This window comes from Nicotiana tabacum, chromosome 15, assembly GCF_000715075.1.
Source record: "Nicotiana tabacum cultivar K326 chromosome 15, ASM71507v2, whole genome shotgun sequence".
In the NCBI taxonomy this organism is placed as follows: domain Eukaryota; kingdom Viridiplantae; phylum Streptophyta; class Magnoliopsida; order Solanales; family Solanaceae; genus Nicotiana; species Nicotiana tabacum.
Genome location: NC_134094.1, coordinates 123,468,159 through 123,540,247, shown reverse-complemented (window position 1 = coordinate 123,540,247; position 72,089 = coordinate 123,468,159). Strand labels below are relative to the sequence as shown.

The window sequence follows — 72,089 nt, the reverse complement described above, 5'->3', positions numbered from 1 at the left end:
CTTTCAGTGGCACAGCTTCAGAGGATGCCCAAGGATTTCTAGAAAAGTGTCACCATATTCTCCGCACCATGGGTATTGTGAAAGTGAGCGGAGTTGCCTTTACTACATTTTAACTGTCAGGCGCAGCGTATCGGAGGTGGCAAATCTATGAAGAAGGTAGATCAGCCAATGCAACACCACCAACTTGGCTCAATTTTTGGAAATGTTCTTGAACGAGTTTGTTCCCTAGACTCTCCGAGATGCGTGACGCACAGAGTTTGAACGGTTGCGTCAGGGCACTATGGCAGTGTCAGAATATGCTATCAAGTTCAGTGAGTTAGCCCATCATGCACCTATCTTAGTTCCTACAATCAGAGAATAGGTCCGCAAATTCATTAAGGGGCCCGATTATGATATTAAAATATGCATGGCTCGAGAGTTGCAAACTGATACTCCATTTCAACAAGTAGTGGAGATTGTAAGGAAGATTGAGGGTGTTTTAGAGGAGGAAAGGGAGTCTAAGGAAGCCAAAAGGTCTCGAAGATCTGGAGGGTTCAGTGGATTTTATTCTTCAGCTAGCACCCATTATAGTGAAGGCTAGAGCAGTCGGCCAGCTCAGTCTGCACATCAAACTACTCGGAGTGCTCCAGTAAGTTCTTGCGATGCACCAGCGGCACGAGATTCCTATAATAGTTATTCCAGTTATCCGGCACAGACTCAGTACCAGCAACCGCGACCTCAGAGGGGTTGTTATGAATGTGGTGATACTAGGCACATCATGAGAGATTGTCCTAGACTTGGGAGGGGTGGATTTCATCAGAGCACTCAAGCTACGAGCTTTATTACAGTTAATACTCCAGGTGCACTGTCGGTTAGAGGTGGAGGACAGGCGGGTTGTGGACGCCTAAGAGGTGGAGGCCCGACCCGTTGATTTAATCACTATAATTTGGCAGAGGCCAATACACCAGATGGTGTCGACACAGGTACGATCTTGATTTTTATTATAAATGGATATTTTCCTTAATTTGATTCGGTTCTGAATATTGAGGTGAGTCCTCCTATTATGCTCCACTTATGGTTGAGCTTCGTAAATTTGTGACACACTTACATGTTTATCCCTATTGGGAGATTTAAAGATGTGAACCCGTGTCTGTCATTATATTTTTGGTACACAATTGAGGGCTATAAGCCCAAAAGTAATTCTTGTTATTCATTACAGTGGGTTCAATGTGTTTCGGAATAATTGATTCCAATTTTTATGAATTATATGCCCTACCGGTAGGAGGGTTCATTATGTGTTGTGAAAACTATTTATGAAATATATATTGAAAAGAAGAAAAAGGAAAATTTTAAATTTCAGTTGGCACAATGTGCAAAATACTTGTGATTCGGAGTGGAGGACGAGATCCTCGCATTTTTACATGATGTGAATTATTTAAACCGGGCTTCAAGCTGCGGTGGAAGTTATATAAGGACGAGGTCCTTGTGGTGAAATATTTATGAGTTTAAAATTCTCCCTTTGTGAAAAATTAATTTGTACAATAATATTAATAGGGAGTCATGCCTGTTAGGTTTTTCTGATAATTCTTGTATATTTTTGGTGCATATTCAGCAATTTTCGTGCTTTAAATATTGAGTTTTAGCCTATGAGATGAGTGCCCAGGTGACGTTAAATGTGACTCAGTAATCCGAGTAAGTAATCATGAGGTCTTCATGCCTCACATTCTGTTGTCAGTATTGTGAAAATTCGAAATGAGGTGGATGATGCTGAAATTTATTTATGAACAGCTTTTAAGACCAGAGATGTGGTGATGAGTGTACATATGAGGTGCATCATGCCCGGATATCATTATGATAATGCAGTGCTTGTAATGCGGAGATTTATTGATATATACATTGTGGTACTTTGTTGGATTGTGGATGTGTTGTTAGGAGTTATTTGGTATTACTCTGGCAGGTGGATAGGCCCAATTACAGGGGAGACTCTGCCGAAATTTCTGAAAAATTTGGGAGTTATTAAAATTTGAAGGATTGAGAATTGCAAAAGAAAAGATAAATATGTTATGTGTTTGAGGGCGAATGATCCTAAGCGGGGAATAATGCAGCACCCCAAAGAAAGTTTTGAATTGCTTCAATACTATCGAGAAATTGATGTGTGCATATGCACGAGTTGCTATAGCCAGTTGAGACTAATACTGTGCGTTGTTGTGAGAAAGCAGGCCTTTTGAAAATATTGGAGCGTAAGAAAATGGCCTTAAAGTTTTCAAGTATGGATAAAAGAAATAATCTCAAATGAGATGATGTTGTCACGCTTATCTCAAATGCGATAGCATGGAATCAACCGTGAGTATATGTGTAAAACTAAAAATCATCAGTTTGGTAATCTCAGAATAATTCTTAGAACGTTCGAGGACGAACGTTTGTTTAAGAGGTGGAGAATGTAACGACCCAACTTGTCATTTTAAGAATTTACGCCCCGTTTAGTGACTTAAGGTCTCGAGCAGCTTCGCAATATGTATTATGACCAGCAGGTGTGGTCGAGTTTGATTTACTAAAGATTCGGAATTAAAAAAAAAAAAGAACAATCCTTAATTTGAAGCTTAAATGGAAAGAGTTGACCGGAGAGTTTGACTTCTGAGCAAACAACTCTGGAATGAAATTTTGATAATGTCAATAGCTCCGTATGGTGATTTTGGACTTATGAGCATGTCCGGAAAATTATTTGGAGGTCCGTAGTGGAATTAAGCTTGAAATGCCGAAAATTGAATTTTTGGAAAGTTTGACCGGGGGGTTGACTTTTTGATATCGAGGTCGGAATCTGATTCTGGAAATTTGAATAGGTCTGTTATGTCATTTATGACTTGTGTGCAAAATTTAAAGTCATTCCGGATTGGTTTGATGTGTTTTGGCACAAGTTATAGAATTTCAAAGTTCAAAGTTCATGGATTTTTTTATTTTGAAGTGCGATTCGTCGTTTTTGATGTTGTTTGATGCGATTTGAGACCTCGAGCAAGTTCGTAATGTATTATGGGACTGGTTGGTATGATTGGTTGAGGTCCCGGGGGCCTCGGGTATGTTTCGGGGTGGTTTCGGATCATTTGGAGCTGTTTTGGAACTGCTGATTCTGGTGTCTGGTTTCCTCCTTCGCGAACGCGAAGAAAGTCCCGCGTTCGCGAAGAAGAAATTTAGGGGGTGCTGGATTTGACCTTCGCGAATGCGAAGGAGTGGACATGAATGCGAGGCAAGGTCTGGTTAAGCTTACGCGAACGCGACGCAGTCGTCGCGAATGCGAAGAAGGAAGGGGAGCCGGGACCTTGAGCCATTAACCCTTCGCGAATGCGAAGCATGGACTGCGAACGCGAAGAAGGAGAGCAGTTGGCTACCGTGAATGCGAGAGCTCGAACGCGAACGCGATGCTGTGCATGGTCAGGCCTTCGCGAACGCAACACTAGTCACGCAAACGCGAAGAAGAAAAGCCTGGGCACTGAGTTTAAGTTCAGAAAATGGGACTTCATCCCATTTTCCATTTTTGACGGATTGGAGCTCGGGATGAGGCGATTTTTGGGAGAGTTTTAGAAAAAATAATGGGGTAAGTGTTCTTGACTCAATATTGGTTAAATTACCCGAATCCATGGTTATTTTTAACATTTAATCGGTGAATTTAGTTGGGAAAATTTGTGAAAACCCTCTTGATTCAATTTAAGATTTGGAGGTTGAGTTGTTATCGGAATTGAATAAAATTGGTATGGTTGAACTCGTATCGGAATGGGAGTTCATATTTTATAACTTTTGTCGGGTTCCGAGACGCGGGCCCCATGGGCGATTTTTGGGTTAAATTTTGGATTTTTGTAAAAAAATTTGTATTTTCATATGGAATTTATTCCTAGAATTTGTATTGATTGAATCTAATTAATTATGACTAGATTCGAGCCGAACGGAGTCAGAAAATCGAGGAAAGGGCATACTACTCGACTGATTGAGCGCAGTTTGAAGTAAGTATCTTGCCTAACCTTGTGTGGGGGAATTTTCCCTTAGGATTTGAGTCATCTATGCTGATTGTAGTCTGTGTACGTGAGGTGGCGAGTGCGTGCTCAGACTTATTTGTGAAAAGTTATCCTTTTAGGGTTCTTATGTTCTTATATTCACCGTGTATGATGTTGTTCTTGATACGCTTAAATTCCTATTTGCTAGTTTCACCTTTACATGCTTTGATTAGAGATAATTGCTTTAGGATTCACTCTTACTGCCTATTTGACCCTTATTCAATGTAACCAAAGATTTTACCTCTTCTATCGTCATGCTATATTTTTTTATAACTGCTTATCTTTAATTAAAATTATTATTTTCTCATCCTATAATTGTTTAGTCTTAATTGGAGTTATGATTATCTTCCGTTGCTTATCCTTACTTGAATTGTTGAATATTCCTCGTAATTTCTCAACCTCAAAAGGAGTTTAGATAACCTATATCTTAGTTGACTTGCCATTATTTGGAACTATTTGACTCGTGTTGGCTTCTTATCGTTGACTTGAATATTGTGGAATCGTTTTTATATTTAGTTTTTTTTCCCTTGTTAAGTTGTTCTCCTTATGCCTAGCATTCTTCACTGTGGTTATTCCTTGTGAATAAGTTCTACCGTTCTTGTGATTTAAGTTCTTGAGTTGATTTGCTAGTCGTACCTTGCATCTTTGTCATTGTTGCTTTTGCATTTGTTGTGGTGATGTACGAGGTTTCTGTCGTGTTATAGTTGTTATATCTGTTGTTTGCACTGCATATTTAAATTGGGACTACGGACGTATTCCGGAAGATCCCCCTGTCTTGCATATTTACTTTGGGACTACGGACGTATTTCGGGAGATCCCCCAACACTGCATATTTATATTGGGACTACGGACGTATTTCAGGAGATCCCCCTGTCTTGCATATTTACTTCGGGACTACGGGGCGGTATCTCGGTAGATTCCCCTGTGGTTATATCTGTGTTCGGAGCTACTAATCTTCCATGCTTAAGTGTCACAGGGTGACTTATACTCGAAAGATATTACTAGAAAAGTTTATATTTGAAAGGTTTTTATCTTGAAAGAACTATATTTGAAAGATATTTATTTGAAGGAAGAATATTTCAAAAATAATAATAAAATAAATTTCTTATTCGAAAGGATTATATTCTAAATACCTCAATTTAAAAACTTACGGGTGAAAGTTTACACTTGAAGGATTTGACTAATTTATTAGGGTTTGTTGGCTGAGTCCTGATGTGAAAACTATTGCAGTTGCTGAGTTACTTCTTGCCTTTACTATATTGTAATTTTCGGATTTGGGTTGTGCTTTCTTCATTCTTATGTGTCTTATTCTGGTGTTCCGCTGTTACTTATTATCTTTCCTTCCTTATTGCAGTTGTTATGTCGTTAGCCATATCGTGGGGTCCTCAGATAGATGTCATGTTCTGTCATCCGTATACTTATACTTGTTCAGTTTATTAGATCAGTGGGTGTCTTGACTAGTCCTCGTCACTACTTCACCGAGGTTAGTCTTGATACTTACTGGGCACCGCTGTGGTGTGCTTATGCTACTCTTTTGCATATTTTTGTGCAGATCCAGGTATCGATCATTAGTAGCTGTGCGGATCCTTGCTGAGGAGACTCAAGGTAAACCTGCCGCTGTGTTCGCAGGCTTCGGAGTCACCTTCCTATTTTGTATTTACACTGTTTTTACTTACTTCCGAACAGTTGTATTTAGAAGTGATAGTAAACTCTGTAGAGTTTATGACTTGTACTACCAGTTTTGGAAAATTATAAATTTTGTAAAGATTTCTATATCGAGACTGTTAGATTTCCTTTGTTATTTTTATTACTCAGTAAATGTTAGGCTTACCTTGTCCCTAATACTAGGTGCCATCACGATACCCAACGGAGGGGGAAATTGGGTCGTGACATGTGCAGTTTGTCTTGTTGTTGGTAAATTGATAACAATCTGATTTATGTTGAAATTGAGAGCATGTGGCCATTGCCAGGCGGATTATAAAATGAAATGTAAGCACGAGGTGCCGTGAGTAAATAATGAGGATATTTGGCACGTGAATTGTCCGTGCAGTTGTGATATAAAATGAGGGCACGAGGTACCGGGAAAATATGATAATTTAATTATAGGCACGAGGTGCCGTGGAAATATGAAAGTGGGCTAAGACCCGTGTTTACGAAAAATATGAAAATGGGTTAAGACCCGTATTTTTATGATTATGAAATGAGGTGTCACATGGTGACATTTTAATTGGAAGAATTATATTCAAAATATTTATTTGGGAAGATTTTTATTCAAAAAGAATTATATGAAAGAATTATATTTGAAAAATAATTATTTGAGAAAACTACATTTGAAAGAGAGTTATTTGGAAGAATTATATGTGAAGGATATTTATTTGAAAAACTTGAATTAATTGGGCGTAAATGTATTTATTAATTGTTGAGTGATATTTATGGTATTCTTGTTGTCTTGCTGCGCATATCACTAGTTGTTTTATCCTACCTTTATTGCTATCTGTTTCCTAGTATTTTCTATATTAGATTGCACAGGTTATTAGACTAGTGAGTGTCTTGACTGTACCTCGTTTGTACTCCATTGAGGTTAGTCTTGATACTTACTGGGTACCGACCGTGGTGTACTCATACTACACTTCTGCACATTTTTTTGCAGAGCCAGGTATTGGAGATATCGGTTTTGAGCATAGTTAAAGCGGGATCGTAAGGATTCAAGGTAGAGTTGCTTGGCCGTCGCAGTCCCTTGGAGTCTTTTCATTTCATTGTACTGTTAATTTGTAATCAAACAGTATTGTATATTCGGTCCTCCTGATCATCCCATGCATTCAGTTAGATTTCGTGACTCAGTACTACTAGTCTTGGGAAGTTGCATATTCATATTTGTTCCGCTGTCAGTTTTGATTATTTATTTAATTAAAAAAAAGGCTTCAAAATGTAATTGAAATCGGCTTACCTAGTCTTAGAGACTAGGTACCATCACGACGCTTGTGGTGAGATTTTGAGTCGTGACACGAGGTTAGGCTTGGCACTTACTGGGTAACGTTGCGGTGTACTCATACTACGCTTCTGCACATCTTTTTGTGCAGATCCAGATACTTCCTATCAAACTAGGTATCAGTGAGCTAGCCGTACGCGGAGACTTCAAGGTATATCTGCCAGCGTCCGCAGACCTCGGAGTCCCCCTCTATCCCTATTATGTTATTTTCCCTTATTCTCTTTAGATTCTAATGCACAGAGACACCTAGAATAAATTCTTAAAAGTTTGTGACTTATTTCTACCGGATTTTGGGAGTTGTAATTTGTTTAATTTGCAGTACTTATTTATTTTAGTTGTTAAAGATTTAATTTTAGATTTATATTCAGTTATTTCGCAAATTATTAGGCTTATGTGATAACCCAAAATGTCATCTTTAAATTAAATAATTAATTCTGTGTTCTAAGATCTCGAAAGCACTATTTATCATTCATTGACTTGCGTGCGCAGTCCGTAAAATTTTTTCGAAAAGTTTTCAGGTGAAAAAAATGGATTAAAATGTGAATTAGATGTTTAAAACACAACTGAGTTGACTTTGGTCAACATTTTGAGCAAACGGACTCGGATCAGTATTTTGACAGTTCCGGTAGGTCCGTATCGTGAATTGGGACTTGGACGTATGCCCGGAATCAAATTACGAGGTCCCTAGCACGAGATATGAAATTTAAAAAAAAATTAAAAGTTTAAGTTCAAATAGTGACCGGATGTCAAATTATGTGAAAACGACTCCGGAATAGAATTTTGATGATTCCAACAGCTCTGTTTGGTGATTTTGGACTTAGGAGTGTGATCAAAATTTTATTTGGAAGTTCGTAGTAAAATTAGGCTTGAAATGCCAAAAGTTAAATTTTTGAAAAGTTTGACCGGGGGGTTGACTTTTTGATATCGGGGTCGGAATCCAGATTTAAAAATTTTTACAGCTCTGTTATGTCATTTATGACTTGGGTGCAAAATTTGAGGTTAATCGGACTTGATTTGATAGGTTCTGGTGTTGTTTGTAGAAATTAGAAATTTCAAAGTTCATTAGGCTTGAATTGGGGTGTAATTCATGGTTTTAGCATTGTTTGAGGTGATTTGAGGATTCGACTAAGTTCGTATGATGTTTTAGGACTTGTTGGTATATTTAGTTGAGGTCCCGAGGGCCTCGGGTGAGTTTCGGATGGTTAACAGATCAAGAATTGAACTAGAACAGCTGCTGCAATTTCCTTATGTTGGAAATTTTGCTTCTGCCTAGAAATCAAGCCCAGATCGAGCTCAGGATCGAGGGCCACGATCGAAGCCATGATCGAGCCCAGAGTCCAATGCCACGATCGAAGCCATGATCGAGCCCAGAGTCCAGGGCCATGATCGAGCCCAGGATCGAGGGCCACGATCGAAGCCCGGGTCGAAGTCATAATCGAGGGCCATGATCGAGAACCAGGATCGAAGTCCATGACCGAGGCCCATGATCGGACCCCATGATCGGACTCCCATGATCGAGGTCCAGGATCGGACTCCCATGATCGAGGTCCAGGATCGAACTCTCATGATCGAGGTCCAGGATCGGACTCTCATGATCGAGGTCCAGGATCGAACTCCACAATCGAGGTCAGCCTGGGCAGATCCGTAAGTTATAAAAATTGGGGAGCTCCGTCCCATTCACCATTTTTAACAACTTGGAGCTTGAGCAGAGGCGATTTTTAATATATCTTCAAGAAAAAATATTGGGGTAAGTGTTCTTAACTCAATCTTGGTTAGATTACCCGAATCCATCACTATTTTTAACATTTAATTGGTGATTTAAGTTGGAAAAATTTGAAAACCCTCTTGGATAGATTTGTGGATTTGAGGGTCGAATCGTTATTAGAATTTAGTCATTTTGGTATGGTTAGACTCGTGGTTGAATGGGCGTTCATATTTCATAACTTTCGCCGGATTCTGAGATGTGGGCCCCACGGGCAAATTTTGAGTTAATTTCGGATTTTATTGAAAAAAGATGTAATATTTTCTTATGAAATTAATTTTTATAATTTTTGTTGACTGTATTGAATTAATTATGACTAGATACGAGTCGATCAGAGTCGAAAAATTGAGGAAAAAGCATAATACTTGATTAAATTGGAGCAAGTCGAGGTAAGTGACTTGTCTAACCTTGTGTGGGAAAAATTTTCCCTAGGATTGATATTAATATAATTTTTGAATTGTATTGAAAGTCATGTACACGAGGTGACGAGTGTGTACACGGGCTAAATTTGAAGAATTATATTTTTAAATTGTGTAGATCATTGTTGTGCATTTATTAAAATATTCTATCTTGTTATATTCTTCATCATTGATTAAATATTTATATTTTAAATTTGTTTGATCTTCTCCTGCTAATTGTTTTATCTGTTTAGTTGGAACTTGGTTTCTTTTATTCTGTGCATTATTTGAAGGTTAATTTTCTTTAAATTAAACATTATTAATTTGAAGTATTCGACATTTTTAAACTTGATATTGAAGCAACGTGTTAAAGATTTTGAAATATTATTTTCCTGAATTATTTACTCTAGAATATTTTTGTAAGATTTCCGTATTGATTGTGATGGAGCAGTGAGCTCTTTATTGTGAAAAAATATTGTTGTTGAATTATTTTGGCAAGCTATATTATTTGAGCACTTGAGGTGCAAATTGAGATATTGATACGCATGCGGTGGTATAAGGTCTGGGTGTTAAAACGCATGCGGTGAGATAAGGGTGGCTTGATACGCGTGGCTAGTAGAGGTAACTACTAGAAGTCATGCAGTGTGATAAGGGTGGCTAAAACGCGGGATGCTATTTCGGGAAAAAATATTTTCTTTAAATAAATTGTGAAGGCTCCCGCGGTGATATAAGGAAATGAGATATTGTGAAATTATTTATAACTTGGGACTACGAGGCGGTACCTCGGTAGTGCCCTTGTTGATATTGATTTATGGCCATAGTTGCTTTCGATTAATTGTTGTGATTTTCATAAAGTTGAAGGAAATTCTGTTTTGATTCCACGAGATATTATTTGCAATTATTTGGTGTCATTAAATGTGACATACTATTTGATTCATTTCCAATGTCATTTTATTTTACTACATTGATAAACATTTTACCATGCCATTATTATATTCCAGTAGGGCCTTACCTGACCTCGTCACTACTCTACCGAGGTTAGGCTTGGCACTTACTGGGTACCGCTGTGGTGTACTCATACTACGCTTCTGCATATCTTTTTATGCAGATCCAGGTACATTTTACCAGCCTAGACGTCAGTGAGTTACCTGCGCACGGAGACTTCGAGGTATATCTGCCAGCGTCCGCAGACTCCGGAGTCCCCTTCTATCATTTTATGTTGCTTCCTTATATTTTATTTAGACCTTGACTTATAGAGACGTTGAAAATAAATTCTTTAGAAGCTTGTGACTTATTTCTACCGGGTTTTGGGAGTTGAAATTGTTTGAATTGTAGTTTATTTATTTCTGATATTTATTATTATTCCGCATTGATAGGCTTACCTAGTCTTAGATACTAGGTGTCATCACGACATCCTACGGAGGGAGTTTGGGGTCGTGACAGTTTACCTAGTCTTAGAGATTAGGTGCCATCACGACATCCTTTAGAGGGAATTTGGGGTTGTGACAATCAAATGCCACAATTCTCTGCAAACTGCAAGTGTTCAAGCATTCAAGCACTTCAACACAAATTTCAAGTATTCAAGATCAAGAACGAAGTCAAATCAAATACAAGGCGTTCAAAATCAAAGCTACTTGTTTGTGATAAAATTCGTGGCAACAATCAAAGTGTTCGCGACGGATAAATTAAATTCAAATTCAAGACCAAGCTCAAAGGCCCTTGAATTATATTGGAAAGGTAGAATCAGAGGAATCATAGAGATTGTAACACTCAAATATTTGAAATAAAATACTACGATTGTTGCAATAGTTTTCGGTCTTGATTTTATTTTTACACAAATTTATTGTTAACAAATTCTCTTTCACTTTTATATTTTGATGTAATTTGCCTTCTAAATTTATGAACTTTCTTTAAATGTATCTTCGTCTATATTTACCTTTTAAATTTCGTAAAAAACTTCATTTAAGATACAGGCAAGTTCCGTTCCAACAAAGTGCTTTGATAAATTGAATACTATAAAACTGCTCAAGACAAATACATAGGGTATCTAAGTGTTACAACGATATAAAAGTTAAAGTGAAATTTCAACGATATAAAACGTAAAGTGAAATTTCAACGATATAAAAGCCATAAATCTGCATCTAAGAAAGAGAAATTTCAGCATTCCAAAGGTATAATCTCTTAATTAAAATTATTTTATTTCTTTAGATATTCCTCTACAGCTTAAACCCCTCTGGGCTCTGGGTATTTTGTTGCTGTGTCGTTGTCGCTTGGACTGGACTTCAAGTCTACGCCTAATTAAGACAAAACTGGAATCGAAACGCGAAGGAAAAATACTGATTTGATTAGTTTCTATTGAAAGTTAAATAGAGTTATTGATACTCCAACAAAACTGCCAAAACAAGGAAACCATACTATTTGTTTGTTGGAATTGTTTGCTGATATTAGCCTTCGATTTGCTTGCCAAAATTCCTCTTCATTAGGCTTTGTGGCTTCGATTGTTCTTTGTATTAGGGTTTTCAAGTGTTAAATCAACTGATTATTTCATGGGTTTTCTTTTTAATTCACATCAATGGCATCATAGGATGGGGAACATCGTGTGTATATTAATTTTGTTTTTCCTTTGCTTCCATATTCAAAAATAAGCAAGCTTTTGTACTGAAAAAATAAGCCTATCCTTAGTGTCATCCAACTCTTATCTCTTAAAGTTGCAAATATTGCATAATATTCGAGTATTGATTTTATGCCATTATTCAACCTCATCTCATTTAAGATTATATACTATTTATTTTCTTGGTACAAGATTATATAAATATATATGCTTTGGCGTATATTGCTCGTAATCACATCATATAGAAAGGGGGATTGAGAGTGGTAACCTTCAATTATTGTTTCTTCCTTTTCGAAGATCGATCTTTGAACTTCATGAAAATATGGCCAAATTGGTTAAAATCTTGGATGATTTGTTGATAGTGGCCTTTGATGTCGTGGCTGGGATTCTTGAAACGGGGATAGAGAGTGTGTATACAGGAAAAGAAAGGGGGATAGAGAGTGTGTATATACAAGAATTAATATACACATGATTAGTGCAGAAGGTTTTTGAAGATTAATTTGATGACAACCTTAACTGTTATAACTTAGTACTACAACTGTGTTTGTTTCATCAAATTTCTTCCCCGTAGAAGCACAAGAAGGAGGCTTGGTAGTGGGCTAACTAACATCTGGTTCATTATTTTCCTTTTTGAACATTTTGTCATGGCCTATTTTTTTTAATCTAATTTGGCTGATATTTTCATCACCTTCTTGCATGGCTTCTTCATTGTTCAGATTTGTTAGTCGGATGAGTGTGTTCATATAATTTTAATATGGAAAAGAATTAAGAAGTCGACATTTGGACAGTGTTTTTGTGCTTTTGCAATTTCTGCATTTCTGCACAGGGTTTCAGAAATTTCTGCATTTGTGGAGTGTTTTTTGCGTTTCTGCACAGTTTTTCTGCCTTTTCTGCATTTCTGCACAACGTTTCTGACAATTTTTGCATTTCTGCACAGCATTTTTGCGTTTCTGCACAGTTTTTCTGCATTTCTGCAGTGTTTCGGCAATTTCTACGATTCTTCACAGTGTCTCTACATTTTATGCACAGCGTTTCGGCATTTCTGCACAGTATTTCTGCATTTTCTGAACAGTGTATTTTCTGAACAGTATTTCTGGGTTTCTGCACTGCGTTTCAGAAATTTCTGCATTTCTGGACAGTTTTTTTTATCGTTTCTGCATAGTTTTTCTGCATTTCTGCACAGCGTTTCGGCAATTTTGGCATTTCTGGACAGTATGTTTTGCGTCTCTGCACAGTTTTTCTGCATTTCTGCGGCAATTTTTGCATTTCTGCACAGTGTTTTTGCGTTTTTGCACAGTTTTCTGCATTTCTGCAGTGTTTCGGCAATTTCTGCGATTTTGCACAGTTTTTCTACATTTCGCACAGTGTTCCGGTAATTTCTGCACATCGTTTCAGCATTTTCTGCTTTTTGTACAGTATTTCTGCATTTCTGCACTACAGTTTTGCACAGCGTTTCTGCATTTCTGCAGAACGTTTCTGCATTTTCTGCACATTGTTTCGGCATTTCTTGCTTTCTGCATTTTGCATTTCGGTATTTTCTAATTAATGTTTTTTCTCTTTATAAAGAATGTATACATAAGCAAAGAAAAAGGGTTTGAATCCAAGCAAAGCTCAAAGTTCTATGAAGAAGATATGTTTTGATTTTCAGTTTCGATCAAGTACTAAATTGGCCAAGCAATTTCAGATTAAGAAAGAAAAAACTAGCTCATGATAAGGAGTATAGAGTTGTGAAAGAACAAGCACCAGTAACTCATAAACGGAAGCATCCTATGAAGCATTTAGGGCAGTGTTTCTAGTCGAATACAATGCTATGATAGATTAGTGATAACAAGTTATCTGAAAAAAGATGAGAAAATCAGCAAGCTCCAACAAAAGCATAACAATGAAGTCTCTACTTTAAAAGAAGAAATGCAAGAAATGAGTGAAGAAATGCAAGAATTGAGGCACGCTTTGTAAGTGTTCCTTTAGAAGCCACGCTTAGCAAATGTTATTAAGCGTGGCCTGTAAGGTAACAAAGGCTACGTTTTCAACAGGGTAGTTGTAAGGTATAAAAGCATTCCCATATGGAGTGTAATAAGCGTTGTCTTTATTATGTAATAGGCCACGCTTTTATGTGTGGCTGGTAAGGCAACTATTGAAAAGCGTGCCCTTAAGTCAAAGGTTACGACTTGTTTTGACCAACCCCAATAAAACATTGCCTAAAATCGATAAGTGTGACCTTTGATAAAAGGCAACACTTTTTGCTAGCTTAGGCCACATTTTTCCGGGATGGTCATAGGCCTAAATGTTGTAGTAGGGGTTAGTTTAAGCTTTATTATTTGTCCACATTGAACTTGGTTACTTTTTAAATGGAATAGTAGTTTTGTAGTTGCGAGTTAATTTTGTTTGCATTATCATTTTCTTTCTTGTTTTTTCTAAAATAAATCGCCTTATGGAATTAAAGAACAATGAAGGATGATGGTCCAAAATAAGAGATACATAAACCTAAATTTTTTCTCTCGGAAGTCGGAATTTTGGCTTATCTTCTTTCACTTTTGAAGTCATGTGCCTGGACTAAAATATGCTACTCCTTTTATGCAAAAGTAGTATCAGCTCAATCAGGGGCGTATAGACGTTGTCTTATCCGGTGTTACGGAAAAACAAAAATAAAAATATTGGGAATAAATATAAAAATTGACATTGCTTAAAATTATAATAATTTATTTATTTCTTCAAATTGAGATATTACGTGCTTGTGAAAAATTCTGCGTGATACTCAATTACTTTTACCTTGAATATATATTGTTTGGAGAATTAGCTTTACTGTTATATATGTCAAAACTTTATCAATAGTCCCGGGAAACTTTTTCTTGCATTTCAAACTGAAGCTTATTTTTCCTAGGGAATATTTGTATGAAGCAGATGTCTTAACCGATTTTGTTGAAAGATAATATGGGTATTGTCTAAGTAGCAATAAATAGTGGCAATATGGTTATATTCAATGATTCAAGAATAAAGGAGATAACATTACAATAATAATAGCAAACCCAGTAGTTTCTCACAAGTGGGGTCTGGGGAAGGTAAGATGTACGCAGCCTTACCCTTACCCCTGGAAGGGCAGAGAGGCTGTTTCGATAGATCCCCGGCTAGATAACGGCTGAAAAAGAACAAGTAATTGCAACAAGTAGGAATAACAGCAAGATGAAATAAGATCGAATCCAAGAATGCAGTCAAACTCTAGGTAGTAATAGCCATTTATGAATAAAAGATATCATACTAACACTAATGATAGCGAACCGAGTAAGACAAAGAGAAACACTCGACTATCTACGAACCTTCTACCCTAATTTCTGACCTCAACACTCTCCTGTTTAGGCCCATGTTCTCAGTCAGCTCCAGTTGCGCCATGTCCCATCTAATAACCTCTCCCCAAGACTTCTTAGGCCTACCTCTACCCCTCATGCTGCCCACCGAGGCTAACCGCTCGCACCTTCTAACTGGGGCTTCTATACTTGTCCTCTTAACATGTCCGAACCATCTCAACCTCGCCTCCCACATCTTATCCTCCATGGGGGTCACTCCCACCTTTTCCCGAATAACTTCATTCCCAATCTTATCCAACCAGGCATGCCCACATATCCACCTCAATATCCTCATCTCATCTACTTTTAGCTTATGGGTATGAGAGTTCTTGACCGGCCAATACTCTGTTCCATACAACAACGTCGGTTTAACTACAACCTTGTAGAACTTACCTTTAAGTCTCACCGGCACATTCTTATTCCATAAGACATCGGAAGCGAGCCTCCACTTCATCCATCCTGCTCCGATATGATGCGTGACATCTTCATCAATCTCCCCGTTACCTTGTATTATAGATCCAAGATACTTGAAACTAGCTCTCTTAGGGACGACTTGCATATTAAGCCTCATCTCCATATCTCCTTTCTGGGTACCGTTGCTGAATTTGCACTCCATGTATTCCATCTTGGTTCTGCTCAACTTAAAACCCTTAGACTCTAGGGTCTGCCTCCAAACCTCCAACTTCTCGTTAACACCACTCCACGTTTCGTCAATTAAAACTATATCTGTGTGTGTGTGTGTGTGTATATATATATATATATATATATATATATATATATATATATATATATATATATATATATATATATATATATTGTATACGGTCGAAACCTATTAGTCAGTTGTATTGACTGGTTAAGATGATAATGCTTCATTCAAAGGGTATCTGCATAATGTCAGGTCGATGTTTGAAGTATGGACGTCATGCTTTGAGCTCTAAGGCCGATCAATGATCAACTCGGTATCATTATCGAGCCCATAACCAAATCAAACTACGAGGCGACACGAAAGTTGTCAAAGATACATAGACCGACCAACGCCCACCCCGAATATCAAGACTCTGAATCAGGATCAAGCTCGAGTCAAGGCCGATAGCTCGATCCAATATCGAGTTCGAGTCAGTATCGAGCTCACCGATAAGGGCCGTTGCAACCGCACTAAAGGAGAGAATCCTGGCAGGAATTAGAAAAAAGACAATTCATCATGGTTTCTCTACTATATATTTTTTATTGTATATAAAGTAGGACCCATCTACTATAAAAGGGGGGATTGTTGTAAGCATGGGGACATTCACACATTGTAACAAGAGTCTACTCTTATATTGAAAGATCAACCTTTTGAGCCTGTTTTACTTTATCTCATTCATTCTTCTCGCTCATTATTTTATCTCTCATTCCCATAGTCTAGAATATACGCATTTCTGTTTCTCTGTACGATTTATGTCAAATTATATCACATATCCTTAGAATTACATATAAATTTAACTCTATCCGATTTTTCGGGTAAACAGTTTGGCGCCCACCGTGGAGCTAGCGATAACAGTGTTTGTTTGATACAAATCTGCAACACACACCAGTTTACGCTCGTGTTTTGAGGGTGTCTCTTGTGTTTTACTACTTCGCTTTTCAGTGCATGTCCTATTTACTAGCTATCGCTTTTGCTTTGTATCTTTCTTCTGCATTTCATGGTGTTCCTATTTTTTCTATGATTGTTATGGTGATACTAATATTGTCTCCTTTTGTCCTTTTGTCCTTTTGTTTTCTTGAGTCGAGGGTCTTTCAGAAACAGCCTTTCTACTCCTTTGGGGTAGGGGTAAGGTCTGCGTACACACTACCCTCCCTAGACCCCATTAGTGAGATTTAACTGGGTTGTTGTTGTTGTTGTTTTGAGGGTGTCTCTGACTTCGAATTAGCAATGGCAAACCCTCGATTAATGGGGTTACCTACCGACAACGAAGCTAACCTTCAAGACGAAACCAATAGCTTGATGCCCAGGGCCGGAAGGCCGCTTATCGATGTCATTGAAGCTCGAGTCGAAGTACCTGAAGCTCGAGCCGAAGTACCGCTAGATGTCAACTCGCATGTGGCCTTTGGGGCAAACCAACGTTCCTAACCTAAAAATAACATTCATGGCGGTACTCGATCTGCAGCTCGAGACTCCCATAACGTGGAGGAGAATAGAGTCAGCTTGCATATGATCTTTTAAATGTTACAAGCCCAGCAGGTAGCGATAGTTCAGTTGCATAGCCAAACCCAGCTACCAAGCAGACTGGAGCCCAGTCCACCTCGAGAAATTGCCCACCAAACGGAGCCAGCCATAGTAAGGTCAAACGAGCAAGAATCGGGGACTACTCCCGAAATTGCTAAAATACTTGAGGAGCTCACAAAGCGAATCGAAGCTAACGATAAGAAAGTAGAAACATATAATTCTAGGGTCGATCAAATCCCAGGGGCTCCGCCCATGATAAAAGGGTTGGATTTCAAGAAATTCGTGCAAAAGCCTTTTCCCTCGAGCGCAGTCCCAAAACCAATCCCAAAAAATTTTCGTATGCCCGAAATCCCCAAATATAATGGTACGACCGATCCCAACGAACACGTCACCTCTTACATGTGTTCCATCAAGGGTAACGATTTGGAAGACAATGAAATCGAATCTGTGTTGTTGAAAATATTTAGAGAGACCCTCTCGAAGGGGGCAATGATTTGGTATCATAACCTGCCACCAAATTCCATCGATTCATTTGTCATCTTAGCTGACTCATTTATAAAGGCACAAGCCGGCGCCATAAAGGTTGCAACAAGGAAATCACACCTTTTCAAAGTGAAACAAAGGGATAATGAAATGCTGAGGGAGTTCGTTTCCCGATTTCAAATGGAACGCATGGAATTGCCACCGGTCACAGACGATTGGGCCGTCCAAGCTTTTACTCAAGGGTTGAACGAGCGAAGTTCGATGGCATCATGTCGGTTGAAACAAAATTTGATCGAGTACCCGACAACAACTTGGGCAGATACGCACAATCGATATCAATCAAAGATCAGGGGCAAAGACGACCAATTAGGAACTCCTTCCGAATTTGCACATCCAAACAAATCGGCTATTAAAAACCAGATGGACATCGATAGAGAACCGAGGTCAAACAGAGAGCGATATCAACCATACGTCACATATCGAATGAATAACGATTCGACACACAATGCCGCCCGGAACAATCGAAAGAGTGATTGAAGACAGAATTCTCGGGGACTGATGAGCAAGAATGGCTTTGACAAACATGCCGATCCTAGAGAGGCACCTCGGTTATCGGAGTATAACTTCAGCGTCGATGCATCGATTATTGTATCGGCAATCAGAAGAATCAAAGATACTAGGTGGCCCACACCCATGCAAACTGATCCTTCCCAAAGAAACCCAAATTCTATGTGCAAATATCGTGATTCGCATGGCCACAAGACCGAGGACTGCAGACAGTTAAGGGATGAGGTAGCACATCTATTCAATGAGGGCCACCTTCGAGAATTCATCAGTGATCGAGCCAAGAATCACTTTAGAGAAAGGGACTCCAACAGAAAAAACAAACAAGAGGAACCTCAACATATCATTCACATGATCATCGGCAGGGTTGACACTCCGCAGAGACCCGCACTCAAACGCATTAAGGTATCGGCCACAGGGGAAAAATGAACCCGAGGTTATATGCCCGAAATCCCTTTATCGTTCGAAAACGAAGAAGCAGAAGGCATCTCTCAGCCCCACAACGATGCTCTGGTAATTTCTATCCTATTAAATAAAGTTTAGGTTAAGCGTGTTTTAGTGGATCCAGGTAGCTCTGCAAATATCATCCGATCAAGGGTCGTGGAGCAGCTCGAGTCTTAAACGTCTTCAATATGGCCAGCGAAACGACTAAAGGGGAAATTATTCTACCAGTGAACGTGGCTAGAACCATCCAAAACACAAAGTTTCACATAATCGAAGGCGACATGAGATATAATGCCGTACTCGGAAGGCCTTGGATCCACAACATGAGGGCGGTACCTTCGACTCTCCACCAAGTAATGAAATTCCCAACGTCGGATGGCGTGAAAACAGTATACGGGGAGCAGCATGCGGCGAAGGAAATGTTTGTAGTCGATGAGGTAACACCGATATCAACATTATCAGCCTCAGAAAGATCGAGCATTAAAATTATACAAGAGGCCAAATAGCAATCACAGCCGCCAGTCTCGACCAAATCAGTGAAGCGGGAAACAGAAGATGACGAGGAAGATTTCCTGACCCCCCGAACTTTTATCATCCCTGAGGATACTGACGACACCAAATCAGCGGTCGAAGAGCTGGAACAAGTTATATTGATCAAACATCTGCCAGAAAGAAAGGTATACCTGGGAACAGGATTGAGCCCCGAACTCAAGAAAAAACTTATTCAATTTCTTATTAATAACATATATTGCTTTGCTTGGTCCCATGTAGACATGACAGGAATCCCACCGTCGATAACAACGCATCAGCTGAGCCTGGACCCTAGGTTCAGACCGGTGAAGCAAAAAAGAAGAACTCAGTCCGAGTTAAAGCACACGTTCTAAAGGACGGGGTAAGCAAACTTCTCAAAATATGGTCGATTCTGGAAGTAAAATAACCTGAATAGTTAGCTAACGTAGTTGTAATCCCTAAAAAAGGAAACAAACTCATAATGTGTGTAGACTATAAAGATCTAAACAAAGCATGCCCCAAAGATTCTTTTCCACTGCCTAATATCGATCGGATGATCGATGCCACAGCCGGCCACGAGGTCCTTACTTTTCTCGATTCCTATTCCGGGCCACGAGGTCGTTTATCACCAAGTATGGAACATATTGTTATAATGTAATGCCCTTCGGGCTAAAAAACGTAGGAGCTACTTATCAACGCCTAGTGAATAAAATTTTTGAAAAATTAATAGGTAAGTCGATGGAAGTTTATATTGATGACATGCTAGTCAAGTCCCTGTGCGCAGAGGAACATTTAACTCATTTGCAGGAGACATTCGAGATTTTAAGGAAATACAACATGAAGCTCAACCCCGAGAAATGTGCTTTCGGGGTTGGCTCGGGCAAATTCCTTGGCTTCATAGTATCAAATCGGGGAATCGATAAAATCAAGGCCATCGAAGACATCACCATCGTGGATAGTGTGAAAGCCGTGCAGAAGCTAACCGGACGGATAGCTACCCTAGGCCGATTCATTTCGAGGTCATCGGATCGAAGCCACATATTCTTCTCTCTACTCAAAAAGAAGAACGACTTCGCTTGGACCCTGGAATGCCAACGAGCTTTAGAACAATTGAAGCAATACCTGTCGAGCCCGCCACTGCTTCACACCCCGAAGACAAATGAAAGACTTTACTTATACTTGGCCGTATCGGAAATCGCGGTAAGTGGCATCCTAGTTCGAGAAGAGAAAGGTACACAATTTCCTGTTTATTACGTAAGTCGGACCTTAGGAGAAGCAGAGACTAGATATCCCCAATTAGAGAAATTAGCACTCGCGCTGATAAGCGCTTCTAGGAAATTAAGACTATACTTTCAATGTCACCCCATATGCGTGTTGACAACTTACCCACTTTGTAATATTTTACACAAGCCCAAACTATCGGGCCGATTGGCTAAATGGTCTGTCGAGATCAGTGGGTACGATATCAAATATCAACTCCATACGACCATCAAGTCTCAAATCTTAGCAGACTTCGTGGACAATTTCACGCCAACCCTCGTACTCGAAGTTGAAAAAGAACTCTTGTTAAAATCAGGTACATCATTGGGGGTTTGGACCCTCTTCACAGACGGTGCTTCAAATGTGAAAGGGTACGGGCTTGGCATCGTGTTGAAACCCCCCACGGGTGGTATCATTAGGCAATCTATCAAAACTTCTGGGTTAACTAACAATGAGGCCGAGTACGAGGCCATGATTGCAGGTCTCGAGCTGGCAAAAAGCCTGGGAGCAGAAATGATTGAAGCTAAATGTGACTCTTTACTGGTAGTAAACCAAGTAAACAAAACCGTCGAGGTTCGAGAAGGCAGAATGCAGAGGTATTTGGACAAATTATAGGTAACTTTGCACCGTTTCAAGGAATGGACTTTGCATCATGTGCCTCGAGAACAAAACGGTAAGGCAGATGCACTCGCAAATTTGGAGTCATCGGTCGAGGAAGATGAGATCGATTCGGGGACTGTCGTTCAACTCTCGAGGTCCATAATCGAGGAGGGGCACACTGAGATAAACTCCACAAGCTTAACCTGGGATTGGAGAAATAAGTATATTGAATATTTGGGAAATGGAAAACTCTCGTCAAACCCTAAAGAGTCAAGGGCCCTACGAACCAAAGTTGCTCGATTCACGTTGGCTGAAGATGGAACATTGTACAGAAGGACGTTCGATGGACCATTGGCAATATGCTTGGGACCAGGAGACACCGATTATGTTTTACGAGAGGTCCATGAAGGCACTTGTGGGAACCTCTCCGGCGCTGAATCACTGATTCACAAAATCATCAGAGCAGGATATTACTGGGATAGCATGGAAAGGGACACTAAGGAATTTGTTCGAAGATGTGATAAATGTCAAAGATTTGCACCGATGATCCATCAACCCGGGGAACAACTTCATTCAGTCCTATCCCCATGACCATTCATGAAATGGGGGATGGATATCGTCGGTCCCCAACCATCGGCCCCAGGTAAAGCTAAATTTATTTTATTTATGACTAACTATTTCTCTAAATGGGTTGAAGCATAGGTGTTTGAGAAAGTAAGAGAAAAAGAGGTTATAGATTTCATCTGGGATCACATCGTGTGTCGATTCGGGATACCCGCGGAAATAACATGCGATAATGGTAAGAAATTTATCGGCAGTAAAGTAATAAAATTTCTCGAAGATCATAAGATAAAAAGGATATTATCGACACCGTATCACCCCAGTGGGAACGGACAAGACGAATGAACAAACAAGACTATCATCCAAAACTTGAAGAAAAGGTTGAACGAAGCCAAAGGGAAATGGAGAGAAATTCAGCCCGAAATCCTATGGGCATACAGAACAACATCGAAGTCCAGTACAGGAGCAACTCCGTTTTCCTTAGTGTATGGCTCTGAAGCCTTAATTCCAGTCGAAGTAGGAGAACCCAACACAAGGTTTCGACATACATCGGTGGAATCAAACCATGAGGCAATGAACACTAGCCTCGAATTATTAGATAAAAAATGAGAAGCAGCACTTGTTCAAATGGCTACACAAAAACAACGAATCGAAAGGTACTACAATAGAAGAACCAACCTCCGCCACTCCAGGGTCGGGAACTTAGTCCTAAGGAAGGTCATCATCAGTACTCGAGATCCTAATGAAGGGAAGCTCGGCCCAAATTGGGAAGTACCCTATCAGGTCCTCGATATAGTCGGAAAGGGATCTTATAAACTAGGAACGATGAATGGAAAACCATTATCGAACAACTGGAACATATCACTCCTCAAACGATATTATTTTTAAGGTATGATTCTCTCTTTCCTTTCACCCATATATACATATTCGAAGCTAACCCACTGCAGGAGTTCAGTCAAAGACGCCGAGACCTCAGGTTTTAAAGTACGTGTTGCACTTTTTTTCCCCTTAGATCGGCTTTTATCCCAAATGGGTTTTTTCCGGCGAGGTTTTTAACGAGGCAACAACCATGTGCTACCTGAGAGCAATTCAACAGTATCCAAGGCTTCTCCATAATCAATCTCAAATACTGGGAGGCCCTACCACTAAGAATAAACCAAGCTTGGTACAATAAAGTTTATGCATATCAAATTCATGTCAGACAGGGTCTCGATACAGAAAAGTGTAAGGGCCAAATGGTCAAAACGAACCATGCCCGCGTAGTTTTTCTCGAGCCCTGTCGCAAGATACAAACGCATGTATAATGACTTATAAAGGAAAACTTCTTCTTTTCAGATGTCTCATACTTTGAAAAGATCTTTCTACTTCATGATTCAAATAGGCTCAAGGGCCGACCACTATCGAAAGAATTTCAGGTAATGGACGATCATAAAGCCTACGGGCTACAATACTTCGAGTTCGAGTTCGAACAATGACTTACTCAGCTATCAAGCCCAAGGGCTATCCTACATCGAGTTCGAGCAAACCGCTCACTCGATCATAAAGCCTACAGGCTACAAATACTTCGAGTTCAAGTTCGAATAATCACTCACTCGGCTATCAAGCCTAAGGGCTATCCTACATCGAGTTCGAGCAAACCGCTCACTCGACCATAAAGCCTACGGGCTACAATACTTCGAGTTTGAACAATCACTCACCCGACTATCAAGCCTAAGGGCTATTCTACATCGAGTTCGAGCAAACCGCTCACTCGACCATAAATCCTACGGGCTACAACTATTTTGAGTTCGAGTTCGAATAACCACTCACTCGACTATCAAGCCTAAGGACTATCCTATATCGAGTTTGAGCAAACCTCTCACTCGGCCATAAAGTCTACGAGCTACAAATATTTCAAGTTTGAGTTCGAGTTCGAATAATCACTCACTCAACTATCAAGCCTAAGGGCCATCTTACTTCAAGCTCAAATAATAACCCGCTCAATTATTAAGCTTAAGGACCAATACAACGAGAGTTTGAGGCTTTGTTCTCACTTAAATCGGACTGAAAGGGTTCCATTACTCCAAAGTTCAAGATAACTCAGCTCAAAGAACTGCCGTAAAACTAGGTTGCAATAACAAAATCTTCACAAAAGCAAAAGCACGTTCGAACATAAAACTGAAAAGGCATTCAAAAGAAGCTCTATTATTAATACAAAAGGGTTATGTACAAGAGACCGGTCAAAAATTCGCAAAAGGGAAACTAAGTCCTAACTACGGACGATGTCAATATCTCCTTCGGGAGCTGCTTCCCCTTCAGGCTCCTCATCGGACCCACCCCATCTGCCTTGTTCATCATCATCTTCGTCATTGAATGAGACAAGCTGCTTGGCTTCATCTTCGAGCGCCTTAGCTAGGGCAATCTCCTCGGAAAGTTCAAAACCTCGAGTGTGCACTTCCTCGAGGGTTTCCATACGGTATTGGCACTTTGCTAAGTCAGTAACCCATTGCTCTCGATCAGAAGCCTCCCTTAGCTGCATTTGAGCAGCCTCAGTATCGGCCCGATACATAGCAATAGACTTGTCCGCCATGACTTTTGATGACTCGGTCTCCGCCTTGGCCTTAGCAAGCCAGTTTTCAAGCTCCTCGATCCTCCTGCCTGGGCCAAACTATTTTGCTTGACGCCTCAAAGTTGAACATCGTCCGATAATAGTTTGGACAAGATAGTGTCTTTTTCTGCAGCCAGGCGGTCCATGGTATCCTTCCACCGATCACACTCGGCCTTGATCTGATCAACTTCTCTCCGAAGCAAACCAATCTTTTCAACCTTTTGTTACAGCTGAGATAACGAAGTGTTAACTTTCACAGTAGGGTAGAATCCATACTCTAATAGAACGATGCTCACCTGTTTATCTAGCTTGGCCTCTTCTTACTGAGCCTTGGCCAAATCTGCTTGGAGGTCCTTTATAATCTCATCCTTTTGGCCGCAAAGAAGCTTCAGAGCATCTCTCTCCTCCAAGACCTTTTGAAGCTCGGCCTCACACTGGCTGATATCGGATCGAAACTTGCCAAGAGCCTACACAAAGGGGAAAAAATGCAAGTTAGGTTTAGAAAAGAACAAAGGAACCAAGCACAGTAAAATCATTACCCGAGATATGAAACGTTGGGCCTCTTCTAGAAGAATAGAAGCGTCACTAATATTGGAGGCATCATCGACTCTAGTAAATCAATCTCGAAAAGGATCCCCTACACTGGAGCCCCCGCCCATATCAGGGGTCTTCAATTCTCGAGCTTCCCTTAACGCCTCCTCAGAAAAGGTCAGAAGAGAAGGCAAATAACCCACTGTCATAGTCCCGAGCGAATCGCTCAGGACGCTCTGATCGATCCTCGGGGTATCAGAATCGGCCTCGTCCGGTGTAGCCGTCATCGGCTCAGAAGGCCTGGCGACCTCGATGGCTTTCACAAATCGGACCACCAGTGCCAAAGCACCTTATTCTTCTTCTTCTTCTTCCTCTTCTTCTCCTCCTCCTCCTCCTCCTCCTTCTGATTCTTCTTCTTCTTCTCCCCTCATTCTCCTTCTTCTTCTCCTTCTCCTTGTTCTCCTCCTTCTTCTCCTTCTTCTCCTCTTTCTTCTCCTCCTTCTTCTCCTTCTTCTCCTCTTTCTTCTCCTCCTTCTTCTCCTTCTTCTTCCCCTCTTTCTCCTCCTCCTCCGCCTCCTCCTCCTTCTCCTTCTCCTTCTCCTCCTCCTCCTCCTCCTCCTCCTCCTCCTCCTCCTCCTCCTTCTGCTTCTTCTGCTTCTTCTCCTCCCCCTTCTCCTTCTTCTCCTCTTCCTCCTCCTCCACCTCCTCCTCATCCTCCTTCTTCTTCCTATTCTTCTTCTTCTCTTTCTTCTCCTTCTTCTTCTCCTCCTCCTTCTACTCCTCCTCCTCCTTCTTCTCCTCCTTTTCCTCATCCTTCTCCGTCTCCTTTTTCTTCTCCTTCTTCTTCTCCTTCTTCTCCTCCTCCTCCTCCTTCTCCTTCTCATTATTCTTCTTCTTCTCCTTCTCATTCTTCTTCTCTCAGTCATTGGACCGAGTCCATTGAAAGAGCGATTACCTTTTTCCTCACCCTCCAAGTTTTCGGCTTAGGGTTCTCAGACTGAGAAGCAGCTTTCCATTTTTTCTCTTTCCTCGGTTTCGGAACCGGGGACTTGGTTCTTTCCTCACCACTCGAAGGCCTCAAAACGGCATCCTTGGCCACGCCTGCATGAAAGGAAGTCAGTAACGAATGAAACATAAAAATGTTTCAAAAAACATGAAAGGGGACCCTTACTGTGATTCTTGGCCTCCCATCTACCTTTTGCTAAGTCACGCCAGGCGCGTTTGGCATAAAAGGAAGTTAAGGCTAACTTCCGAACCCAATCCTCAAGGTCAGGTATCGCTTGAGGCATCCAAGGGACGACTGCACATCGGAGGGGGATATCAGACGGAATCGGAGAAAGATACGAAAAAAAAAATCACTTACGGTTGATATTCCACTCCTCGGAGAACGACATCTTCTCTTCCGGAATAAGGTCATAGGTCCTCACCTGAATAAAGTAGCCCATCCAACTCCGATCCTTGTCTTCATCGATGCTCGACATTAAAGCTTTCGTTGACCGGCGGTGGAGCCTGATTATTCCTCGAAAGATTTGAGGCCGATACAATCGCATGAGGTGATTTAGAGTAAAATCCAGTCCCCCAGCCTTGTTGGAGAAGAAGCGCAGTATGATTACTATGTGCCATAGAGATGGGTGAATTTGGCCGAGAGTGACCTGATATCTTTTGTAAAAATTAATAATCACTGGGTCGACGGGACCCAACGTGAAGGGGTAAGTATAAACCCTTAAAAACCCCTCCATGCGAGTGACGATGCTCTCTTCGGGAGAAGGAATTTGCAGCACAACCTCGGGACCCCAGTTGCAGTCCTTCCTCACGACCTCAAGATGGCTCTCTGTTATCGAGCACATGTACATCGACACATGCTCACATTGGCCCGAAACCGATAAAGGGTTTTCAACCTTAAAATCGGCCTTTAGAATACACGGGCCAGGAATGTACTCGTGGGGAAGCGGCTCCGCCGGCGCCTTGTCGCCGGCCGGCCGGGAAGAGAAAGCTTTCTCCTTCGACGGTACTATTTTTGAAGTTTTTGCCATTGGTATAAGTAAAAGGCGGGCGAAGGAAGATAAAAGGAAGATGGTTTCAAACTCTGATGAAGATGGCTCTACAGGCGGCGAAATAGAGACAAGAAGAGTAAAAAACTTTAGGGGTTTGATTAGAGTAATAGAATTTGATTTAGAAACGGGCTATTTATGGGCTGAACAGAGGCGGTTCAATCTCAGGTAATGACAGACATCGCCTGACATACATTAAATGCCTCGGTAAGCTGAATCGACGGGACAGCTACCACGTGCGTCATGGTCGGACTCAGTACAGACGTCAATATACATCTAATCATACCGTTGGAAAATCATATCGTTTCTCATCATATCCTTCCCGAGAAATGAGGGGACTATCTGTATACGGCCGAAACCTAATAATCAGTCGTACGGTCTGGTCGAGATGATAATGCTTCGATCAAAGGGTACCTGCGTAATGTCAGGTCGAGGTCTGAAGTAAGGACGTTATGCTTCAAGCTCTAAGGCCGATCAATGATCAGCTCGGTATCATTATCGAGCCCATAACCAAATCAAACTACGAGGCGACGAGAAAGTTGTTAAAGATGTATAGACCGACCAATGCCCACCTCGAATATCAAGACTCCGAATCAGGATCAAGCTCAAATCAAGGCCGATAGCTCGATCCAATATCGAGTTCGAGTCAGTATCGAGCTCACCAACAAGGGTCGTTGCAACCGCACTAAGGGAGAGAATCCTGAAAGGAATTAGGAAAAAGACAATTCATCATGGGTTCTTCACTATATATTTTTTATTGTATATAAAGTAGGATCTCTCTACTATAAAGAGGGGGGATTGTTGTAAGCATGGGGACATTCACACATTGTAACAAGAGTCTACTTCTAATATTAAAAGATCAACCTCTTGAGCCAGTTTTACTTTATCTCATTCATTCTTCTCGCTCACTATTTTATCTCTCATTCTCATAGTCTAGAATATACGCATTTCTGTTTCTCTATACGATTTGTGTCAAATTATATCACACATCCTTAGAACTACTTATAAATGTAACTCTATCCGATTTTTCGGGTATATATATATATATATATATATGAAAGCAAAGCTTAATAGCCATATATAGTTGTTAATAAATGGCTTTTGACAGGTGAAAGGATCTTTCGAAGGTACCAACATATTTGACAAAAGTTGCAACCAAGGAGCAGACCCAGGGGCGGCCCAACATCATCCGAGGCCTAAAGCAAAGCCTTAATAAGATGCCTTAATATATATATATTATTTAATGAACATCTGAAATGGGAGAACGCAGAAAACATACTTCCTCCGTCCCAACTTAAGTGACTCCTTTTTTTAGTAAGTCTCTTTCTATATTTGGTAACAATTCAACTTTAGATTTTTCTTTTTACCATTAATGAGATGATTTTTAGCCCACAAATTTCTACGATTTATTTAAGATTACAAGTTTCAAAAACCTTCCTTTATTTCATAAACTCCATATTCAGTCAAACACTTTCATATAAATTGGGACGGAGAGAGTATAATTTATGTAAGAAAAATAAATAATAAGTTAGATTATTAGATATAGTTACGTGACCAACTAATGAATAGAGAAATATAATTAAGTAAAAAAGTAAAATAAGATTGACAGAAAACTATTTTAGTTATATTAATTAGAGGAAGAAATCGAGTTATTAAAAATTAATATGACAATAAAGAAATAAATTTATCAATAATAAAAGATAATTATATAAATAATATACTACTATATATAGAGAATACTAGTAATTTTGGGGCCCTTAAATTTTTGGGGCCTAAAGCAAGTGTTTCACTTGCTTTAAGATTGGGCCGCCCCTGCGTAAGAATTGCAGAGAAGCAACTCTCACTTTTCATATGCATTAATATTCGTGCTTTCTAAATTAAATTTCGGTTTTGTTTAAGTGCATTATATTCTTTGATTGAGTGAAATAAGCAATTAGAATAATTCAACTGGTATTACACAGCAATGTGGCCTTATGCACTATTAAACACAAAACATTGTGAAAGTACAGATCTAGAGACTGCGCACTAGGGGTGTTCAAAATCAAATCGAAACCGAAAATCGAATCGAAATCAAAGCTTAATGCTTATTGGTATCGGTTTAATGGTTTAACGGACGGGGAACGGATTGAAATTTTTTTATTAACGGCTTATCGGTTTGGGGGCGGATTATTCAATTTTCTTAACGGATAATCCGTTAACCCGTTAAGAATATATATATATATATATAATTTGTTTTTATCCATATACCCGTTAAGAATATATATATATATATATATTAAAGATCAAAAACCCTTCCACTTCTTCCAGTACTCTATCTCTAAGTTCTAACGCCTAATTCCTAAATAATCAGAATCCTTACGTACTATGCATCAGAAGATCCCAGGCTTGGCTTAGCTTAGCTTATTCTCCCACCCTACAACAAGATTGTTTAAGTTGATGTCTATGGTTCACCTCTGCTTTTGTTTTTTAAAACTAATGCATGTTGTCTATGTTTAATAGAATAACAACAGTGTTGTGCCACATCTTTTTTCACTCTACAATACATGACACTACATCATTCTTATGTAGGCGTTAAAAGACATGTATGTCTAGACTCAATGTATAATTTCCTATTCTGAATTTGTATGTTAGGCGGTCAGCAAATAATTAATACACGCAATATAGATTGAATTAGGCTGATAAATCGCCCAATAACCGTCCGATAAGAGCTAAACCGATACCAATCCGCCCGATATCTTATCGGGTGGCTAGCGGATTAATACATTTAAAAATCGATAACCGTTGAGCCAAACCGTTAAGAGTAATTAACTACCCAATCCGCCCGATAAGCAGCCCTACTGCGCACCGCTCTCCGAAAACCTCTGAAGCTCTATTTTCCTCGTAGTTTGTCCCTTCCCCCCTTTAGTATTTGCCTTTTCTTTCATGACCATCCCCGATTTTTTTGTTCTTTTCGACAAAAGATTCATCTTTTAATATTAATTAATTAATAATAAAATTAATCATATTAATCTTAATTTACTCATTAAAAATATAACAAATTACTTCTAAGCTCTTTGAAAAGAAGAAATTAATTCTTTCTTGATATATAAAAAAATTAAATATTATGGACCACAAAATAAAGTCAAAAAATCACTTAAAGTGAACTCGGGGAGTAACAAATGAAAATTCATTTACCTCTGGTAAGATTTCATTGAAAAGATGAGTGTTAAATGCGAAACAGTTAAATATTATTACACTCAAACCTCTCCGTAACAGTTTTATTTGTTCCGAATTTTTTGATTGTTATAACGAAATTCTTTTATAGAGAACATATATTATAACAAAGATAAAAATTGGTTCCATAAAAATACTTGACTTTTATATTGAATGACGGTTATATATCGATGTTATTATCAATGATGGAGGTAGGAATTCGGTTAATTGGGTTAAAAAAGAAAAAAGTTAAAACATTAAAAGAGATTATAGCTAGTAGGAATTGAACCAATGATCTCAGAAAGATTTTGAACCTCCTTAACAACTAAGCTATACTTTTAAACTATGTCACAGAAATTTAAAATATAATATATAAAAATAAAAAATAGATTTTATTTATATTCAATGTAATTTTTCGACAAAGGGGTTCGGATGAACCCTTCCACCCCTAAATCTGCCCTTGATTGTTATAGAGAACTCTCGCTGAATCACTCTTTTCGAAATATAACTTGAAACCAAGATCATTAATTAGACTAGCTATATCTTACTCGATTAGTAAAGGGACACATGCAAAATAGAAAAATGCACACAAGAGCAAGTTGCTAGTATAAAAGGGTCAAGATTCTACAATATTTGTCCTTTTTAAAAAAGAAAAAAAAAGTAAAGAACGCCCAACCTTCACTGCACGAAAGAATGCAAAAAAATTACTATTATTATTATAAATGGTCGTTAGCCGAGATCTATGCTAAATATTGTAGTTAACAAATTATGATAATTGAGTGATATTTTTGTTAAAAATAGTTTATTGACCTTTGTAATACTTAGATAAAATTAATTGACTTTTACCTATGCTACAAAACATAATTTATTTATTTTAGTGTAATAAGGTGAAAGTGTTGAGTGGCCATTTATGAAATTAATCCTCAAATGAACATTCAAAGACTCAACAAACTAGAGGATAGTAAAACTATAAATCGCAACCACATAACGACAGTGAGTGGGTAGTTGCCGTAGTTAATTCATCCGAAATATACTTAATACAGTAATTAAATAAGTTGTATCACTCAGAGTTTTTGACCAATATTGTCCCTTATCTTTGAGGGTGGGTTTATTTTGGTCCTTCAAATATAACCCTGAGCATATTTAGTCCCTTAAGTATGTTAAAGTGGAGCACAGTTAGTCTCACTGACACAATATGTTCAAAAACTAACGGTGTTACCCAGCTTTGATTCACGAAGTAAATATTTTGCTGTGAGGCAAAATGTTTCCTCTCCTTTTACTCGATAACGCAAATTATCACTTTAATTCCTCATTTTTAGATAATCTCTTCTAAAATTTTGACCTTGAAAATATCCCCTTATGTGCCAGTTTTCAATGAGAAAATGACATTGTATAGCCACTGTAAAAATAATAGGCGAATATATATATATATATATATATATATATATATATATATATATATATATATATATATATATATATATATATATATATATGTGTGTGTGTGTGTGTGTGTGTGTGTGTGTGTGTGTGTGTGTGTGTGTGTGTGTGTGTGTGTGTATACAAAAAATATATAAATTTTCCATCTCAAAAAATAAATATACAAATTTTATATATTTTTTCGGCTATTATTTTTACAGCGTCTATACAGTGTCATTTTCTCATTGAAAACTGACACAAAAAGGGATATTTTCAAGGTCAAAATTTTAAAAGACATTATCTAAAAATGAGAAATTAAAGTGATAATTTGCGCTATCCAATAAAAAGAAAGTAAACGTTTTGCTTCAGAGTAGAAGATTTGCTTGATGAATCAGAGTTGGGTAACACTGTTAGTTTTTGAACACATTGTGTGAGTGAGACTAAAGGTGCTCCACTTTAGCATACTTAAGGAACTAAATATGCTCAGGACTATATTTAAGGGACCAAAATAGACCTACCCTCAAAGATAAGGGACAATATTGGCCAAAAACTCTCTCCTTTTTATAATGAGAAAATTACGCGATACATCAAATATTTACACTGTATTTACTATTCATAGCTATACTTTCAGCAAATTTACCATTCGTTACTATATTTGAATTTTATAGAAAATCCATAAAATAAGAGATATTGTTTTGAACTGAAACAACAAAGCAACAAGCTCTCGCAACTTAGTTGGTTAGAGTGCCCACTTATTTAGCAAAGGTATTGAGTTTGGTTCTCAACAAAAGCATTTTTTTTTTTTACTGTATTTATGTATTTTGCCTTAGTTGTATTCGTTGCGCGAACAAATACAGTCGATACATGTTGTATCATTTGTATATACCCCATGTATAAAGTCGATACAAATTGTATCATTTGTATATACTTGTATTTCGCTTTGGTTACAGTTGATACATGTTGTATTCGTTGTACGAATGAATACAAGCCCGAACGAATACAATTGAAGTTGACACATGTTGTATTCGTTGTGTGTTTGAATAGAAGTGATATTAAGGCTTTGGGCAGTGAGGCCATTGCCTTAGGCCCCCAAATTTTGAAGGCCCCCAAATTTATTTTAAATTCTTATTATTATTGTTACTATTATATATTATATAATTTATATAAATAATTAGAATAAAAAAAGTATTACAGTATATTTTTTGTTACTTGATTGAGGTTATTTTATACAATAAATTTATAAATTATGATAATTTTCTTCCCTCATTAATTAGTATAATTGACATGAGTAGGTTGCTCTAGTGGTGAGCACCCTCCACTTCCAACCAAGAGGTTGTGAGTTCGAGTTACCCTAAGAGCAAGGTGAGGAGTTCTTGAAGGGAGAGAGTCGAGAGTCTATCGGAAACAGCCTCTCTACTCCAAGGTAGGGGTAAGGTCTGCGTACAAACTACCCTCACAAGATCCCACTAGTGGGATTATACTGAGATTATGGACCTCCGAATATGACTTCGCCTTAGGCCCCGAGATCTGTTAAGCCGCCCGTGAATATAAGTTAGTAACAACTCAACCGTCACTATGAATGATAATTAAGCAAACTATAGTTACATATTACTAAACAATAGTGCTTTATGAAAATTCCATTTTTATAATTAGTCCACCATGTAACAATTTTTTTTAAAAAAAAGATAGAAAAACTAGGTGTCTATGGGCTATAAATAGTGGCCATCACGAAGCTACTCATCACACAGAAATACACATAACATTGATTTATAAGTATTTTATACTATCACATATTCAGATTCATAGGTTTAGGAAATGGCTGTCGAAAGGAATAACAACAGTTCTCACGAATTTCCTATGGCTAGTGGAGCAAGCCCTTTCAGCTACAAGAAAAATTCTGTCTATCAGGTTTAATTTTCTTTCTTCCTGCCCTTTAGGAATAAAAGCATGCAAAAATCAAGAATACATGCAAATGAAGAATATTCAAACAAGTTAAATTTTAGTTCATCCGTTCCAATTTCTGTGGAACCGTTCGACTTAGACACCAGGTTTAAGATAAAAATAAAAACTTTTAAATTTGTGATGTAAAACTAAGTCTTAGATATTTTTGTGGTTATAAATCATCTCATTAAGGGTAAAAGAAGAATGTTAAAGCTAAATTACTTCTAAATATATAATGAGGGTATTCTTTTTAGGACGGATTAAAAAAAAAGTGCTATATAAATTAAGACAGCGGATCACTTGATACTGTATAAAAATAATTTTATATTACCAATGTACAAAAAAAGACAGTTTGGTACACTAAACTCCCGCTATGCGCGGGATCCGAGAAAAAACTGTACCACAATGGTCTATTGTACGTATCCTTACCCTACATTTCTGCGAGAGGCTAGGGTGTTATCAATGTCTCAATGTACGTAAGTTAAACTTTGATATTAACAATTGTTTTGATGTTTCTGCAGAAACGAGTTGTTCGTGCTACCAAGCAGCTAATGAATGCAGTTGTAATGGAGAAACTCCAAGTTGAAAGCCTTAATATACAACGGGAAATCTTTCAGATCACTGATATGGGTTGTTCAACCGGACCTAATACATTTATTTCAGTACAAAACATCGTCGAATCTGTGGAACTGAAGTTCCAAAACACCACAAAAACAAATGACACTAAAATACCTAAAATTCAAGTTTTCTTTAGTGATCATTCCTTCAATGATTTCAATACCCTTTTCGCATCTCTCCCTATGAATAAATCATATTATGCTGCTGCTGCTGTGGGTTCTTTCTACGATCGTGTTTTTCCCGATGAATCTCTTCATATTGTTAACTGCTCTTATGGTCTTCATTTTCTTTCTAAAGTTCCGAGTGAGGTTGAAGACAAAACTTCACCTGCTTGGAACAAAGGAATGGTTTACTATTCCCATGCTAAGGAAGAGGTGATTAGGGAATATGAAACACAACATGAGAAAGATATATATGGACTCGTTTTTGAACGCTAGGGTACAAGAGGTAGTCCCTGGAGGGTTAGTGTTTATCACTGTTCCAGCCCGGCCCAATGGAACCCCTCATTCTAAGGTGATCTACAATATGTTAGCTGACACTTTGGGTTCATGCTTTGTGGATTTGGCCAAGCAGGTACATCCATAGTCTCGTACTTGAACTGCATAGCTTTATATATAGTATAGTAATGTTTAAAGAAAGAAAAGTCTTAAGATTGTGTATGGACTATTTACAATCTTTACAACAACATTAACAAACCCCAGCGTAATCCCACAAGTAGGGTTTGTGGATGGGAGTGTACATGCAGACTTTACCCCTACCTTAAGAAGGTAGAGAGACTATTTTCGATAGACCCTCGGATCAAGGGGACTATTTAAGGTCTACAAATCCTATATTAGCCTCTGATTTGATGATCATTTAGCAAACCTAATTGACATGTTATAGACATGTTAAAGGTCTAACCATATGTGACACGACGCACAACAAACTTAATTAAGAAATCATTAATTTTTTAGGTTATTAGTTTCACTTAGGAAATTTTAATTTGCAGGGTGAGTTTGAGGAAGACGAGGTGGATGCATTCAATATACCAGTGTACATCACGTCTCCCTCTGAAATAGAAGAAGCAATTAGAAGAAATGGATGTTTTGACATAGAAATACTGGAGATTCTGCCAAAGGAAACATCACCAATCAATGGTCTGACTGCTAAAGATGCGTCCGTGCATATAAGGGCTATAACTGAGGGACTGATTGAAGAAAAGTTTGGTCCAAAACTTTTGGACAAACTCTTTCATCTCTACACACAAAAACTTGAGGATACATATCTTGACTTGCTTTCTGGTGAAGCAATAAGTTTATTCGTAGCTCTTAAACGCAAAACGAACCTCTAATCGGTTCTACAGAATAATGGTACAATTTGAAGCTCGATGGTGGAGATAAAGCTATGGTTTGCGAAATAAGCAATGTGTGCAACATGTTTGTTTGTTCTAAAACTATGTCGTTTTCTCGTCTTCTACTTTTGTGTATTGTTGTCTTTAATTATGGTATGTGACGTATCCTTTGGGTTGTGAAATTGTTATTTGAATTCTAAATACGGTGTGTGAGATGTTACCTTTAAATGTTGTCTACATACACGTAGATAAACTATATTTTTCAAATCCAAACATATATTGTAGTTGAATAGTCAAATTTACATGTTCCGATTCAACCATCTCTAGAATACGAAGTCTGCCATAAATAACTGAACACCCCACATTAACCGAAAAAAATTACTATTCGTAGTAGCAAACAAAATTAAACACAAAACAAAGTGAAGTACACGGACCGAGCGCCGCCCTCCTGCGCACACTAAGGGAAACTCCTGAAGCTCTATTTTCCTCGCATTTTCTTTATTTTCCTTTTCTTTTGTCATAGCAAGCTAATAGTATGTTTGGTCAAATTTGTTTTTGGTCAAAAATATATTTTTTTCCAAAAGTATTAAAGTTACTAAGTTTTTAGAAGAAAAAAAAAAATACTTCTAAGTAGAAGCAGCAATTTTTGAGAAGCAAACACTTTTGAGAAAAATTCACTTAGAAATGTTTTTTTAAAAGTTTGGGCAAACAGTAATTGCTTCTCAAAAGTGTTTTTCAAATTAATTAGTCAAACATAGACGGATTCTCACTAAAAGTACTTTTTAAAAAAGCACATTTCAAAATAAGCTGGTTTTAGAGCCTATTTGGCCAAGTTTGTCGGAGGCCACTTTTGAAAATTTTAAGAGGTTTGGCCAAAAGTACTTTTTCTACTTCTGGAGAGAAGCAAAAAATTCTATCTTCAAGAAGCAGAAGCAGAAGCATAAAATTAATTTATTCAAGATAAAACTATCCTCACCATAAATATATATTTTTCAAATTATCCTTTACATTTTCTTTACTTATATATATATATATATATATATATATATATATATATATATATATATATATATATATATATATATATATATATATATATATATATATATTACTTTTCTACCATCAGATACATGAATCATGTAAACTTTTCAAATTCGTTTTTTGTCTTTTCATTTGTTTTTGCTTCTTTCGCTTGGATAGTTCTTTTTTTCTTTTTTTTTTTTTTTCTAATTTCTACCATTACTTTAAAAATTAAAGATATTAAATACGTGAATCATTTTGTAACTTTTTAAATTCTTTTTTGACTTTTCTTGTTTTTGATGTTTTCTTTGACTAATATTGTTTTTTTATTTCTCTAAACTAATAGATCTCCTACAATTCTCCCAGTCTTCGATGTACAATTGAAAGAACATTTGGAGTCCGGAAAAATAGGTTTTCTATTTTACACTCAATGCCATCTTTCAAGTTTGACACTCAGATTCATCTTGTTACAATATGGCTATACACAATTTCATCCGACGACATTCTTCTACTGATAAGGAATTCAACTATTATGCTAACGAAGACATTACTGTAGAGATTGAGGAAGGAGATGGGCCTTCTGGTATTCCTTTAGAAATGCAACTATTATGGAGGCGTTTCGTGATTGAATTAGAGATGAAATTGTTGAGAAATATTATCATGTGTGAGTGACTTTGTTTATTATTTCATGGTTGATTATCAATATAGAGTAATTTATGGAATAAACTTTAAGTCACACTGAATGACGTATTTTGATTATTCAAATCATCGTGTAAATAACAAGTAATTATACTAGATAATATTATTGCTTTGGTATAACTATATATGTTACAACGATTTAAATATTTAGTATGTATGTTTACTTTATGTTTATATTTTAATTAAATTAAATAAAAAAATAATAACAGTCTCTTATAATAAATATTTAAATTTATTTATTTTTAAATAATTATAAAACTTTGGTACTATCCTTTTTGGTAATTTGACACTCAAAGGCACTTTTTATAAAGATTAGCCAAACACAATTTGTTTATCAAATATTACAAAAAGTACTTAAATGAATTGTCCAAACACAAATTATTTTTTTCAAAAAAAGTAGTTTTAGAAAAAAGTACTTTTTAAAATACGTAATTTTTGACAGCTTGGCCAAACGGACTTTTAGAAGCTTGGCTAAACAAACTATAAAATTCTTATGGAAAGTCTTTCCATTATAAACTTTTTGTTATGGAAAAATGGTTTGTTGCGGAGATTTATGCTAAACAAAAATTATGTTACAAACGCAACAGATCAGAAGCTTGCAATCATAGAAAATGTGTCATTTGTCTGCTCCTAGTAAATCTTCTATGATATTTAGGTAAAATTGAGTAATTATTTAAAAAATAATAATTTATTAACTTTCGTGATACTTAAAGTTGGCTGACTTTTACAACAAACACAACAACTATTGCACCTCATTCCCTGAAAAGTTGGGCCGGTTATATAAATCCGCAGTTCTCTATTTGAGCAAACTTGTCATGGTCATATCAAATAAAATAAGATTAAAAATAAGTTAAATATATACACTAATAATAATAATAATACAAATAAATAATAATAATAATAATAACAATAATAATAATAATAATAATAATAATAATAACAACAACAACAACAACAACAACAACAATAATAATAAAAGTTAAACTTAACTATATTTTCGGATATCACGTATATAGATCTTTTACTTTAATTGTGTCCTATCTTTAGCTAAGTCTGCATTGATTCAAGAATGTATAGTTCTTTCTCGGCACAACTTCCTTTGATGTGATTTAAGGTCAATTTGGTCCCCTTTTAACACCTTCACTCGATGTAGTTTCGCATTGTTAGGAATTTATCCCGATTTTCTTACTTTATTTAGATTAATTCTTTTACTTGAAGGAAGGGTAAAATATTAACCATAATGTTTTTACTTTTCCTATACGAAAAATATAGATCTCTTCCATATTTAACATATTCCTTTCTTGGAGGAAAAGGTTGTGACCTCTATAAATTGAGGATCTCTCCTTCGTACAAGAATACAATATCATCTCCAATGTAGTCATTAAGAGAGTTTTGGTTAGGGGAGAAGTGTTTTTCTTTATAAGTTTTTTCTCTTTTATATTAGTAGATTGATGTAGGTCACTTGACCAAACTATATTAATTCAAAATTGTCTTTTTGATATATATTTTTGTCATCTGATTTATCGTCACCGTGATTTGCTTTGTTAGCTTCTGTATGACGCCTTGTTATTTTCGATCCCAACACACATCTACATATATATTTGTAGGCCGACGAAGAACATGACCACACTACTTTAAGCTACTTCTCTCGTTTTATCCTCAATGCGTGCTACTTGCACCTTCTGAAAAATGTGATCATTTTTAATCAGAGGCGGATCCAGACTTTGAAGTTTATGGGTTCCTATAACGATCTCAAGTTAGCAACTAGGTAATCATGTTACACCGTTAGCTTCTGGCATTTCTTTAGCCCTCTTAACCGATGATGCTCATTTCATCCTTACATATGAAGCCTCTCAATCAACTTGAATTTATCGACTCCTTTTTTGTGCTAGTTTCAGCATGACATATTTTACTAATCTTCATGGCATAAAGGAAATGTATGAAACAGAAATTGCTTCTACAACTAATAAATTAAGATGATTCTAATTATGGCGTAAATGACTACAGATATCTGGAAAAAGGAATATATAGAGGAGAAAAAAAATCAAGAAATTTAAAAAGTAGCGTTAGGGTGAAGCTCTCAAGCTTTGAGTTGGATCTCTCTCTTAATTACTCGACAAGTTGTGCATTAATGGCACACTGGTTTTCTTCTTTCTTCCATAGCTTTGCTTAGTTGGCTATATATGATGAACTTATCGTCGAGTTCATTATTTCCATCTTATATTGAACTGCTCTTGATTAGAAATTTGCGATAATGCATGTGGAAAAGTTTTTCAACAAAGTATACAAATTGATGTAGTTCGGCGGGAAAATTAAGCCCAACTGTTATGATTATAAATTGAATATTGATGGGTATGCAGCAAAAGGAAACCCAAGCAGCGCTCGTGGAAGTATTCTTAATTAAATACTATATCATAATATGGACAAATGATCCCGGCATTTGCTTCCTTCTTTCATCTGTGTTGTAATGAAGCTGAAGCTAGTTACAGATTCAAAATTTAAAAGTGGGTTTCAAGCAATATATATTTAAAGGGGCGAATTTACCATTACACGAAACGGTATCACGAGACATCCCTTTGTCGACTAGTTTTACAAGATATGTATATATAGATAATAAGCAAAACAAAAGTATTGTGCAGCAACAAAAAAATTTACACTACTTGTAACTAGTGGAAAGTGTATACGAGGAGGAGAATAGGGCGAATAGGGAGCATTATAAGTTGGCTAAAAAAGAGGCAAAGCTTGCAGTTACGGCAACCAAGACTGCAGCTTTTAGTCGTTTGTATGAGAAACTCGAGGGCCGGAGTGGGGATAAGAGGTTGTTCAGGTTAGCCAAGGCGCTAGAAATAAAGGCGTGTGACTTGGACCAAGTGAAGTGCATCAAGGACGAATAAGGTAGAGTTTTGTTAGATGAGGGGCTTATCCGTTGGAGATGGCAGACCTATTTTCATAGTCTCTTGAACGAGGAGGGGACCAGAAGCATTGTTCTGGGTGATTTGAAACTCTCCGGGAGTCGTTGTGACTTTCGGTATTATAGGCAGATTAGAGTTGATGAAGTTAAGGGGACTATGTGTAAGATGAGTAGGGGCAAAGCGACTGGGCCGGATGAGTGCGGGCAAGGCAGGCTTGGAGTGGCTCACTAGGTTATTTAATGTCATTTTTAGAACGAAAAAGATGCCCGAAGAGTGGGGGTGGAGCAAAGGGTGATACCCAAAATTGCAATAACTATCGGGGTATCAAGCTGCTTAGCCATACTATGAAAGTCTAGGAGAGAGTGGTAGAGCTAAGGGTGAGGAAGAGGGTGTCTATTTTCTAGAACCAGTTTGGGTTTATGCCGTGGCGTTCGACTACAGAAGCCATCCACCATGTTAGGAGATTGATGGAGTAGTTTAGGGAGAGAAAGAAGGACTTGCATATGATGTTCATCGACTTAGAAAAGGCGTACGATAAAGTTCCAAGAGAGGTTTTGTAAAGATGTTTGGAGGCTAGAGATGTACTTGTTGCCTATGTTAGGTTGATTAAGGACATGTATGATGGAGTAAAGACCCAAATGAGGAAGGTGGGTGAGGACTCGGACCATTTTCCGGTTATATTGGGATTGCATCAGGGGTCAGCACTCAGCCCTTTTTTGTTTGCTCTAGTGATGGTTGTACTCACACGCCACATCCAATGGGAGGTGTCGTGATGCATGCTATTTGCAGAAGATATTGTATTAATTGACGAGATGCGAGACGGTGTGAACACGCAATTAGAGGTATGGAGGCAGACTTTGGAATCTAAAGGTTTTAAGTTGAGAAGGACCAAGACAGAATATTTGGAGTGTAAGTTCAGTGGCGAGACTCAAGGGGGGGAAGGGGAGGTGAGGGTGGACTCGCAGGTCATCCCTGTAAGTATTCAGGGGGATGAAAAAATTGATAAAAATATCACACATCGTATTAGGGTGGGATGAATGAAATGGAGACTCGCTTTCGGTATTTTGTGTGCCAAGAAGATGCCACCAAAACTTAAGGGTAAGTTCTACAGAGTGGTGGTCAGACCAACGATATTGTATGGGGCTGAGTGTTGGCCAGTCAAGATCGCTCATGTCCAGAATATGAAGGTAGCAGAGATGAGGATGTTGAGATGGATGTGCGGGCACACCAGGTTAGATAGGATCAGAAATGAGGTTATTCGTGACAAGGTGGGTGTGGCCCCTATTGAGGACAAGATGCGGGAAGTGCGGCTTAGGTGGTTTGGTCATGTGAGAAGGAGTAGCACAAAAGCCCCGGTGAGGAGGTGTGAGAGATTGACATTTGAGGGCCTACGGAGAGGTAGATGTAGGACAAAGAAGAGGTAGGGAGAGGTGATTAGGCAAGACATGGCGCAGTTTCAGCTGACCGAGGACATGACCTTTGATAGGAAAGTATGAAGGTCAAGGATTAGGGTAGTAGAGTAGGTAGTCTAGAGTGTTAATAACAGTAGTATTGACACGCAGTCTTGCTTTCTGTGGGCAGTAGATTTTTATGACTAACCGTTATTTTCTTTCATTGTTGATTACCTTAATATTTTATTTTTTTAATTCTGCTTTTATATGGCTTTTTGGTACTATCCCTTCTTGTCTATATTTTTATTAATGTGGTGCTTATGCTTTCCTGAGTCGAGGGTCTATTGGAAAAAGCCTCTCTATCCTCACAATGTAGGAGTCTGCGTATACACTACCCTCCCCAGATCCAACGGTGTGGAATAAGACCGAGTATATTATTGTTGTTGTTGTAACAAAGGGGTTCATTGGCTTGAACCGCCGAACTCCTACCAAATAAGGAGTAACAAGACCAATTGAATTAAAAACTCACCAAGGGAAGTTGTAATAATATACTACTTGAATTGAGTTCTTTTCATATAATGTCAATATAGTGATTTACTTGTTTATTCACTTTTTAAAATGTTAAACCGCTTGTAAAAAAAATTATATACACTTATTTTTTAAAGTTTGAGCCAAAAGTCTAATCTCGGAAAAAGGAGACATCAAGGAACTCAAAAATTAGGGGAGTAATTACAAGGGAGTGAGTTAGGGCACTGTTGCCCCTACTGTTCCGGTTTTTTTTTTTTTGGGGGGGGGGTTTTCCAACCGGTGTTCGATATTCATATTAGGATCCGACTAAATCCGGATTCGCGATAGAAAGTCTCACATTGGGGATAAAGCGCTCCCTAACAAAGACGACTCTACACCCAGGAAGTCCCACATTGGTCTCAATATGGTCATTGAACTATCTCTCAATTTCACTAAAGTCATTTAACTATTTTTTGTCACTTAAAAGTAACTAAACTTTATCATTGTCACTTAAAAGTTATTTTGCCTCAAACCTCTATCATAAATATGATATGGCATTAAATTTTATGATAAAAATTCAAAAATAAATGCCAAATAAGCTAATATGAGTCATATTCATTTTAGATCCATTTATCCTTTAATGTGATTTGACCCATAATCCAAAATGGTTTCGATAAAAAAAAATATATTAAGTTTCATATTAGTTTAAAATGATTATCCTATACTACAAAGTTTTGCCTTTTCTGTTATATAATGCACATTCATAATTATTTATACTAAAATAATCTATGCTAAAAAATTCTTATTTTGTTTGTATGCCTCATCTGAGTCATTTTATAACTCTATTAAAGCTATTTTAAAATAACTCGGATGTGGCATACAAATAAGATAAGAATTTTCTAGCATAGATTATTTTAGTATAGAATAATTATGAATGTGTTGTGACAGGAAAGGCAAAATTTTGTAGTATAAGATAATCATTTTAAACTAATGTGGAATTAATATTCTTTTTTATCGAAACTCATTTGGAGTATGGATCAAATCACATTAAATGATACATAGATCTAGAATGGGTATGACCCATATTAGCTTATGTGGCATTTATTTTTGAATTTTTATCATAAAATTTAATGCCATATCATATTTATGGTAGAGATTTGAGGCAAAATGACTTTTAAGTGACAATGATAAAGTTTAGTTAATTTTAAGTGACAAAAAATAGTAGAATGACTTTAGTGAAATTGAAAGATAGTTCAATGACCATCAGTGAAATTAACCCAGTAATTACAAGGGAGTGAGTTAGGGCACTGTTGCCCCTACTATTCCGGTTTTTTTTTTTGGGTTTTCCAACCGGTGTTCGATACCCATATTAGGACCTGACTAAATTCGGATTCGCGACAGGAAGTCCCACATTGGGGGTAAAGCGCTCCCTAACAAAGGTGACTCTACACCCAGAAAGTCCCACATTTGTCCAAATATGGATATCGAACACCCGGATTCGCGCCAGGAAGTCCCACATTGGGGGGTAAAGCGCTCCCTAACAAAGGCGACTCCATACCCAGGGACTCGAACCTAAAACCTTTGGTTAAGGATGATGGAGTAATTACCACTCCACCACAACACTTGTCGGTACTGTTTCGACTTTTGTCAGTTGAACAAATATGCTCAGGTTTAGCAAATTGATCACACGTGCTCAAATTACTAATTATAATAAGGACCGAACTAAGATTATCCCCAAATTTAAGAGGCTATTTTGGTTAAGCACTCGTACTTAAGCTGCCTCATTTTCAAACACAGTTAGCATGCTTATCTAATTTAAATTGTTTTCATATATTTGCTCTAATGAATCGATTTTAAGTTCGGGCAACCAGAATATATATATTTAATAGTAAAAAACGAAACTAATCACCTATGCGTGGTATGAATAGTCAAGGCTCGACTTATAATAAAGCTAGCCACCGAAACAGAAAGAAAATGCAAGTCATTTTTTCTTTATCCTCTTAAAACATGTTATTGTTATACTCGAGAAGAACTGCAGAATTTCTTTTTTTTTTTTGAAGGATAGATACTTTGTATCACGATCCAAATTTTCCATCCGTGTGACGTCGTGACATTACCTAGTTTTTACGACTAGGTAAGCCTAACATTTTGCGAAATAATGAAATAAAAACATAAATTTAACAACTAACTGTAGCAGTAACAACATAATTGGGTACCATGCCGCCTGGCATGTGCAATAACCAACTATTCAAAAATACAAAGAAATTCCAAAACCCGGAACATCATAAGTCACAAGCTACAGAAGGAAATTAGTATCTCTATACACCAGAGTCTAATAACATAAGTAAGGAAGGTAAATGACATAGGAGGGAATAGAGGGGGACTCCGAGGTCTGCGCACGCGACAGATATACCTTGAAATCTCCGTACAGCAACAAGCACTCTCAGCTAGTAGCGGAGCTGATAAGAAGTACCTGGATCTGCACACAAAATATGTGCAGAAGAGTAGCATGAGTACACCACAACGGTACCCAGTAAGTGCCTAGCCTAACCTCGGTCGAGTAGTGACGAGATCAGGTCAGGGCCCTACTGGTATATATAAAGTAAACTAAGACAGAATGAAATATTGCAGTAAAATAAGTACTGAAATTTAACAAAGAATGAAATCATAGCAAGTCAACAGCTCAGTACACTGAAACAACAACAGGGGATCTCCCGAGATACCGTCTCGTAGTCTCAAACGTAAATTTGCAGAGGGATCTCCTAGAATACCGTTCCGTAGTCCCAAAATAAATATGCAAGACAGGGAGATCTCCCGGAATACCGTTCCGTAGTCCTAAAGTAAATATGCAGTACAAGGGGATCTTCCGGAATACGGATCTCCCGGAATACGGTTCCGTAGTCCCAAAGTAAATATGCAGTACAGGGGGATCTCCCGGAATACCGTTCCGTAGTCCCAAAGTAAATATGCAGCTAAACAATAGAATTCAATAGTTACGGCACGAAATTTTACAGTTCAGCCTAAGTACCAGTTAAGGAAAGTCAAGTAAATTCACTAAGCATGCTGCACAGAGTTCACATAAGCAATTAAGACACGTAGACATGTTGTATTAGACTAAACAGGATAGCTACACATATTGGAATAACTCAATTAAGAATGAAAATAGATTAATACTCATTAAAATGGTATAACTCAAAATAAAAGGAAAACAGGTTGCTGCTCAGTAAGAAAATCGGATTTTTCCACAACTAGCCCGTGTACGTACTCGTCACCTCACGTACACGGCACTCACATATCAAAATAGTTCTAAATCTTAAGGGAATTTCCCCCACACAAAGTTAGGCAAGCAACTTATCTCGAACCAAGCTCAATCAATCGGTAACAGTGCCTTTTCCACGAATATCCGACTCTGAATGGCCCAAATCTAGCCAAAAGCAATTACATATTATAAATACAACCATAATAGACTCATCTAATTAATGAAATCAACATTTTAACAAATATTCCGAAATTAACTCAAAAATCGTCTGTGGGGCCCACGTCTCAGAATCAGGTAAAAGTCACAAAATACGAACACTCATTCACTCACGAGTTTAACCATATAAAAATTACTCAAATCCGACCACAAATCCCCTTTTAAAACTCAAAATCTTTGTTGAACAAGTTCTTCCAAATTTTCCCAATTTCAACCTCAAAATCCGAAATTAAATGATGAAACCAACAATAGATTAGTGGAATATAACCATAAAGGAGTTAGGAATCATTACCCAAAAACTTCCTCCGAACATCTCTCTAAATTTCGCCTTCTACCGAGCTCTCAATCAAATTTTGAGTTATGAACCAAAAACCCTCGATTTTGAACTTTAATTCTGCCTAGATATTTTTCCTTAATCGCGATCGCGGAAACACCCTCGCGATCGCGAAGAACAACTTCGTTGGCCCATTATTTTACTCTACGCGAACGTGTAACTCTCCACGCAAACGCGATGAAATAGCTCCTCAGACTTACGCGATCGCGACTAACCTCACGCGATCGCGAAGAACAACACCCAATTCCACTACTGCCTTATTTCTTCTTTGCGAATGCGGCCTATCCCATGCGTACGCGATGCATAAACTGACGAACCTACACGATCGCGTCCCATTCTTGGAGAATGCGAAGAGATAACCCATCTGGTCTCCCAATTACTCTAGAAGGAAACCAGCTGCAGAACACCAGCAAAAACTGCCAACTCCTTAAATCCAAAAATGACCCATTGAGCATCCGAAACACGCCTGAGGCCCACGGGACCCCAACCAAATATACCAACCAATCCTAAAATACCATACGAACTTAGTCGAGCCCTCAAATCACATCAAACAACTCTAAAAATCGCGAATCACCCTCCAATTCAAATCTTAAGAACTTGAAACTTTAACATTCTACAACCGATGCCGAAACCGACCAAACCACGCCCGATTGACCCCAAATTTTACACACAAGTCATATTCAACATTACGGACCTACTCCAACTTCCGAAATCGAAATCCGACTCCGATATTAAAAAGTCTAATACCGGTTAAAATCTTCAAAAAATTGACGTTCGCCATTTCAAGCCTAAATAAGCTATGGACCTCCAAACACAATCTGGACACGCCCCTAAGTCCAAAATCACCTAACGGAGTTAACGGAACTGACAGAATTCCATTCTGGAGTCGTCTTCACACATTTTCGACTACGGTCCAAATCCTAAGGCTTAAACCTCCATTTAGGGACTATGTGTCCCAAAACACTCCAAAACCCAAAACGAAACCTCCCGACAAGTCATAATAGCAGAAATAGATATGGGAGAAGCAGTAAATAGGGGATCAGGGCTTTTACTCTCAAAACGACCGGCCGGGTCGTTACATATTCCCTCTCTTAAAAAAATCGTGCGTCCTCGAACGAGCATAGAGACATACCTGAAGTGGTGAAAAGATGTGGATAACGGCTGCGCATATCCTGCTCGGTCTCCCAAGTCGCCTCCTCGACCGGCTGTCCCCTCCATTGAACCTTCACAGAAGCAATGTTCTTTGACCTTAGCTTTCCGACCTGCCTGTCTAAAATAGCCACTGGCTCCTCAACATAAGATAGATCCTTGTCCAATTGGACTGAGCTGAAATCCAATACATGAGCCGGATAACCATGATACTGTCGAAGCATAGAAACGTGAAATACCGGATGAACTCCTGCTAGGCTGGGAGGTAAGGCAAGCTCGTAAGCAACTTCCTCTACTCACCGCAACACCTCAAAGGGACCAATAAACCTTGGGCTCAGCTTGCCCCTCCTTTTGAACCTCATAACGCCCTTCATAGGCGAAACCCGGAGCAAGACCCGCTCTCCAATCATGAATGCAACATCGCGGACTTTCCGATGCGCATAACTCTTCTGTCTGGACTGGGCTATGCGAAGTCTATCCTGAATCACCTTACCCTTCTCCAAGGCATCCTGAACCAAGTCTGTACAATAATCTAGCCTCGCCCGGCTCAAACCATCCCACTGGGGACCGACACCGCCTACCATACAGAGCCTCATTCGGTTCCATCTGAATGCTGGATTGATAACTGTTGTTGTAGGCAAACTCTGCAAGTGGCAAAAACTGGTCCCAAGCACCCCCAAAATCTACCACACAAGCGCGGAGCATATCCTTCAATATCTGAATAGTGCGCTCGGACTGTCCGTCCGTCTGAGAGTGGAATGTTGTGCTCAACTCAACCCGAGTACCCAACTCTTGCTGTACAGCCCTCCAGAACTGTGATGTAAGCTACGTACCTCGGTCAGAGATGATAGATACCGGTACGCCATGAAGCTTGACAATCTCGCGAATATAAATTCGAGCTAGCTGCTCGGAAGAATAGGTAGTCATCATAGGAATGAAATGAGCTGACTTGGTCAGCCTGTCCACAATCACCCAAACTGCATCAAACTTCCGCTGAGTCTGTGGGAGACCAACAACAAAGTCCATAGTGATCTTCTCCCATTTTCACTCCGGAATCTCTATCTTCTGAAGCAACCCACTCGGTCGTCGATGCTCATAGTTCACATGTTGGCAATTTAGACATCTAGCCACATACTCTACTATGTCTTTCTTCATCCTCCTCCACTAATAATGTTGCCTCAAGTCCTGATACATCTTTGCGGCACCCGGATGAATGGAGTATCGCGAGCTGTGAGCCTCCTGAAGAATCAACTCACGCAAACCATCTACATTGGGCACACATAGCCTGCCCTGCATTCTCAATGCACCATCATCTCTAATAGTGACCTCCTTAACATCACCGTGCTGGACCGTGTCCTTAAGGACAAGCAGATGGGGGTCATCATACTAATGCTCCCTGATACGATCATAAAGGGAAGACCGAGAGACCACACAAGCCAATACTCAACTCGGCTCAGAAATATCCAATCTCACAAACTGGCTGGCTAAGGCATGAACATCCAATGCACGGGCCTCTCTGCTGCTGGTAGATATGCTAAACTCCCCAAACTCTCTGCCTGGCGACTCAAAGCATCGGCCACCACATTGGCCTTCCTAGGGTGGTACAAAATGGTGATATCATAATCCTTAAGTAGCTCCAACCACCTCCGCTGAAGCAAGTTAAGATCTTTTTGCTTAAACAGATGCTGCAAACTCCGATGATCGGTGTAAATCTCACAAGGAACACTGTACAAATAATGCCGCCAAATCTTCAAGGCATGAACAATAGTTGCTAACTCAAGGTCATGGACCGGATAGTTCTTTTCATGCACCTTCAGCTATCTGGACGAGTAGGCAATCACCCTATCGTCCTGCATCAACACCGCGCTAAGACCAATCCGCGATGCATCATAATATATAGTATAAGACCCCGAACCTGTAGGCAATACCAATACTAGGGATGTAGTCAAAGCTGTCTTGAACTTCTGAAATCTCTCCTCACATTCCTCTATCCACCTGAACGGAGCACCCTTCTGGATCAGCCTGGTCATAGGTGTTGTAGAAGATGAGAATCCCTCAACGAACCGACGGTAATATCCCGCCAAACCAAGAAAACTCCGAATCTCCGTAGCTGAGGACGGTCTGGGCCAACTCTGCACTGCTTCAATCTTCTTCGGATCCACCTGGATCCCATCACTCGATACTATATGACCCAAGAATGCCACTAAGTCTAGCCAAAACTCACACTTTAAATTTTTTGCATATAACTTCTTTTCTCTCAAGGTCTAAAGCGTAGTCCTCAGGTGTTGCTCATGATCTTCCCAAGTCCGGGAGTACACCAGAATGTCGTCAATAAACACAATGATGAATGAGTCAAGATAAGGTCGGAACACACTGTGCATCAAGTGCATAAAAGTTGTTGGGGCATTGGTCAGCCCAAAAGACATAACAAGAAACTCATAGTGACCATATCTGGTCCTGAAAGCAGTCTTCAGGATATTTGGCTCCCGAATCTTCAACTGATGATATCCTGAACGTAAGTCAATCTTGGAAAACACTCTGCCACACTGTAACTGATCAAATAAGTCATCAATACGAGGCAATGGATACATGTTCTTCACTGTGACTTTGTTCAACTGGCGGTAATCAATACACATCCGCATAGAACTATCCTTCTTCTTCACAAATAAGACAGGAACACCCCAAGATGACACACTGGGCCGAATGAAGCCCTTATCAAGCAACTCCTGTAACTGCTCCTTCAGCTCCTTTAATTCAGGAGGAGCCATATGATATGGAGGAATAGAGATGGGCTGAGTGCCTGGCAACAAATCAATGACAAAATCAATATCTCTGTCGGGCGGCATGCCCAGAAGATCAGCTGGAAATACATCTGGAAAGTCCCTCACTGTTGGGACTGACTCAACTGTAGGGGTATCAATACTGACATCTCTCACATAAGCTAGATACGCGTCACACCCCTTCTCAACCATTCGTTGAGCTTTAAGAAATGAAATAACTATGTTGGGAGTATACTCTAAGGTACCTCTCCACTCTAATCGCGGTAAACCTAGCATAGCCAGCGTCACAGTTTTAGCATGAAAATCAAGAATAGCATAATGGGGCGACAACTAGTCCATGCCCAAAATAATATCAAAGTCCACCATGCTGAGCAATAATAAATCGGCTCTGGTCTCAAAACTACTAAGAGCAATCAAAGACGACCGATACACGCGGTCCACAACAAGAGAATCTCCCACATGAGTAGACACATAAACATGGGAACTCAAAGAATCCCGTGATACGCCCAAATATGGGGCAAAATTAGAGGACACATAAGAAAATGTAGAGCCTGGGTCAAATAATACCGACGCATCTCTATGACAGACTGGAACAATACATGTAATGATAGAATCAAAAGCAACTGCCTCTGTACAAGCAGGAAGGGCATAATATCTAGCCTGCCTCCCTCTCTAGGGCGACCTCTACCTCCCCGACCTCCACATCGGGCTGGCTGAGCAGGTGAGGTGGCAGCTGGTGCTGTAATCATATCCTGAGGACCCGGTGGAGCATGCTGTGGCTGAAAGGTCTGTGGAGGTGCACCCTTCCTCAAAACAAGCTCTGGGAGGGCATGGCTGCTTTGGTTGGCTCGGGCCAGGTCTGCTGGACTGGCCGCTAGGAACACCCCGTGCATGAGGCACACTAGATACTAGCGATGCATAATAAGGCTCTTGGGGCCTAGAAGGAGATGGAACACCGTTGGCGGCTGGAAGAGCTGAATGAACGGGGCGGCTCATATGACCCCTACCGTGGCGAGCTGCTGGGGCACGAGCTCCAGAATAATAACCAGTCTCTCGAGACCTCTTGGTATCTCTCTCCTTTCTATCCCGGGCAAGCATGCCCTCCAATCTCCTAACAATACTCACAACCTGCTGATAAGAAATATCCATCTCCAACTCCCTGGCCATACTAATCCAGATGCTAGGGTGGAGTCCCTCAATAAACCGCTGAACCCTCTCTCAAACTATGGCAACCAAGGCCGGTGCATGTTGGGTCAAATAACTGAAACGGACTGCATACTCTGACACCGTCATAGCACTCTGGCGCAGCTTCTCAAACTCCGCGCGCCATAAGTCTCTGAGGCTCTAAGGGACATACTCTCTCAAAAACATGTCCGAGAACTGAGTCCATGTAAGTGAAGCTGCCTCAGCCGGACTACTCAACTCATAAGCATGCCACCACTGATAGGCTACTCCTCTAAGCTGGAATGTAGTAAAAGAAACCCCGCTTGTCTCCGCTATGCCCATAGTACGGAGAATACGATGATATTCCTCCAGAAAACCCTGAGCATCATCTGTAGCCAATCCGCTGAAGGTAGGTGGGTGGCACTTCTTGTACCTCTCAAGTCTGAGCTGCTCCACCTCAGAAGTTGTTGCCCTAGCCTCGGGCTGAGTTAGAGCTACCGGCTGCATTGGTATAATCTCTGGAACCTGGTCGACCTGAACCCGCTGCTCTGGAGTACCAGCGACGGGAGTCTGTGCTCCTCCCCAGGCCTGAGATGTGGCAGGACCAAGTGGAATCAAACCAGCCTGAGCTAAAGTGCTGAACATGCTTAGAAACTGGGCTAGAGTCTCCTAGAGAGCTGGTGCAGAAACACGTACCTCAGGTGTCTGCCCTCCAGTTGGAGCTACTAGGGGCTCCTCTGTAGCAGCTCGTGCGGGTGCCCTGGCTGCACCACGTGGACGTCCTCGGCCTCTACCCCGGTCTCGGTCCCGGTCCCGGCCTCTACCGGCTCTAGCAGGGGGAGCGGGTTCCTGGTCATCAGATCCGCATGTACGTGTCCTCACCATCTGTGAGAGGATAGAATACAGAAGTTTAGAATTTCGAAGTCAACAATTTCGCACGACAAGGAATCAAAGAAGTGATATTTTTCCTAACAGTTCCATAGCCTCCCGAAGATAAATACAGACGTCTCTGTACCGATCCGCGAGACTCTACTAAACTTGCTTGTGACTCATGACACCAATGAACCTAGGGCTCTGATACCAACTGTCACGACCCAATTTTCCCTCCGTATGACGTCGTGACGGCACCTAGTCTCTACGACTAGGTAAGCCTAATATTTTGCGGAATAATAAAATAAAAACATAAATTTAACAACTAACTGAAGCAGTAACAACATAACTGGGTACCATGTCTCCTAACATGTGCAATAACCAACTATTCAAATATACACAGAAATCCCAAAACCCGAAATATCATAAGTCACAGGCTACAGAAGGAAACTAGTATCTCTATACACCAGAGTCTAATAACAGAAGTAAGGAAGGTAAATGACATAGGAGGGAATAGAGGGGGACTCCGAGGTCTGCGGACGAGACAGATATACCTTGAAGTGTCCGTATAGCAACAAGCGCTCTCAGCTAGTAGCGGGGCTGATAAGAATTACCTGGATCTGCACACAAAATATGTGCATAAGAGTAGCATGAGTACACCACAACGGTACCCAGTAAGTGCCTAGCCTAACCTCGGTCGAGTAGTGACGAGATCAGCTCAGGGCCCTACTGGTATATATAAAGTAAACTAAGACAGAATGAAATATTGCAGTAAAATAAGTACTGAAATTTAACAAAGAATGAAATCAGAGCAAGTCAACAGCTCAGTACACTAAAACAACAACAACAGGGGATCTCCCGAGATACCGTCTCGTAGTCCCAAACATAAATGTGCAGGGGGATCTCCCAGAATACCGTTCTGTAATCCCAAAGTAAATATGCAAGACAGGGGGGATCTCCCGGAATATCGTTCCGTAGTCCCAAAGTAAATATGCAGTACCGGGGGATCTCCCGGAATACCGTTCCGTAGTCCTAAAGTAAATATGAAGTACAGGGGGATCTCCTGGAATACCATTCCGTAGTCCCAAAGTAAATATGCAACTAAACAATAGAATTTAATAGTTACGGCACGAAATTCTACATTTCAACCTAAGTACATGTTAAGGAAGCAGGAAATTCACTAAGCATGCTGCATAGAGTTCACATAAGCAGTTAAGACACGTAGACATGCTGTATTAGACTAAACAGGATAGCTACACATATTGGAATAACTCAATTAAGAATGAAAATAGATTAATACTCATTAAAATGGTATACCTCAAAATAAAAGGAAAACAGATTGCTGCTCAGTAAGAAAATTGGGATTTTCCACAACTAGCTAGTGTACGTACTCGTCACCTCACGTACACGGCGCTCACATATCACAATAGTTCCAAATCTTAAGGGAATTTCCCCCACACAAAATTAGGCAAGCCACTTACCTCGAACCAAGCTCAATCAATCGGTAACAATGCCTTTTCAACGAATATCCGACACCGAATGGCCCAAATCTAGCCAAAAGTAATTACATATCATAAATACAACCGCAATAGACTCATCTAATTAATGAAATCAACACTTTAACAAAAATTCCGATATTAACTCAAAAATCGCCGTGGGCCCACATCTCGGAATCGTTCTAAAAGTTACAAAATACGAACAACCATTCACTCACGAGTCTAACCATATAAAAATTACTCAAATCCGATCACAAATCCCCTTTTAAAACTCGAAATCTTTGTTGAAGAAGTTCTTCTAAATTTTCCCAATTTCAACCCCAAAATCCGAAATTAAATGATGAAATCAACCATAGATTAGTAAAGGAGTTAGGAATCATTACCCAAAAACTTCCTCCGAAAATCTCTCCAAATTTCGCCTTCTATCGAGCTCTCAATCAAATTTTGAGTTATGAACCAAACACCCTCGATTTTGAACTTAATTCTGCCCAGATATTTACCTTAATCGCGATCGCGGAAACACCCCCGCGATCGCGAAGAACAACTTCGCTGCCCCATTATTTTACTCTACGCGAACACGTAACTCTCCACGCGAACGCGATAAAATAGCTCCTCAGACTTACCTCACGCGATCGCGAAGAACAACACCCAATTCTACTGTTGCCTTATTTCTTTTTCACGAACGCGGCCTAGCCCACGCGTTCGCGATGCATAACCTGACGAACCTACGCGATCGCATACCGTTCTTGGCGAATGCGAAGAGATAACCCAGCTGGTCTCCCAATTACTCTAGGCGATCGCGAGCCTTCTCACGCGATCGCGATGAAGGAAATCAGCTGTAGAACACCAGCAAAACCTGCCAATTCCTTAAGTCCAAAAATGACCCGTTGAGCATCTGAAATACGCCCGAGGCCCCCGGGACCCCAACTAAACATACCGACCAATCCTAAAAAACCATACGAACTTAGTAGAGCCCTCAAATCACATCAAACAACGCTAAAAATCGTGAATCACCCTCCAATTCAAATCATAAGAACTTGAAACTTTAACATTCTACAACCGATGCCGAAATCGACCAAACCACGCCCGATTGACCCCAAATTTTGCACACAAGTCATATTCAACATTATGGACCTACTCCAACTTCCGAAATCGGAATCCGACCCCGATATCAAAAAGTCCACTACCGGTCAAAATCTTCAAAAAAATCGACTTTCGCCATTGCAAGCCTAAATAAGCTATGGACCTCCAAAACATAATCCGGACACGCCCTTAAGTTCAAAATCACCTAACGGAGCTAACGGAACCAACGGAATTTCATTCCGGAGTCGTCTTCATACAGTTCCGACTACTGTCCAAATCCTAAGGCTTAAACCTCCATTTAGGGACTATGTGTCCCAAAACACTCCAAAACCCAAACGAAACCTTCCAGCAAGTCACAATAGCAGAAATAGATATGGGAGAAGCAGTAAATAGGGGATCGTGACTATTACTCTCAAAACGACCGACTGGGTCGTTACACTTTAACCTCCGCAAATGCTCAAAATTATACTCTCCTTGCAAAAGCATAATTTCTGACTTCATCGTGTCCTAGAGACATATTTGCATAACTTTTTGTCGCACGACATCCATTTACAAAAGAGATACTATAACATGCCATGAAACGTAGATTTACTAATTTCCTGCAACTTACACGATGATCTTTTGGTTCCACATAGTACAGTATGTTATACTAGCCCACGCTATCGCGTATCGTTCTTGGCGAATGCGAAAAGATAAACCAGTTGGTCTCCCAATTACTCTACGCGATCACGAGCCTTCTCACGCGATCGCGATGAAGGAAACCAGCTGCAGAACACCAGCAAAACCTGCCAACTCCTTAAGTCCAAAAATGACCCGTTGAGCATCTGAAACACGCCCGAGGCCCCGGGACCCTAACCAAACATACTGACCAATCCTAAAACACCATACGAACTTAGTCGAGCCCTCAAATCACATCAAACAACGCTAAAAATTGTGAATAGCCCTTTAATTCAAATCTTAAGAACTTGAAACTTCAACATTCTACAACTGATGCCGAAACCGACCAAATCACGCCCGATTGAACCCAAATTTTGCACACAAGTCATATTCAACATTATGGACCTACTCCAACTTCCGAAATCGGAATCCGACCCCGATATCAAAAAGTCCACTACCGGTCAAAATCTTCAAAAAAATCGGCTTTCGCCATTGCAAGCCTAAATAAGCTACGGGCCTCCAAAGCATAATCCGGACACGCCCCTAAGTCCAAAATTACCTAACGGGGCTAACGAAACCAAAGGAATTTTATTCCGAAGTCGTCTTCATACAGTTCCGACTACGGTCCAAATCCTAAGGCTTAAACCTCCATTTAGGGATTATGTGTCCCAAAACACTCCAAAACCCAAACGAAACCTCCCAACAAGTCACAATAGCAGAAATAGATATGGGAGAAGCAGTAAATAGGGGATCGTGACTATTACTCTCAAAATGACCAACCGGGTCGTTACACTTTGACCTCCGCAAATGCTCAAAATTATACTCTCCTTGCAAAAGCATAATTTCTGACTTCATCGTGTCCTAGAGACATATTTGCATAACTTTTTGTCGCACGACATCCATTTACAAAAGAGATACTATAACATGCCATGAAAACGTAGATTTACTAATTTCTTGCAACTTCCAAACTACTTCTACTTGGTAAAAATAGCACGGGCTAGCCAGTTTTCGGACTGGTCATTCAAAAATAGCTAGCGTTTGCAAAGTCATTGAAAAACAGCCACTATTTTGTTGCAACACGAAAAGTCCCAACATAATATACTGGAGATCGGTGCACTTGTGTATGAAGTTCTAGCATAATATACTGGAGATCGGTGCACTTGTGTATGAACTTACAGCATATTATGTTGGACCGGTATATTATACTGGAACTCCAGTATATTATGCTGGAAGTCCAGTATACTTATGCTGGAATTCTAGTATAATATACTAGAATATTTTTCGGATTTTGAACAGTGTTTTCGTTCAAATTTATCTTTACATGAAAAGTGACTAAATTTCGATTACTTTTGAAATTGTGGCTATTTTTGAATGATCACTTGTAAATCTAGCTATTTTTGAATTTCTCCATTCTACTTGCTATGATCCGGCGGATTAGCTGAGTCTGCTAATTTTGGGTTGTATTAGCCGAAATATAGTGGTACACTCCCAAAAATGTAGTAATGATGCAACCTGCATGGAAAGAAGACTACCACCAATCCTACCGCCCGTCCAGTTTTTTGTAGAGCTGAAAATATTATGTACAGTCAATTGGGTAATAGTGGTTAACAAGAAGATAGTATCTAGAGCTACATGTCCTAGCATTTTAGTCTAAATTTCTTCATTCTCAGAAATATTCAAGCGGAGAGACCTTAGGAAAGTGGAGTGGTTTTACTTCTATTTTCATTGTGAATACCACTTCGACATTTCACGCGAACTGACGGTTCTGGTGGACATTATAGATAATTACTCAAATTACAGGAATTTATGTAACACAGCAGACAGAATTACATATTTAAAAGTGTTTCTTACGACTCAGTTCCTCAGATTTGAGCGATCATGTAGAGGGTGTGTTAGATTATTTTAACAAAATCAAGTTCAACGCGACAGTAACACCAATATCCAAGAACATGTGTCAACAGTTGTTCTCTCTATATCCACACAGCTCAAACTTTGAGGGCACTTCTTTCTGGGAAAGAAATGCCGTTTCTATGTCGCAAATAGTTTCAATATAGTAATCCAATTATTTTCTTACTCAATTTGCGCTCTAGGAGCTTCCATGCTAAGTTAAACGCATCTTAGGATCATCATGGGCTGGTCCATTTGCTTCTTCTGGTTTCATGCTCATATTCAGAAATTTGGGGGTTTGATCACTACACAATGAGAATCACGTGAGGTGACAAAACATCTCATTGTCACATACCTGTTTCATTTTTGGTGGAGAGCAACCTTCCTGGTTCTCATCTTTTTAGTCCATCTAAAATGTTCACAACTAGGATGTTTTCTTTCTTATACTGATCGTTCCCCAACAAAGTAGAAAAAGCTATGGCTTACAATTGATGTTACAGCAGAAACACGAATAAGCCTCACCACTTCAACCTAAAGCAAGAACTCTAACCAACTTCGCCTTCAAGTCCAGCAACAAGATCCTGCACTGCCAAAATCGTCATGAATTTTGGACCCATCCCTCTACAAAAAGTAGTTACATTTCTCACTGTTGAGATTGAATAGAAAAGGCATAAAGGCATGTAGGTGCTACCCACATTCGACATGCAAACACCCAGTGAAACCCAATATAGAGAACTTTTGTCTTCCTCAATAATATTTCAGGGTACTCCTCATAGCTTAGAAGGAAGAAATGGGAAGTGAAGGCTTCTTTTGTCATTTTCCAAAAGCAATTTAAGACGCATTAAATGGAAAAGATGATACTACTAGAAACTCAAAATTAGATCTCGTCACTTCCCAACTTTTGCTCTTCCTGTGTCTTTCATTTCTGTAATTCTGTGTATCCGTCCCTCGCAGATGGAGTAACGATTCACTATCTTTTCCATTTTTCCAGTTCCTTTCCCTACTCACCCATCCATATGCTTTCTATATCTTCATTTTTTCCAACATATACTGTTATAACTGCAACAATTCAATGGACCAGAAAGAAAGCATAATAGAGTGATAGCAAATCAATACCTTATTCTGCCACATGGATTTTGCCATTCTCAATATTAGCATCCAAATCCCAGCCCCTGACGCAAGAGAAGATAGCATGATTATATCAATTTGCTGAAAAGGGAAAAGCATGGACGAGACACAAGACAAAAACTACCTCTCTCTAGCTTCCGTCCTCAGCTGTTCAATTTGGTCTTCCAATTCAACACATGCAGATTGGATTTCCATGTTCTTCAAACAAAGCTCTCTCCATTGTATGGACAAAGCATTGAGCTCATATGCAGTATTTTGCTGATCAGTGGCGAAGAAAGATTACCAGACATGAGCAGTACAAGAACAGTGATAAAAGAAAATCAGCAATTTATATACTATAAATAAATGTATGGGGATTTCAACTAGCTGGACAAAGTATATGCATAAAAAAAGAGTACCCTTCTCACAAAAATGGTTTTTTTTTTTAAGAACAACTTCAATTAGAAAATTTCTAATTTCTAATTGGCTTAAGGAAAAGCAATTAGTTAATTTTCAATTTACCACTATATCTCCTATAAGTAAACTCGTCCTTTGCAAGAGTTAATTAGAAAATTTCATAGTATCCTCAGTTAACAGTTTACCAATGATGAGGAATATAAGATAAATAAACTAAAATTCAATGATAGACTATTGTTCTTTAGCAAAAGTAATGAATGATTGGCTAAACATAAAAATATCACTTTTTGGGCTTACTTTCGAAGAATAAAATCTTGCTAAAAGACACTGCAGCAACGTACTTACAAGATATTCATACTTAACTGATACATAAGGTAAGGACTGAAATGATAGATAAAATTGGTTAATCGTGAAAAAGGAATAAGATCAATGTCAAAAAAATTAGAATACAAAGAGAAAAACAGATATGCTTATTCAAACATATTTTATTAGAGAAACAAAGCTAAAAAGCAAAATCTTCAAAGGACTATGACTAATGAATCTTATTTTATATAGTAGGAGTAACCAAAATGAGAACAAAAGAAAAAGGGCCTAAAGTTTTTATTTCTTCCTTTTATACTTTAAAAAGCTAACAGAACCTCCATATTTGATTCGCGGATGCTGTTAAAGTAGGCACTTTTTAAACAACAGAAAGATAGTTCAGTACCTGAAAAAAAAGTCCAAAGGGTTAAATACAGTTCATACTTTTTTATGGTCTTTCTACATGCAAGAGAGATTTGTACATGATTTATGAAAAAGTTTCCATCTCTTGCCAAAAGTGAGAGTTTAATGAGGCTTACACAAAGATGACTTCTAATATTCCATAAAATTCAAAGTTATTCGTTTAAACCAATTTCGACAACAAGAATACGTATGTCTCTGTGAATTACAATGCTGTAAACTAGTGCAGAAATTGCTTTTACCTGATGATATTTCCTTTCCCTGTTTACGGTCTCAATCTTTCCATTCAGTTCAACCACTTGTGATTGCATTCTGCAACAAAATAAGTTTCCATGTTCAGCCCCACAAGAGATGCAGGATATCAAGAATAAAATCTGGTATCATGTTCCCCGTGCAAGGAAGAAATGCATACGGTATGGAACTGGTAATTTTTCCGGCATCTCTTCACTGATACTGATTATAAGAAACATTCATTGTTCTCCTTGTCCGGCATTATTACAAACTCAAAGGTGGATTCATAAGCTTTTATGTAACAAGTATATCACAGAAGCCAAATCCTGGGCGACAAAGATTTATCCAACCTATTTTTCTTTTTGTTCCTTCTTTGATGCTATACACCTTGTTAGAAGGTTGGTGGAACTATACAGAGAGAGGAAGAAGGATCTGCACATGGTGTTTATTGACCTAGAGAAAGCGTATGACAAGGTTCCTAGAGAAATTCTCTGGAGATGCCTGGAGGCAAAAGGTGTGTCGGTTCCCTACATTATGGCGATTAAGGACATGTATGATGGGGCTAAGACTCGGGTTAGGACAGTAGAGGAGACTCTGAGCATTTTCCGGTTGTAATGGGGTTACACCAAGGTTCTGCGCTCAGTCCGTTCTTATTCGCCCTGGTGATGAACGCGTTAACACACCATATTCAAGGGGATGTGCCATGGTGCATGTTATTCGCCGATGACATAGTTCTGATTGATGAGTCGCGAGCCGGTGTTAACGAGAGGCTGGAGGTTTGGAGACAGGCTCTTGAGTCTAAGGGTTTCAAGCTGAGCAGGACGAAGACGGAATACCTGGAGTGTAAGTTCAACGCTGAGCCAGGGGAAGAGGGCGTGGATATGAGGCTTGATTCGCAGGTCATCCCGAGTAGAGGCAGCTTCAAGTACATTGGTTCGGTTATCCGGGGGAGGGAGATCGACGAGGATGTCACACACCGTATTGGGGTAGGATGGATGAAGTGGAGGTTAGCATCTGGAGTCCTGTGTGACAAGAGAGTGCCACCGATACTCAAAGGTAAGTTTTATAAAGCGGTGGTTAGACCGGCCATGATGTATGGGGCTGAGTGTTGGCCCGTTAAGAACTCACATATCCAGAAGATGAAAGTAGCAGAAATGAGGATGTTGCGGTGGATGTGCGGGCACACTAGGATAGATAAGATTAGGAATGATGATATCCGGGAGAAGGTGCATGTGGCTCCCATTGATAACAAGATGCGGGAAGCGAGGCTTAGATGGTTCGGACATGTTCAGAGGAGAAGCCCAGATGCTCCGGTACGGAGGTGTAAGCAGCTGGTTGTGGATGGCACGAGAAGAGGTAGAGGGCGACCTAAGAAGCATTGGGGAGAGGTGATCAGGCAGGATATGGCGAGGTTCCAGATTTCCGAGGACATGACACTTGATAGGAAGATGTGGAGGTCGAGTATTAGGGTTGTAGGTTAGGAGGTAGTTGAATCGTGCCTTACTTCGTACCATTGTGGGACTAGCCATGTAGGGTTTTTGTCTAAGATAGCTATTGGCAATGTTGTGGCTTACTATTTCGCTTTTCAGTACATGTCATATTTACTAGCTATCGCTTTTGCTTTGCATCTTTCTTCTAGATTTCATGGTGTTCCTATTTTTCTTATGATTGTTGTGGTGATACTAATATTTACTAATATTGTCTCCCTTTGCTTTGCATCTTTCTTCTAGATTTCATGGTGTTCCTATTTTTCTTATGATTGTTGTGGTGATACTAATATTTACTAATATTGTCTCCCTTTGCTTTGCATCTTTCTTCTGGATTTCATGGTGTTCCTATTTATCCTATGACTGTTGTTGTGATACTAATATTGTTTCCTTTTTGTCATTTTGTCATTTTGTCATTTTGTCTTTTTATTTTTTTGAGCCGAGGGTCTTTCGGAAACAGCCTCTCTACTCCTTCGGGGTAGGAGTAAGGTCTGCGTACACACTACCCTCCCCAGACCCCATTAGTGGGATTTTACTGGGTTGTTGTTGTTGTTGTTCCTTCTTTGATGCAACTTTTTTTTTTCTTTCCCCTACTAAATGAAAAAAGTTCTTTTCTTTCCTATGTCCTGCTTCTGTTGTCAAGGAGACAGGGTGTTGCATGTTTGGATCAAGACTGAACCCAATTTACTCATTACTATCATCATAAGTCATTGCTTCCTCGATCGGTGAAGCCATCAACTTCAGAGAATTGTGCGCTTCCAACAATAATACGCAAAGTGGTCCCAACGAGAAGCGGTCAACCCTTTGAATCTCAACATTGAGGAGTTGGACTAAAACTAGCATTATTGTACATTGGATGCTGAAATTAGTTATTTTAATTGAAATTTGTATATTACAGTACTAAATTCATATATGTCTGGTATTTTTAATCTTCCGTAAATTATGCACTTCACTTCTCTCTTTGCACTTCAAGCCTTGTGGACCTCGTTGTTTTTTATGTTTTCCGCTTTTAAAATCGCTGCACTTTACAAAGTTCATAATGTCGATTACAGAATATCCTATCAAGATACAAGGCACGGAGAGGGGGATGATGCTTTAAAACTAAGTTAAAGCCATATATGAGTTTAGAAACATGATGATGGTAGAGTACGAAGATAACCTGGCAAAAATCGCTTCCAGCCGTTGATTGTACAGCTTCCACACATCTGGACCATGCTTTGACATTAAGTCCAAATTTTCTAGCCTACAATAAAACACGATGAGCTTTTGGGTGAAGAAATAATCAACCATGAAATTTTGAAAAAAAATAGGGATATTCCAACATCATAGTATAATTTGATTCTCAACACACTGCCATCTAAATGATAACATTCCTAATGACAGCTGCAAAAGTAAAATTTGCTATAAAGTAAAACATACTTCATCTTCATCTAACAAGATAAAAGGGCAGCCCGGTGCACTAATGTTAACTATTAATTGCACACACGTTCTGCATGGTCACGGTAATTGAAATTGATATGAAAGAATTCAATAAAATATGACTGCCAATCTGTATACAAAAATATGTTCTTGTTTTGATATGATCCGGATGAGTGATGATGACCACATACGACAGCAATTAATAGTTCACAAAAGCAATCTAACAAGCAGTCTTTTTTTTTTTTTTGTTCTTTATCTTTGATTAAGAAAGACAGCAAACCATTTTCCAAAAGACCCTTTCAATTTTCTTGACTACCTGAATATTATACAAAGTTTTGATGCCACTGAAATTGTCACTAGCCAGCAGATAGGTCAATGAACATGGACACAAATATATAGCAAAATAATCAAAAGAAAATAAGCAGCGGGGAGATAAAATTAAAGCTATCCCCCTTCTTTTATTTTTTCGCTTGAAGTTACAGACTGGGTTCCTTGGGGTTGCAACTATCTCAGACAATAACATTTCCTCGGTTCTAACAGTCATATGGTTAACATGTTTTCACACGAGATAATTCTACATCAGAAAACATCATCAGCAAATCGCTACTCTCTTGCTTCAGAAGATACTGCATTCTCCATAAATTGTGTGAGCAAATCTCCCCCAGAAAGCACACACATTAAATCACTAAAATATACTACTGAACCCCTCAAATCGATTATTGCCGACGCCAAGAGAGAACAGATAGAAATCTATATTTTTTATATCTTATTTATACACTTCAATTTCTAAACTACGGAAGAAATGTGAAATGTATATAGGTTTAATAGAAGTAAAAAGAGAAGTTCTATTCAGATTCAAACACAGTAATTTAAGTCTCACAAGGAAAGGAAAGCCAATGTCATATATTCCTTTGATTCCTCTGCCTCATATTCAATTAGCCACAAGATTTCAAGCACAACTAGTTCTTGAAGCAGAATCTAATTTGGAAATCTTTCCTTCAAATCCAGCAGTGATTTCGTTTTCTCACACCACTGTCCATTATCTAATCATCTCATGCATTGTTGCGACATCATGTTTAATAGACCGTGTAGTTTAAAGACTTCAGAAAACTTAATTTACAGAAATTTTCTTCTGATGAATACAAGTATAAATACATGCATCATTGTTATAACTAATACCAAGTAATCATAACTCACACCAATCTGAACCAAAAAATTGGACAAAGACGTTTTTTTTTTGTTGTAGACAATCCAGACAGAAAAAGAGCTACAAATTGAAGTTCTATTAATGTACATCTAAAGAAGGGCCCTGCAAACTACCCCCCGCAGGAAGGATATCTAGCTCCTCACTGATTACATGTGTGCTACCTGATTACTTGATGCTGCAGTAAACGTTGAGCTTTTTGAAGTGCTTGCTTCCATGCAGTTTCATCATTCCGTTTATTCACAGGTGGCACTTCAAGTCCATATCTTGAAGTATTAATTTGTACCGGAGGCTTTCCAGCTCTCACCCGCTCATATTCCCTTGCAAGCATCGGGTGATTCTAAACACCAATTCAGCATTTAGACAAAAAACAAACATGGCCTCAGCAAGCGGTCACCATATGATTCACAAGTAAAAATCATATAGCAGCTTTTATTTCTTTAAAAAAGTAAAGTAAAATTGGAGTAAGCTAAGTCCATGACTTTGGGAAAGAAAGGCAAAACTAGAGTCTCCAGAATCTAGACAACCCAAGGGTGTTCCCTAGTGGTCGATGAAGCGAGTGGAGAACCATGAGGTCTCAACTTTGAATCCCACCGAAGACAAAAAAAAGTAGGTGATTTCTTCCTATCTACCTAAGCCTTGGTTGGCAAAGTTACCCGGTATTTATAAAGGTGGAAGGTAGCAGGTATCCGGTGGAATTTAATATTTTCTTTTAAGATACATTAGATACTCTAATACCACAGGTTCTTTACATCTCAAACTTATTCCTACACCGATTTACAAAAACCAGATAGACCTAACTGGGAAGGAATGGCGTCAGTTGGCAAAAAAAATTACATTGTATGAGCAAATGTGAGCTGTCTAATAACTAATTAGTATATTAGTTAGTGAATAATTAGTTACATGTAATGGCCTTTGTATACACGCTACTTGTACAGTATTATTCTTTTCTCCTCTTCTGCTTTCATTGTGTTCCGTTATTCGCCAAGTTTGCATGGACAAAAGTATACATGGATTCAGAAACCCTAGAAAATCACAACTACTGAAATTTGAACAGCAGAAACACATGTAACTATTCGAAAGCGGAAGGGGGAGAGAAACTAAACCTCGAAATTGAACTTCGGAAGAGGAGGAAGGTCTTTGAGAAAATCTGAGGGCTTTTTGGAGCTGCGGCGCATCTCTTCTTCAACCAAACGGTCTACTTCTTCTTTCATTTTGGGGTCACCATACTCGTCATCAATATATGGCAACGCATCAATCACTTCTGCAGTTGTAGTCACCGCCGGTCGAGATTCCGGCGGCGCCTCTATCATCAAAACGTCGCCGTTTATCGTCGCCATTTTTTGCTCTTAGCTTCTCAGGGAGACCGACCTTAGTGAGGGGGACGATGGTGATGGCTCAAGTAACTCCTTTTAAAGTCCTTTTGTCATTACCGATTTTACCCTTGAGTAAATCTCCGACCCCGTAGCGCCTTTTGTATCGTCTTTCCGATCGTAATCTTACGGCAATATTTGTCCCCAATTTCTTTTTTTTTTTTTGGGAGGATCAAATTTTCATTCATATTAAAAAGTTAATAAAATTATAATTTTATCATAACCAATCGTAAAATAAACTATCTCAAATTTAATTTTAATTAAATATTCTTTTTTCCTCGTACCAAAACGAATCCTAAAAGCTAAAGTTGTCTACCTTCTTTTTTTCTTTTTCCTTTCGAAGTTCAAATTCATAAGTTTTATATCACGGAGATCACGCGCACTTTGAGTTAACGGAAATATATTTTTTCTTTGGTTGGGATTAAGATATTATGATTTTTCTCTTTTTCCCCATATCCAAGTTTAATTAATTAAGGATTAACAATGCAAGAGGGAAAAGTGAGAATATATAGCCAGCAAATAGTTTACGGTATGTCAATTGCTTAGCAAACACGTTTTTACCACATTATTGAAAGGAAGTGTATTTAAGAATTCTGTAGATATATATTGTTGTTGATTACTATATAGAGCAATAATTATTTTAGAAAATAAAAAGAGACAAGGAAAGCTCTATCTAAAATCATTTTCAAATAAGGCTGCTAGTTGCCTGTCTTTGTCGCAAACCATAAAAAATCAACATTATATATAGTACTAGGTTACTCCGCCTATGAGAGTTTGGAATAAAAGGGATGGTCCCAAAAGTCGGATAATAGAAGTGTTGCGGTAGTTAATTAATGCAAGTGGTGAAATAAATGAAGTAAGAAAAATATAAAAATGTCACATATGAGATTTGAACATGTACATATCTCTCGAGGAGATTCAAAAGTTTTATAAGTTATCCTATTTGTGTAGTATAACTTCTCGACAAAAGAGATTCAATTGAATCCTCTTACTGCGTATAGCTTTGCCACTGATTAATGCCATGGTAAAATTAGAGTAGAGCGAAACAGATATAGATTTATATAATCTATATCCAAGCGCAGATTTAGGCTCTATTTACGACACACGTGAATTCACGATCTTTCCGCCAAAGTATATATTTTATGTATATATTTCGTAATATCGATCTAATACTATATGTTGAACTCATGTTCCAAAAAAGATTGAATGTGATGCACCTAATTAAATATTGAGTCATCATATATCAATTTCTACTTAATACTTCTCTTTTTACTTTTTCAATAGTGCATTTATGTTAATAATTCTAGCTCCGTCGTCTCCGTCTATATCAACTAATTTTGGATCTATCATCCCTTCAATGTATATCACTGGTTTTGGACAGACAAAAGAAAGATACAAAGTAAGAAGAAGTTGAAGTAATCATCTATGTATGGACATGGTGACGAAAGAGCCAACACAGCTTTTAGACAGTAGAGTAGGCAGACAACCTTAAATAATGACTTTAGGAAGTCAAGACACGAAAGGTTTCCCTCAAAACCATGCAAGAATTATGGGACAATTACTGACTTTCTAGTTCCACCCGCTAATCTCTCGGTGCACTAACCTTCCGCTATGTTCGGAGTTCGAGAAAAGGTCAAACCACAAGAGTCTACTGTACGCAGTCTTACCCTACATTGGCTATTTTCACGGCTTGAACTCGTGACCTCCTGATCACATGGCATCAACTTTACCAGTTACGCCAAGGCTCCGATCCACCTGAGTTACACCCTTCATAATAAGTAATGTTAAAAGCAATATTAGTCCTTTTTTATATAAATAGCTCCTCTGAACTCTCATTTCTAGCTCCAACCTGATAATTCTACTACAATATTTATTGATCGTTGGGGGAAGGAGATTTTTCTGTCCAAACAAAGGTGGTATTGGGGCTGATCTTTGCTGCTGAATCATTGGTTCATGAGCATTTCTAAGCAGAATAAAAAGGACTTGGATATGTTCTTGGTCCAATGATGCAGGAGCTGAGCTCGGTTTTGGCTGCCTTTTCTTGGACTGAAGGGTTTCCTTCTCTCTTCAACCATAAAAAATGAAACTACCATTACCTCATGTACAGACCATGTTGGTCGCTATGGAAAAAGGCAGCCCGGTGCACTAAGCTCCCGCGCTATATACGGGGTCGGAAGGGTCGGACAATAAAGGTCTAATGCACGCAGTCTTACTCTCCATTTCTGTAAAAGACTGTTTTACGGTTTGAACCCCTGAGCTCCTGATCACCGCAATAACTTTATCATTTACGCCAAAGCTCCCCTCACAAGTTGGTCGTTAGTCCACTTACCAAATCAGAAAGCCGGCGTAAAGGGTAAATCCAATGTTCTCGTGTGAAGTGAAGTGAAGTGAGAAAGAATGCTAACTTGTCAAACATGAATAGGCAAATCTAGAACGTCAACTTGATGATTTCATTAACTTAACCTGTTGTACTTTTGATATTATGAATCCAGAATTCGTTACTGCTACAATTTGTTAAAATTTAAGAGGGGTTTAACATATTATTTAAGTTTCGTGTCAAAAATTTGGATCTAGATGAATCATGAAACTCATATTTACGTTCATTAATATCAAGATTCCCATGCATCATTCTCTAAATCAAACTTGTTAATATTTTGTTTCCTTTTTCTTGTTATATTTCATGTATGAACTGCGATCAGGGGCGCATTTACCTAACGAGGTAGGGGTATCACGGCACCCGCTCGCTTCGCTAAAATTCTTACTATGTACATAATATCTTTGTGAAAAAACGTATAAATGGATAGAGTGGCACCTAGAAGTCACAAAGTGGAAGCGGGTGACATTGGTTCAGCCTTCCCTTTGAAGGTTTTCCTTGGCCTCATGAATGCAAGTTTGAATCCTTGTTGGAGCATCTCCTTTGATTTTTCCTTTTTTCTACTTATTAAGATTTCCTTTATTTTCAGTTGAGCCATAGGGTCTCACCTCTTTTCCTTCTTTTCTTGGTTCTTTCTCTCCTTTTATTACTTTTTAAGTCTCTCTTCTTCATTTTTTTTTTAATTTCAGTCCTCATTTTGTTTATATCATTATACCTTACTTTATAAATAATTATTTTCTATAGGTAATTTGATTTAATTTTAATTAGCATATAATTTCTTTATTTTTAATGAAACGATATTAATTTTTATATTGGAATATAATTTGAGCAATATCTTCTATTGGGTTTTGAAAAATAATTAAATGGCTTGATTGATAGTTGTTTTGAGTCGAATATCATAGGTTGAATGTTGAAGGTTTTTCTTTGAAAATAATTGTCATATAACTCAACAATTAAGATGGAAAAATAAACAAAGAACAATACAAGTAAACTAATCTAGTCAAACAAAGAATATATAGTGTAGTTAAAGTACTCTTTAATCAAATATTTATATTGGAGGCGCTCTTTCATGAAATGTTATTTTTCTTTTGCATTTTTATTTAGAACGTGTTTAAATTAAGCGTTAAAAATTTGAACTAAAATCGAACTTATTTGGTTTGTAAATGAAAGACCTATACAAATTAGCCAAAAACTAACTGAACCGGCCCATTATTTCTAATATGTCTTTGTAGCTATTGACATGTATATTGTATGCATAACATGGTGGCACCCGCAACCTTCGAATCATGGATCCGTCTCTGATAGCAATACTGAGAAAAATGGTATACTCAATCTTTTTTTTCATATAAATTGTTTTACTTTTACATATGTTCATCAAATTCACATGTGTTGTGTGACAAAATTGACTGAAAGACCATAAACACGAGTAAGAAAGACAATTCTTCACATCTGCCAAAATTGTTTCTAGTAGTTTGGTCAATATAAGTGTGAAATTTCCAACTTCTGTTTCAAAATTTCAATTTCTTTAGGTGTGCGCATAGGGTAAAATATAATATGACACGTAGCTGACTAAAAGAAGGATATGTGGAATCCAAGATGGGCTGGTTGAGGACCGAACGCAGTCACTGCGCTTGTCACCGGAACGAATAACGTTCATAAAAGTGTATTAAATGCTCTGCGCCCGGTAGCATTTACTAAGGAATGTTCTACAGCATTAAGAGTGACGATCCGTTACAGAGAATGGCATTTATACTCAACGTTACCGCTTCATCAATGACCCTCATAATTGACATTAAAAGATGGCATGATCCTAGGACCTTTTTCCCTAGGCATAGCTATACATAGTTAGCTCAATTACCATTGTAAGGGACACGAATTTTCTGGCAAGAACATATACTATATTATATACAAAGCTTTATACAATTTCACTTTCTTGCTTTTAGATCTTATCATTGGTGTGTTCGGAAACCATATTCACAGAATCATCATCTTTGCTATTTCATCTACATTCTAAGATTAAGTATTGTGTATTTCTTCAATTATTATATTATTTCAAGATCACATTAGTCCACTTGTCTAGAAATCACGTATAAATTTAACTTTACTGTTTTACGGGTAAACAGTTTGGCGCCCACCGTGGGACCTAGACAGTCGTGCAATTAAATTGATCCTTGCCTTTTTTACTAATATTTTTTTGACTATTTTGTCTTAGAAATAATCGCAAAAAAGGCAGACAACACTGTTAATGATGCACGCAACCCTGAAATTCGAGGGGATCAGCCTCATTTCGAGGACTCGATCAGTGACACCCGCAATGAGGGGAATGACGCCACGCCGGTGCATGACCGACGGTACCCTCGACAAGTTCGGGAGACAACCCCTAATAATGCTGACGAGGAACAAGTAGCGGATGTTGTGAGGATCCTGTAAGAGCAACAGTCAATCATTCTAGGCCATCTCACGCGGCAGGATCAAGTTATAACGGAACTAAAACATGCTCTATCAGGTGCTTTGAATAATGCAAACAGGCGCGACCTTGTTCCTCCCGTTTTTCCTGCAGACCAAACAACACAGAGAGTCGACAACAACACTCTCAGGGGTGAAGTTGGGTCTGATGGGGTAGGGGAGAGCAGATCAGGTCTTAACAACGAGAGGGAAGTATCGATTCATTCAAGGATGAGCTTATACGGTTCATGAGGGAAGTAAACGCCTGCATGGATCAAATCCCGGGCGCACCACCGGTATTGAAAGGCCCGAACTCGGAGAAGTATGTTCAATTACCGTACAAGCCAAGTGCGGCACCAGAACTAATCCCAAAGCATTTCAAAATGCCTGAAGTTCCAAAGTATGATGGAACTTCAGACCCGCAGGAACATATTACCACCTACACAGCGGCGGTGAAAGGAAATGATCTAGTTCCTCACGAAATTGAATCTGTGTTGCTAAAGAAATTCGGCAAAACTCTCATAAGGGGAGCCTTAACGTGATATTTATTATTGCCCGAGCATTCCATAGATTCTTTTGAAATGCTCGCTGATTTTTTCATTAAAGCTCATGCCAGGGCCAGAAAGGTGCAATCCTGGAAGGCCGACTTATTCAAAATCGCACAAAGAGAATCAGAATTATTACGAGAGTTTGTTTCCCGGTTCCAGAAAGAAAGAATGTTGCTCCTGGTCGTCCCGGATGAATGGGCAGCTGAAGCATTCACCAAAAGATTGAATCCGAGAAGTTCAGACGCATCCTGGAAGCTGAAAGAGAGCCCGTTTGAGTTTCAAGCAACAACCTAGGTAGATATTCACAACCTGTACGAGTCGAAGATAAGGATCAAAGATGACCATGTCGGTTTTACATCATCATCCAAAGGACTGGAGAAGAATAGAGAAAAATCAAAGGATGACTACGATGCGGATAGGCAGACTACGAGGGGTCGGTTTTTGCCCTACGAGCGTACCGAAAGCCGTGGCAAAAATTTTTGAGCAACAAACAAGTTCACTGTTATCGGAGGGACTGATCGTTGTCGCAATAATAGATCACTTCAAGATAAACAAATATCGGGGTCTCGAGATCGTTTTTACCCTACGTTATCAGAATATAACTTCAACGCCAATGTAGTGGAACTGGTGTCATCCATGAGGAACATTAAAGAAGCACGATTCTTGAGACCTACGAGGTCCGATTCCGGACAGAGGGATCCCAATTTATGGTGCTAATACCACGGGATGAACGGTCGCCGGACAGGGGACTACCGACATCTTTGGGAGGATGTGCCAGCACTATTGAAGAATGGTCATCTCCGAGAATTCTTGAGTGATCGAGCTAAGAACAATTACGGTCGCAACAGAGACAACGCGGAATCCTTGAAAGCAGGAGAGGAAATCCCCATGCCAAACGATCAACATGATCTTCGGGGGGAACGAGATTAACGGGGTCACCTTTTCGATGGCAAAGAAGACTAAAGTATCGATAACTCACAGCAAAAGACTCCGGGAGGACGATATCACTTTCACGGAGGAAGACGCAGACAAATTGTTGTTACCACACAATGACGCACTGGTAATCTCTTTAAGTGTGTTAGATTTTAAAATTAAGTGTGTTCTAGTGGATCTAGGAAGTTTGGCTAATATCATACAATGGAGAGTATTGGAACAAGCTAAACTCATTGGAAGCATTATTCCGGCGACAAAACTCCTCGCTGGATTCAACCTTGCGAGTGTGACGACCCGGGGTGAGATTTTGCTGCTCACAAATGCTGAAGGAGTAATGAAAACAACTCTCTTCGAAGTAGTGGATGGTGATATAGGATACAACATCATCTTAGGAAGGCCATGGTTATGCGAGATGAAAGTTGTACCTTCGACGTATCACCAACTGCTGAAGTTTCCAATGCCCGAAGGAATCAAGTAAATAAGAGGTGACCAACCGGCAGCAAGGGAGATTAATGCAATCTCAGTTTTAAGTAGCAAATGGAAGGAGCGCATGGCATAGAAATTACAGGAATCTGCGCCTACTCCCAAGTTAGAAGAGGTTATTCCAGAGGCAGAATCGTCAGAACAATATGAGGTGCCGAGATATTTCCAAGTTCCGGAAGAAACGGACACAACGAAATCCACGGCAGAGGAACTAGAGCAAGTGTCATTATTCGAAGAATTCTTAGAAAGAAAATTTCACTTGGGAACAGGACTGCACCCCGAGCTCAGGTCTGGTTTTATTGAATTCCTTAAAATTAACGCTAATTATTTTGCATGGTCGCACGAGGATATGATAGGTATCCCGAAAGAAATAGCCGTGCACAAGCTAAGTCTGGATCCTAACATACCACCGGTACGACAGAAGAAGCGCCCTATTGATGAGTCCAGGAATAAATTCATCAAAGAAGAGGTAACCCGCTTGCTTAAAATCGGTTCGGTCAG

The 72,089-nt window shown here is 38.9% G+C and overlaps 4 protein-coding genes across 12 annotated transcripts; 2 read left to right on the top strand and 2 right to left on the bottom strand.

Moving 5' to 3' along the window:
• Window positions 1-15,088: 15,088 nt before the first annotated feature.
• Window positions 15,089-15,577, bottom strand: LOC142169844 (uncharacterized). Its single transcript, XM_075231768.1, has one exon. The coding sequence runs from the start codon at window positions 15,575-15,577 to the stop codon at window positions 15,089-15,091; it is 489 nt and encodes a 162-aa protein (XP_075087869.1).
• A 17,718-nt stretch (window positions 15,578-33,295) lies between these two features.
• LOC107799627 (loganic acid O-methyltransferase-like) lies at window positions 33,296-35,624 on the top strand. Of its 2 annotated transcripts, XR_012699557.1 has the most exons (3): window positions 33,296-33,442; window positions 33,997-34,666; window positions 35,082-35,624. XR_012699557.1 is itself a non-coding variant. In XM_075231866.1 (2 exons), exons 1-2 carry the CDS (start codon window positions 33,350-33,352, stop codon window positions 34,528-34,530), a joined length of 627 nt encoding a protein of 208 aa, XP_075087967.1. In that variant the 5' UTR covers window positions 33,296-33,349; the 3' UTR covers window positions 34,531-35,624. The 2 variants fall into 2 exon arrangements, 1 of the variants encoding a protein (XP_075087967.1); XM_075231866.1 differs by having other exon boundaries at window positions 33,997-35,624.
• Window positions 34,619-35,423, top strand: LOC142161688 (putative methyltransferase TCM_000168). The gene is made up of 2 exons (XM_075231767.1): window positions 34,619-34,666; window positions 35,082-35,423. The coding sequence occupies exons 1-2, from the start codon at window positions 34,619-34,621 to the stop codon at window positions 35,421-35,423; spliced, it is 390 nt and encodes a 129-aa protein (XP_075087868.1).
• Window positions 35,625-44,322: 8,698 nt separating the features above from the next.
• LOC107763847 (pre-mRNA-splicing factor SPF27 homolog) lies at window positions 44,323-64,878 on the bottom strand. Of its 8 annotated transcripts, none has more exons than XR_012699443.1 (8): window positions 64,539-64,878; window positions 63,597-63,772; window positions 61,969-62,052; window positions 59,334-59,403; window positions 58,100-58,233; window positions 57,964-58,019; window positions 52,279-52,344; window positions 44,339-44,431 (listed from the first exon to the last, which is right to left on the bottom strand). XR_012699443.1 is itself a non-coding variant. In XM_075231229.1 (7 exons), the coding sequence occupies exons 1-6, from the start codon at window positions 64,770-64,772 to the stop codon at window positions 57,965-57,967; spliced, it is 753 nt and encodes a 250-aa protein (XP_075087330.1). In that variant the 5' UTR covers window positions 64,773-64,878; the 3' UTR covers window positions 44,323-44,431; window position 57,964. The 8 variants fall into 8 exon arrangements, 6 of the variants coding, with proteins under 6 accessions (XP_075087330.1, XP_016437839.1, XP_016437837.1 ...); XR_012699444.1 differs by lacking the exon at window positions 44,339-44,431 and adding an exon at window positions 51,551-51,739; XM_075231229.1 differs by lacking the exon at window positions 52,279-52,344 and having other exon boundaries at window positions 44,323-44,431.
• Window positions 64,879-72,089: the final 7,211 nt, after the last annotated feature.

Bases quoted from the DNA above. Each gene is read 5' to 3' on its own strand.
- LOC142169844 (XM_075231768.1), bottom strand. From the start codon at position 15,577: ATGAAGTGGAGGCTCGCTTCCGATGTCTTATGGAATAAGAATGTGCCG.
- LOC107799627 (XM_075231866.1), top strand. From the start codon at position 33,350: ATGGCTGTCGAAAGGAATAACAACAGTTCTCACGAATTTCCTATGGCT. The intron at 33,443-33,996 runs GTTTAATTTTCT...ATGTTTCTGCAG, and splicing joins AGAAAAATTCTGTCTATCAG to AAACGAGTTGTTCGTGCTAC.
- LOC142161688 (XM_075231767.1), top strand. From the start codon at position 34,619: ATGTTAGCTGACACTTTGGGTTCATGCTTTGTGGATTTGGCCAAGCAG. The intron at 34,667-35,081 runs GTACATCCATAG...TTTAATTTGCAG, and splicing joins TTGTGGATTTGGCCAAGCAG to GGTGAGTTTGAGGAAGACGA.
- LOC107763847 (XM_075231229.1), bottom strand. From the start codon at position 64,772: ATGGCGACGATAAACGGCGACGTTTTGATGATAGAGGCGCCGCCGGAA. The intron at 63,773-64,538 runs GTTTAGTTTCTC...ATTGGTGTTTAG, and splicing joins TTCCGAAGTTCAATTTCGAG to AATCACCCGATGCTTGCAAG. The intron at 58,234-59,333 runs GTAAAAGCAATT...GCCACTGATCAG, and splicing joins GGGAAAGGAAATATCATCAG to CAAAATACTGCATATGAGCT.